General features: G+C 49.5%; 2 protein-coding genes across 4 annotated transcripts in view; both read right to left on the reverse strand.

The window, feature by feature from the left end:
* Window positions 1-22,527: 22,527 nt before the first annotated feature.
* Window positions 22,528-44,902, reverse strand: PDIA4 (protein disulfide isomerase family A member 4). Of its 2 annotated transcripts, XM_044919924.1 has the most exons (11): window positions 44,565-44,734; window positions 38,524-38,701; window positions 37,182-37,387; window positions 34,609-34,747; window positions 31,945-32,150; window positions 31,664-31,822; window positions 29,481-29,632; window positions 27,097-27,101; window positions 26,372-26,526; window positions 25,694-25,927; window positions 22,528-24,703 (listed from the first exon to the last, which is right to left on the reverse strand). In XM_044919924.1, exons 1-11 carry the CDS (start codon window positions 44,650-44,652, stop codon window positions 24,288-24,290), a joined length of 1,938 nt encoding a protein of 645 aa, XP_044775859.1. In that variant the 5' UTR covers window positions 44,653-44,734; the 3' UTR covers window positions 22,528-24,287. The 2 variants fall into 2 exon arrangements, with proteins under 2 accessions (XP_044775859.1, XP_021548451.1); XM_021692776.1 differs by lacking the exon at window positions 27,097-27,101 and having other exon boundaries at window positions 26,372-26,528; window positions 44,565-44,902.
* Window positions 44,903-70,374: 25,472 nt separating this feature from the next.
* ZNF786 (zinc finger protein 786) overlaps window positions 70,375-70,905 on the reverse strand; it is an 18,916-nt gene continuing 18,385 nt past the window's right edge. For both annotated transcript variants that reach the window (XM_044920103.1, XM_021692935.1), the window contains exon 4: window positions 70,375-70,905. This exon is cut by the window's right edge and continues 1,949 nt beyond it. In XM_044920103.1, coding sequence (XP_044776038.1) covers window positions 70,840-70,905 — 66 coding nt within the window. In that variant the 3' untranslated portion in view covers window positions 70,375-70,839.

The following is a 70,905-nucleotide window of genomic DNA, read 5'->3' on the forward strand; positions in this document are numbered from 1 at the left end:
GCAAATTACATTTCCCAATGCAAAGTGCAGTTTTGGTATATTCCTGAACTTCTATTACACTGACGGCAGTTGTTTACGCCCACCTCCCAGGGAGTTAGCATATTAAGTCGTTAGAATGCTCAAACCTGGCTGGGCAGCCTGGGTGGCTCAGGTGGTTAAGCATCCAACACTTGATCTTAGCTCACGTCTTGATCTCATAGTTGTGAGTTCAAGCCCCATGCTGGGTCCCCACACTGGACATGGAGCCAATCTTAAAAAAATAAAAAATACCTGGTCACCTGTCTCCCTTCTGATCTTCTCTCCAGTGATGAGCCCATCTCTCTGCTTAGAGATGAATGTAATACCTTCAGCTCATGCACTTAAAAAGAATAAACAATCAGATGGGCGCCTGGGTGGCTCAGATGGTTAAGCGTCTGCCTTCGGCTCAGGTCATGATCCCAGGGTCCTGGGATCGAGTCCCGCATCTGGCTCCCTGCTCCGCGGGGAGCCTGCTTCTCCCTCTGCCTCTCTCTCTCTCTCTCATGAATAAATGAATAAAATCTTAAAAAAAAAAAGAATAAACAATCAGAAACATAGAACTGTATTAATTAAACAATACAATGAACACTTTAAAGGATACTTTCATCCCACTTCTGGGCCAATAAGGACAGAATTACAGAGAAAGGAGAGATGGAAGAAAGAGAAACAAGGAGACAAGGAAGAACTCCAGAGATGAGGACAAAGACCAGGGTCTCCTCTGCTCTATATCAAGGAACAATAGCTCTGAATCCCCTACAGTGACCCCTGCATTCTCCCCACCACCCCTGGGAGGCCTGGCCTAAGACCACCTTGACCAAATGCCGCCCCCATTCTAGAGCCATTAACGTTGGAAATGGAGATTTATTGAGAGAATTCTCTTCCAGATGAAATGGCCCCTACTCTGTTAACCTTGGAGGCAACATTCCCTACGGCCTCCTGAGTTCTAAAATTCCCTTCATCCCAGGATCGTAAGAGTGGAAGGAAGGAGCAGACCAACACTTCCGGTAAGAACACTTGCTATGGGTCAGATAAAACTTGGAGGCTCCCTAAGGACCCTGGAGCGATGAGGGAAGACAGCAGCTGGGCGCAAGCCACAAGCACTGTCTCGTCAGAACCACTGTGGCCTTTAGCGTGGCTGGACTTTAATAAAGCTCCACTCTGCAGACCCTCCCGCGATCGCTTCACCCCGCCACCGGCAGCCCCTGTCCTGCTCTGCCATTTGACCGACCTGGTCCCACAGAGAACGGGCCCGACCATGAAACTCTACATTTAGGCTTGTGCTTGGGCAATGTTGACTGTGCTGCTTTATTAAACAAAGTTTTTCAGAGACCAAAACTTCATTTTTCTAAAGTAGAGATGTATCTATTGAAAACACATTGGGGCGCCTGGGTGGCTCAGTTGGTTAAGTGACTGCCTTCAGCTCAGGTCATGATCCTGGAGCCCCGGATCGAGTCCCGCATCGGGCTCCCTGCTCAGCGGGGAGCCTGCTTCTCCCTCTGACCCTCCCCCCTCTCATGCTCTCTCTCTCTATCTCATTCTCTCTCTCTCAAATAAATAAAATCTTAAAAAAAAAAAAAAAAAGAAAACACATCAACCACCAAACTGGGCAATTCTCCTAAATTTTATCCCCTCAAGGACATGAAACTTGAGTCAAATAAGCAAGGAGTCTACATTGGGCACCTGCTGTGGGTCAAGTATGAATTCCAATACTCACAAGGATTTCACATACATAATAAGCGGAAGGCTGGTGTAAGGGGAAAGGAACGGATGAGAGGGTGTTGCTGTTAGGATTGTGATGAGGTTATAGCAGACACCACTGGTTCTCACCCCCCACCCCTGACGTAACCCCTCACCCTTGCTGAGACCACTCCAATATGGTAATTCCAAGTCCCTCAGCAGGAATCGGTTCAGAATCTCAGCCCAGCAATGCATGGCCTTGACCTGGGTCTGGTATTGATCATGAGCTGGGCACATGGTCCCATCCTATTGACAGAAAAGACTTTGTTCCATGGCTGGGGGAGGTGCCTCTCTCCCGCTGGATGTGAACAAGTGAGCACGTTGTCCCAGCTGCTGAAGACGGAAGCCCCTGTGAGGACAAGGCAGACACATGAAACAGAACTAGGATCCAGAGAAACTGAGCCAGGGCCCTGCCCAGACCATACCTGGGTCTAGTGTACTCTAGACATCCTGTCGTTCTGCATCATACATTTCTTTACTTCTTTTGTTGTTTTTTTAAATCATGGTATAGTACACATAACTTAAAACTTACCATCTTAACCATTTTGAAGTGTACGGTTGAGTAGCCTTAAGTATAGATACGCTGAATACTACCCACCCCAGCCCTGCCCAACCACCGTTCTACTTTCTTTTTTTTTTTTTTGCTTAAGATTTTATTTATTTATTTGAGAGAGAGAGAGAGCACAAAGGGAGAGTGAGCAAAGAGCCTGATGTGGGACTCGATCCCAGGACCCTGAGATCATGACCCAAACCTAAGGCAGATGCTTAACCGACTGAGCCACCCAGGCGCCCATCTACTTTCCGTCTTTTTGACCAGTCTAGGTACCTCACCTAAGTGGGATCACATAGTGTTTGTCCTTTCATTACTGGCTTATTTTACTCTGCATAAAGTCCTCCAGGTTCATCCATGTTGTTGCATGTGTCAAATTTTCCTTCCTTTAAAAAAAAAATTTATTTATTTGAGACAGAGAGAGAGCGTGCACATGCACCAGGGGGGAGGGAGGACAAGCAGACCCTGCACTGAGTGTGGGGCTCAACATGGGGCTCGATCTCACAACCCTGGGATCATGACCTGAGCCCAAACCAAGAGTCAGTCGCCTAACCAACTGAGCCACCCAGGCACCACCCCAGACTTTCCTTCCCTTTTAAGGCTGAAGAAGATTCCATTGCGTAGATGTGCCACATTTGGTGGACCCAAGCATGCATCTGTTGATGGACATGGGGGTTTCCACCCTGGCTGTTGGGAATAATGTCACTCTGAACATGGTGTACAAATATCTGAATATTCCTTTTCTTTTAAGCATTGAAAGCTAGTTTGACTCATGGGCACAATTTGCTCCAGAGCTCAGTACTGGATTGCTGGTTGTTGGAGCTGTATCATAGTTCAACTTCTTCCTCTGCCCAATCCCGTTCTCCTGTTTTCCTTTCACAAGCATTGATCTCTAGTAAATACCTTGCATCCCTATTTCTTTGGAAATGCCCTGAATAAACATCTCTCTGCCTTTGTCCACCACCCTCCCCCTTACCCTGACCCTACTTCTCTGGGCATCAGGCACGTGGAACTCTCTTCAATCCTCCATCTGAAGCCTCCAGTCATCTAGACCCCCTCCAAGGACCTTCCCAAAGCCTCTGAGACAGGAACACATTGGCAAAACCAGCCCAGCCCAGAGGTTATGTAGGCTGAATTGGCTCCTGAGGCTTTTTATGTTGGAGCCAAGGCTTGTTACTCAGTCCACCTCCAACAGATGGCGTTGGAGGTCAAGCAGTCGTTCCATCTCATTCCAGGTGACCTCTGGTCACTGCCATTGTGCTTGTTTCGAAGTAAGGAAGACTGTCTATCCCGTCGTGTCTGGTTTATGCAAAAGCAATGCGAGTATTGAAAGGTAAGAAACGATCAGAAAGGGGATATGGCTAAGAGGAGAAAGGAAGAGTTGATTAAAAATAATCGATCAGCGTGGAGAAGTTGGAACCCGGGTGCACAGGGGGTGGGAATGCAAGATGGTGCGGCCCCTGAGGGAACAGCAGGGCAGTTCCTCAAAAAATTGCAGCTCAGTTTACCAGATAATCCAGCCAATTCCACTTTTGGGTATACACCCCAAGGAACTGAAAACAGGGACACCAACAGATATTTGAACATCTGTGCTCCAAGCGGCATCATTCACAGCAGCCAACCCCCGCCCACGCACACCCCGTCCCCCGCGCCCATCAACAGATGAATGGATAAACACCATGTGGTATATATGTACAATGGAGTAGTATTCAGCCCTTAGAAAGAAAGGAAGTCCCGACACAGGCAACAACATGGATGGACCTGGAGGATTTGCGGCTAAGCCAGTCACAAAAAGACAAATACCATGGGACTCCACTTATGTGAGATCCTTAGAATAGTCAGATTCAGGGAGACGGAGAGTAGTTGTTTCATGGAGATAGATTTCCAGTTCTACAAGATGCAGAAAGTTCTGGACATAAATGGTGGTGAGGGTCACACAACACTGTGAATGTATTTAATGCTACTGAGCTGCTTACTTAAAAATGGTGAAAGTGGTGAATGTCACGTTATGTGTATTTCCCTACAATACAAAACAACTGAAGGCCGTGAGCAAATGGTGGGGAGCCCGTGTGGGAACTGCTCTGGAGGACGAAGATCCAATCGTGCAACATGTTACAGTTGCTAGGCCTATGGGACCAGCAGCAATTAGAGGGACAAGGGACACGGATGGAATAGACATTCCTTACAAGTCGCACTATTGGTAGCATACCAGAGAAAAGTTCAGACACTCCTTTGAAACGATATATGCATTTCAGTGTTCAAAGAGAAGGTTAGCTGTTTTCTTTTTTCTTTTTTTTTAAGATTTTATTTATTTATTTGACAGAGAGAGAGAGGGAACACAAGCAGGGGGAACAGCAGAGGGAGAGGGAGAAGCAGGCTTCCCGTAGAGCAAGGAGCCCGATGCGGGGGTCGATCCCAGGACCCCGGGATCATGACCTGAGCCGAAGGCAGACGCTTAACCGACTGAGCCACCCAGGCGCCCCGAGAAGGTTAGCTGTTTTCTAAGGAGAATAAAATATCCCACATTAGAATACCAATATAAGGGCGCCTGGGTGGCTCAGTCGTTAAGCATCTGCCTTCGGCTCAGGTCATGATCCCAGGGTCCTGGGATCAAGTCCCGCATCGGGCTCCCGGCTCAGCGGGGAGCCTGCTTCTCCCTCTCCCACTCCCCCTGCTTGTGTTCCCTCTCTCCTCATCTCTCTCTCTGTCAAATAAATAAGATCTTTAAAAAAAAAAAAAAAAAGAATACCAATATAAGTCCTGCTGTGTAAGTGTCAGCTTAGCCCTGGGCTCCAGACACAGATAAGTTATTTATGTATGTTTCACTCACCTCACAGGAGGGGCAGATTTTGTTGGAATGTGTGTGTGCACCTACAAGGAGGGAGCCTGAGGGACTACCAGTGCTCCAAAACCTGGGCTCCACGTACAGGTGCTCAGGGTGTGCCCTGCACAAGGGCACCTCTTATACATGGATGCCATTCCCACTGCAGATATCGTCATTATTTTGCAAAATATTTAAATTTTTATTACAATTGTATTGACTCCAATGATGAGTGATACATGTATGTATTTTTTAACAATGTTCCAGCAATAATGATAAGGTGGGGTGTTCTTTTTACAAAATTAGTGTACACACTTATTAAAAGAGGAATGAAGTCTTATTCTAACAGGATTGATATCGATCATTCCACTTGGAATTTCAAAGAAGGAGAAAGCTTGACAAGAGAAAAATCTTGTTGGTCTATATCTGAAATAGCCTATGCTTCTAAACAAGGAGCTCTTTTTCTGCCCTGATTGGTGACTATTTTCAAATTAAGCAAATCTTCTCTGGGCACTAACTCACACATTGCCTAACTTGACACTTTGCATTGTGGTTTCTCTCCTGGGTCAGAACTGTATTGCTGAATTCCCAAATAACAACTGCAAGCACTTTGATTGTGTAATAACTTGCATTTCATCTCCGCTATCCAGAAAGTAAATATTACCTAGACAGAAATTAGAAACTACTTCGTACTGGTTTACTATTTTAGATTATAAAAATTGTTTATTTGTTGCTGAGGGAATTTTGTCAGTACAAAAATTCAGTGCCATAATGTAATGTGAGTAAACATCAAAACTGCCATTTCCGTTTTACAAAATCAAGACCTGTGTGCAAGATTGCTGTAGAGCAAATTATTGTATCACGGTGATTTTTAGTTTTTATTTATTGTGATTTAAAATTCATGTTTCTATTAGCTTGCGTTTCATAATTGGACATTTATACATGGTTTATACATTACATGGAATGATTTTATATTTTTGCTAGTGTTATTATTGACATAAAATGACATTAATTAAAATCCTTTTTTAACTTAAGAAAGGGGGACCTTTTACCACTTAGGCTAAGGCTATTGATAGCCCTGCTGATGGCAAATTCATCCTCACTCTTGGGTGGGGTGGGGAGGGGCACATGAAACATAGGTTATTGATGATGAATGTGGAAAGAAATGTCCAACATTCCCCCCCCAGAATTCTGGGCCAATTCAGGAGCAAACTCCATGTAGCCAGGCCAGAGGAAGGAAATAAGTCCCCCAGTGTAGTTCCCGGGAAAGGCTAGGGTGCAGGCTGAGGAATGAAGATGTATGCCTCTCTGGGGGATTTGGAGGAAAGTCAGCAGATTCGCAGCCTGGGAAGAGGTAGACAAGTGCAGAGCCTTGTGACTTTTAGGGAAATGCTGGGACTGGACAGTAGAAAGGGAACAAGATAAAGTACCCCCGTGAGCAGCCAGCCACCTACGGAAGGGAGTCAGCCTATCAGGGGCTTAGGTGCCTGTGAGCAGAACCATTCAGACCCAATGCCCCCAGATTGAAAAACAACAGAAGAAACAACTTGTCCCTGAGGCCTGCGGATCCAAGAAGAGCATGTACCGGAAGGGGATGTGCCAGGAAGGCAGGCACACGGGAGCCAGGACGCTGTCCAACAGGGACCAAGAAACAATCATAGAGCCGATTAGAAAATGGCCTGCTTTTTTATTATCACCATGCGCTGGTAATTTTAAACAATGTCAGAAACAAAATGCTCCTCTCCCCAAATCTATTGCTTGTCCAAGTTGTAAAATATTGCTGCTACTCTTGAATGTAATAAATATCTCTAAGATTGGAATTCACCCATTTTAAATGTTCCCTTTAATACACATCCTATTCTACATGGAAGTTAATTTGGAGAACTCTCGGGCATAGAGTCAATCAACACACATGGACTCAGCTCGAGTTACTGTGGTTCCCCAGGACTCACATTATTAAAAATAAGTCACCAGTTGACATCTATGGACCACCTCATTCAAAAGCGGAATTCAACATTCTTCTCAAGCTCACATGGGACATTCACCAAGATAGACCACATTCTGGGTCATAAAACACACCTTAACAAATTTAAAATGCTAGAAATCATAAATTGCTTCAGACCACAATAGAACTAAACTACACACCAATAATAGAAAGATAGCTGGAAAATCCCAAAATGCTTGGTGATTAAAGAGCACACTTGTAAATAACCTACGAGTCAAAGAAGAAACCTCAAGAAAAGTTTATTCTACTCAATTTTGTTGTGATCCTAAAACTGCCCTAAAAATAAAGCCTATTAACAACAACATCGAAAAATCGTAGGACAGTGATTGTTCAGACAAGAAACAGAACTCGAGTGACTTGATTTCTATCATTGTATGTCACCACTTGGAATTTTTATTTGTTAAAGATTAATTTAAAATTAATTTAGATGAATTTTGAAGTTTAAATTTAAAACAAATTGGTTTAAATTGGTTTTAAAATTAAAATTGAATTTTTTAAATTTAAAATTTAAAACACACACTATTTCCAACAGGGAAGCACAGCGGGAACTGCGAGGTGTGGTATTTTTATTTAGTAAGGGCAAATTTTAATTCATACGTGAAATAATTTACTGAATTTAAATAAAATCTTTTAAAATGTAAATTTCTTCCTTTTCAAATTGTCAGTCGCTTGTTTTGAAAGGAACGAAGGAAAGAGCGATCATTCCTGATGATTACGTGGGTATGACTGAAAATATCTGTCGTACAGAGGAATGCTCCAAATGACCCCCTCCCGGGTCAAGCCGTTGGTCGTGGCTGCTCAACCTGAAGATGAAATCTTCCGCCCAGCGCCGCCGCGCCCACCTCTGGCAGTGCGCCCGGGTCCGGCAGACGGTGCCCCGGCGGCCGCTGGGCTCCGGGACGCGGGCGCGCGTTCGGACAGGAGGGCGCAGTCCGGGCCGGCCCGGGAAGGGCCGGGGAGGGGCCGCGGGAGACGCACCGCCAGCTCCTGGGGGAAACCAGGGAAATTGCCCGCCCCACGACTCCTGTTTGCGGTTACCGTGCGCCTTGTTTCTGCACAGCAGCATTGCAAAACTGACTTCTACTGATACACTATCTCAGCCTCCTTGGGTTTGCACAGGGGGAACCCCGTCCCCCCGCCCCCAGGGGGCTGACAGCACCCAGTTCTCATAGGAACAAAATCGCTTGGTGAGAGCAGGAGAGCCTGGCCGGTAAAGCGCGAGCGAGCACTGCGGGCGGGTGGAGATCAGACCCGGGCGGTCGGGCTCCGGGCTGGGGGCGCACGGCCGCCGAGCATCTCTGCATCCCTGCACCTGCGTCCCGGGAGCGGCCGTTCGGAAAGGCGGAAGCGATCCGCCCCCACATGCCGTCCCCACATGCGTCCCGCCTAGGAAGACGCCCTGACAAGACAAATTCAGATTTAACACAAATCGTGTCACTTGGCGCACTTAACAGAACCGCCAGGACCCACCTTTTGGATTCTGGTGGATGTGGCTGCTGCTTGTTTGCATGCAAATCACCCACAATGCCCTGAGCAGCATGGCCCGGAGCTCTTTTAATTCCATTGAAGAGGGAAAGGCTTTTTTCTCGATAAAGTTGTTTCATGTTTTTGTCTTTGAAATACGTGGTTTATATATAAAGTTTATATTTATACGTTTAAAAGTAAGCCTTACTATAATCACCATAACTGTGGAGAAGATGGAACTTTGGAGACTTATATAAATGGCAGTGCGACGCTTACTACTGGCTGGTCCGAGTGCAGTGGTGTTTACAATTAATTGATCACAGCCAGTTACAGATTTCTTTGTTCCTTCTCCACTCCCACTGCTTCACTTGACCAGCCTTTTGCTGCGGGGGGCGGGGAGGAAAAAAATATATATATATTTTTCCCCCTAGAGGCCAGCCAAGTACTAGCTCCTGCCTGACAGTTTCTTAAACACACCGGTAAACGCATTGTGCACGACGACGATCTGCCAGCAGAGATGACTACTGGACAGCAGCATATTGAGCGTTTATGGGTCTGCATGGATCATGCTGAAAAGGAAGGTCCTCTTGTCTCCAGATTGTTTCTTGAGAACAGGGAGAGCCAGGGTTTAGGTGACCTAGGGAATGAACCATGCCTCATGAGCCTCCTTATCCCCAGTATCAGGTGTGCAGGAGAGAGGGCAGGAGAGTAAGGGGTAGCATAGTGCAGTGGAAAGAGCACAAGCAAGTTGCAAAGTAATTTGCATAGCATGCTTCTGTGTCACTCTATAAAGCAAAACATTGTACATACCTGTAAGTTTGTCTGTGTTCACAGAAAACACAGAGAAAGGTGACAAAGGAAATCCCAAGGCTGTTATGGCATGGCAGAAGGGATGCTTTACTGTTCTGAACCCTAGACAAATTGCCCATGCAGCTTTATGCATTCCGCGGTCTCTGTGGTTCATGGTATTAGCTCTAAGCCCTGGGTCCACCAAGCTTTGCTTTTCTAGTAAAACATCAAGATTTTTGTACTGAAAAAATCCCCTTTCTCTTTTCACATGCCAGGCTTTTGCAAATCAAGATCGTTTTGGCTTCAAACTATAGTGTATGCAATCATAGCAGAATATACCATGCAATATTTGGGATAAACTTATACTAAAAAATGATTGTTATCTTAGCATCTTGTATTTTGTTTGGCAACCCTATCTTAGTCACATGAGTCTTAAGAAAGAAGTAACCCTGAACTCTTCTCTTTCTGGAGTTGTTCTATTACTCTGGGCTGGCCATTCATTATTGCTTTGCAGGTATTATTATCTGGTTAGGAATCTTCAGGAGAGGAGATACATATCATCAAGACTGACAGGATTATGCAGTCCCCTAGCCTATGGGATGAGATTTTCCTAGGGTCAGAGAAATTGACTCTGCTCTCAAGTTTCTCTGTGTCCATGTTCACATTTATTCCACCACCAATTACTTATATCCCCTGAACCTTGTCTCATGTTATTACCTACCTATCTAGATTTGCATTTGAAGGCCATGTTTCCATTGATTGGGACACTACAGCACTTGGTTTATGGCTTTGTTGCCATTGTTTCTTTGTCAGTTTTTTTTTTTTTTTAAGATTTTATTTATTTATTTGACAGAGAGAGACACAGCGAGAGAGGGAACACAAGCAGGGGAAGCAGGAGAGGGAGAAGCAGGCTTCCCGCCGAGCAGGGAGCCCGATGCGGGGCTCGATCCCAGGACCCTGGGATCACGACCTGAGCCGAAGGCAGACGCTTAACGACTGAGCCACCCAGACGCCCCAGTTTTTTTTTTTTTTTTAAGATTTTATTTATTTATTTGAGAGAGAGAATGAGATAGACAGAGCATGAGAGGGGGGAGGGTCAGAGGGAGAAGCAGACTCCCTGCTGAGCAGGGAGCCCGATGCGGGACTCGATTCTGGGACTCCAGGATCATGACCTGAGCCTAAGGCAGTTGCTTAACCAACTGAGCCACCCAGGCGCCCAGTTTTTGTTTTTTTGTTTTTTTTCTTTTTTATGATTTATTCATTATTTGAGAGAGAGAGAGCAAGTTTGGGGGAGGGACAGAATCTCAGACAGACTCCCAGCTGAGCACAGAGCCCGACGCAGGGCTGGATCCCAGGACCCTGAGATCATGACCTGAGCCAAAATGAAGAGTTGGAGGCTTAACAGACTGAACTACCCAGGCACACCACTTTGTGGGTTTTTCATTGTAGGGTAGCAGAGAGATCTCTTGAAGAAGAAAGGTTATGCTGGTCCCACAAGTAACGAACTCTTCGGTGGGCCCTGAGCTACCCATGTGTTCTCAGAGCCTCACTTTCTTCATTTGTGAAATGGTAATGTCTGCCACACTAACCTAACTGGGTTGTAAAGCATACTGTGAAATAAATAATATGAAAATATTTTGCACCTTATAAAATACAATACAAACATAGGGTTTTCTTTGACAAATGTACAGCATTGGCCGTGGCCAACAGACTGTCGTTTTCTCAGAGTATCACTTATTATTCTTCAGATATGATAATCCTGTGTTAATTGCTGGTATATGATCATAGCATCATCAACTGGCTTGAACGATCCACTCTAAGTAAGGTGGTTCGCCTTCTATGTGTATACCCATTACTGGGGAAGCAGTGAGGTATACAGGAAAGGGCATGAGATTTAGATTGAGAACATCCACCGGGAGCCCTTGGTCTCTCTAAGTCCTAGGGTGTTGCTCTTAATGCTGCTGCCTTACCTCCCTGTGGAGTCACCTTGAGACTACCCAAGACGGTAATCACAGAAGCACTAGGGAAATCCAGTGTGTTCTCAAGGTACCTTGGATTGCCTACACCTACCTATGAGAATAAACCAAATAGCTTCCTTTATTAGATACACATTTGTGGCCAGCACATGGTACTACACCTTGCTTCTGATTCTGTTAGGAATTACACTTCCGGGGCGCCTGGGTGGCTCAGTCTGTTAAGCGTCTGCCTTCGGCTCAGGTCATGACCCCAGGGTCTTGGGATCGAGCCCCGCATCAGGCTGCTTGCTCAGTGGGAAGTCCGCTTCTGCTTCTCCCTCTCCCTCTCCCTCTGCCTGCCGCTCCACCTACTTGTGTTCTATCAAATAAATTAATAAAATCTTAAAAAAAAAAAAAAAGGAATTAGGAGAAAGGTGAATCAGTGTTATGGCCCCTACTTTCAGATGAGGAGGCAGCTGAATGGGTTTCCCACGGTTACAAAAGAACGTAAGGGCAGAACCAGGATGACAAAGTGGCTCTGAGGCCTCATCTGGGTGTCCCACAATATACTCTGCCCTTCTCTACCTTCTTCTCTGTTTTCAGACTCTTGGACTTGGTTTTTCTTCTTCCAAAATGTTTCCTTCTTGAGAATGTTCATATCTCTTCAAGATTTTACAGGATTGTCAACTTTGAAATGTCTCCTAATTTCACCTATTAAGTGTTGTATCATCAAATATTAGTCTCTCATTCTACTGATATTCAAAACATTTAAAAATCCTTACATATCTTCAAAGACTTTTCCTTTGGTTTTTGTTTTGTTTTGATTTGGTTTGCAAATGACATAAGGAATGTAGAAATCAAATAAAACCCCACTCTAAAATAGAACTACCTGATAATCCAGCAACTGCACAACTAGGTATTTACCCAAAGGACACAAAAATACAGATTCAATGGGGGACATGCACCCGGATGTTTATAGCAGCATTATCAACAACAGCCAAACTGTGGAAGCAGCCCAAGTGTCCATCCACTGATGAATGATGTGTGAGATACACACATGATAAAGATGTGTGAGATACACACACACACAATGGACTGTTAGTCAGCCATCAAAAAGAAGGAAATCATGTCATTTGCAACATAGATGGAGATAGGGTATTATACTAAGTGAAATAAGTCAGAGAAAGACAAATACCATATGATTTCATTCACATGTGGAATTTAAGAAACAAAACATGAACACAGGGGAAGGGGAAAAGAGAGAGACAGAGAAAGGGAAACAAACTATAAGAGACTCTTGACGATAGAGAACAAACTGAGGGTTGATGAGGGGAGGTGGGTGGCTGATGGGCATAAAGGAGGGCACTTGTCATGATGAGCACTAGGTGTTGTATGTAAGTGATGAATCACTGAATTCTACTCCTGAAACCAATATTGCACAGTATGTTAACTAACTAGAATTTAAATAAAATTTGGAAAAGGAAAAAAAAAAAAACAGTTAACTGGCATGTAGCAGGTATTCAATAAATATTTGTTGAATGAAAAAAAACACCTACTCTATTAAAAAGTGGGAAAAATAAAAGCCTTTTTATTTCCTTTCCTTGATCTCCTAGAATATATACTATCCCCACCCTATTTCCTTTCCTTGATCTTTTAGAATGTATACTATCTTCATCATCTCTATTTGATTTGGGGGGCAGGGAGGAGGGTCTGTGTTGGCTTCCCCAAATTCATCATAAGCTCCTCAAGGTAAAAGACTATATTTAAAAATACTTTTTTGTATCCCCAGCTCTTATTTCAATGATACAAACATAGCAGCACTACTTGGTAGTGTTGACTTAAAATTTTTAAATTAAAAAAAAGGGACAACGTATCTAATATGCAGAGGGGCGCAGCTCTGCAAAAGACCAGTCAAGTGCAGTAGTGAGAAGGGGGGAAAGAGTAGAACAAGGAGTTCGATCTGTAACTGACTGTGAACAATCAATTGAGATAACTCACTACCTTCGGACCAGCCAAAAGCTTTCCTTACTGCTTGAAGTATTTAAAGCTGAAAGATTTGTTCATTTTTACCTTACAGTGACATTTCAATTATTGTTTATAAATAATTATATTCACAGTATCAATTATATGCATCCTCTAAGAGTTCCTCAGTGCATCTAGTTATCAAAGATAGCATAAATGTATTTGACAACCAGAATCAGAAGCACTGCTGAGCATCCTGGGAAAGAGAATGCAAAATTAGCATCTCGGGGCGTCTCCTTTCAAGTCCTGTTTGTCTGGAGTAGCTCAGCCAGCCTAGGGTTCTGGGAGAGCTGCCCAATCAGCGCTGACCTCCTTTGGCTGTTTACCACATGTGACCCGAGGGACAGCTCCGTGAGGTATGGAGAAAGCTCCGAGGTGGAGCAGATTGTCTGTGCTTCCCTGCATCTGTAACCACCCCCGCCCTCCCCCCCCCAGCAGAGCTCCACGCCCTGGAAGAAGCCGCTCTTCCATCCTAGCAGAGTCTGCTCCCTTCAGAAGGGCAGAGATGCCTCTCCCACTGCCCAAGATCCCCATCCTCCTCCTTCAAAACCCCAACTGATAAAAAACAGAAACCACTACAGGAACAGGAGGAGAAGGCATCTTAAACACCCCAAAACCCTTGGATGCTGCTTAGAACTTCAAAAATTAAAGGGACAAAGGACAGAAGCCCAAGGTCAGAAGCAACGATGAAGGCAAGTGGAAAAGATTTCTGTAAAAGTGTCAGAAAGACACTCAGAAAGACCCAAAGTTCGACCTCAATGCAAAGACCAGCAAGAGGACAGCAGGGAGGAATCTGGAGCAACAAGGACAGGAATATTCTGGAACAGAAGGTAGCGGGCAGCAGAGTTCGGAGCTCCGTTTTGCTCCCTAGGAAGAGCAGACCCAACTGTAAAAGTGCAGTCCTGGGGGGCAGGAGGGCAGGCAGCTCCCCACCCAGACAAAAAACACCCCTGGGTGCTGACGTGAAAGCAGAGTCCCTGTCTGATTCCTTTTGGAGCCTAGTACAATGTCTGGCACGTAGCAGGTGCTCAATAAACATGTTGAGTGAATGAATAAATGAGATTAAGGAGAATGAACAATCCCAGGAAACCAGACATAGGGAACTGTCTTAATTTTCAAGAGGAGAAAAGAGAGTAAGAGTTTCATAAATTATAGACAACCTCTTAATCACTGTTGCTTTCTAGCAAGATTCTAGAATGGATTAGTAAGGAGGTAGATACATATTGGGAGCCAAGTTGAAATTAACAAGAAAAACTCACACACCAAAATAGTTAATTTCTGTTTTAGGATTGGTGTTTGACTCAACTGATTACATCTCTTACTGCGCCTTTGTGTGGGTTGGGTTCAGGCGGCTGGAAGTGATTCCATAATCAGGCTCAGAGGCTGCTGGTAGGGATTAATGCCACCCTAGGAGAGGGGCGCTGGTGCTGTTCCATGGGCTTGTTCCTTGGCCAGATCCTGTCTAACCTGTTTTCGTCAACCATGTGAATGAAGATGGCCCTAGATTGATGGCACCATGGGCAATATGCTGTGAGAATCAGGAAGGCACCAGAGATTTACAACGTGGGCTCTTATCACATCATCTGGGTCCTAGATTTGACCATCTACTAGCAATGTGTCTTTGGACGAGTTACCTACCTTGCTTGTGCCTCAGTTTCTGATACAAACTAACAATACAACGGACACAAATGAACAGAGCTGAAGTTCCCCTTTTCAGTTAAAAATTAAAAAAAAAAAATCTGAGCAGATATCAGGTAAGAGAATCTCACAAAGTAAAAATGCAAACACTAGCATAGTTACACAGAAGTTGGCTGTCACTGTTCCTCTGGGGTGTGCTCTGGTCAGGTGGTAGCCAAGGCCCAGGGGACAGTTTTTAAAAAGACAACATGGCAGACTAGAGTGTGCCCAGGGGAAGGTGACCGAGGAGGTGATATACACTTCCTCGCACATTCCTGACTTCACAAAAATGCTTTCAACTGAACAGTGTGATGGTTCCCAGAGAGTTAAACGTGAGTTACCACACACCCCGGAGCTCCACTCCTAGGCAGATACCCCACGGTGTTGCAAGCAGGCACTCAAATACACACACACACACACACACACACACACACACACACACACCCATTCCCAGCAGCACTTTTCACAGCCGCTGAAACACGGGAACACGCTGAGCGTCCAACAAAGCACGAGTGGATCACCAAAACACGCAATGTCCCTCCAGTGGAAAATCATTCAACCATAAGAAGGACACCTGCTACCACATGGATGAACCGTGAAAACATCACGCTAGGTGGAAGGAGCCGCACACAAAAGGTCACACCGTGGTTGAGTCCATCGTGGATGATTCCAGAATAAGTAAATCCATAGGGACGGAGCACAGACTGGTGGTTGGTAGGCGCTGCAGGAATGACCGCTTAAAGAACATGGAGCTGCCTTTCCAGGTGAATGACACGTGTCGGGACCAGATGGAGGTGGTGGTTGCAGAACAGTGCGAGTGTACAAAACACCACGGAATTGTACACTTACAATGGTTAATTTTATGTTCTGTGAATTCTACCTCAATGTTAAAAAATGCTTTCAAAGAACCACAGCCATTCGATTTGGTCCTCGTGACAAGCCTGTGAAGGTGTAGGATTGGCAGGGTTTTTTCTAGTCTTACAGTCGAAACAAACAAGGCTGGAAGTGGTTTGGGGGTTGTCCCCGTTAGTAACTAGCTGGGCAGTGTCAGGCTGGGTCTGGAGCAGCGAGTCGACCATTCCTGGCCCAGGACGGCCCATCCACTGACCTCCCTGCTTCCCTGTCACCTCCCACCCTGTCCTGAGGGCTCTGAATCCTCCCCTGGGGCCATCTGTAAGCTCTGTGCTTCCTTGACCCTTCAACTTGCAGTCTCATCAACCCCACAAAGTGGGGCGGGTCCGTCCTTCCTCCCTTCCTTCCTCCCCTCCCTCCTTCCCAGGTGGGCTGGACCAGGGAGGGAGGGCCCACCTGTCGGGGGCAGGTCCCTGGGGGTGATGCAGAGTCGCCTCTTAATGTTATCTTAAGTAAACGGTGGAGGTGCTAGGCTGCAAACCTTTTTGACACTCCTGTGTCTGAGCCACTTGTTGCCTCCCCACCTGTTACTGCCCTGGGTCACAGGGAAATGAGTGAACAACAACAAAACTGGGGTGATGCGGGGGGCGGGGGGGTGACACTTAAAATCGTATGAATATGAGAAACTGGTATACAGAGAAGTCTTCTTATGACCCACTGCCACCCACCAGGAGAGTTCGTTGGAAATCAAATGTCTCTCCTTAAGCCCTGGCTGCCTTGGAACTGGGAAAATAAAACTAAATTGTCAACAACAAAATGAAATAAAAAGACAGCCCAGCCAGGGCTTCTACAGTCCCAGGGGGGTCCGTGGCACCCAGCTGACGGACCCTTGCGGGCCTCAGTGGGCCCCGGCCTGGGGGTCATGCACAGACCAGCGATACCAGCTGTTTTAGCTGACGCGGGAGCTGTAACAAACCACCACGGGCTGGGGCTTAAACTATTCGCATGTGTTTCTCACGGTTCTGGAGGCTGGGAGTCCAAGATCAGGGCGCCAACCGATTCAGCTCTGGGTGAAGACTCTCTCCTGGCTTGTGGATGGCCGCCTTTTCCCTGGGTCCTCACACAAGGGAGAGAGAAAGCCCAGGTCTCTTCCTCTTCTCAGAAGGACATAATCCTATCATGGGGCCCCGCCCCCAAGACCTCATCCAAACCTAACTCCTCCCGGAAGCCCCACCGCCCAAAGGCCATCACCTTGGGGGTTAAGGCTTCAGCACGTGGGTTTTAGGGGGACACAAACACTCCATTCATAGCACTGGCTCTCACTTGGATTTGCTTTTTCTGAACGGATCCGCACCTGGGCTGGTGTGGACCCAGGAGTGAGGATGGGCCTCCTAGGAGCTCCCCGCTGAGGCCCCCAGATTGCCGTTCTCAGCCCCTCGGGTGCAGGTGACTGCTACTCCCAGGCACAAGCCAGGCCTGCAGCCCTGAGTCCTGGCTCTCGTGGCCTCGTGGACGCAAACCTGGGGGCCCCTCTTCCCTGAGAACCTTCGTCCGTGGCTTGGCAGGTTTCCTCTTAATCCTTCAAAACTCCAGGGCCTGCCTCCACCCCTCTCCCCACAGTCCCACACAAGGTGCTGCCACCCGCCAATCCGCTGATGTTGGTGCGCGTGGGGCTAGGACTCTGCCCTCACTCCAGCTGCTGGACTCAGGAACTTTCCTCGAAGAGCCAGGCCACCTTTCTCGGACCTCCTAGGTGACAACCGTGTATGGTAAGCAGACCCTTTCTGAAAAGAACATGGTTCCCTCTCCACCCGGAGGAAGGAGAGCCGGGAAGAAAGGACAGAGGGGAGGTGGAGACACTTCAGTCTGTGACCGGAGTGACAATCGCAGGGCCATGTGAGGAGGCTGGGAGCCTGGCAGCCACGAGGTCATGGCATCAGGAGCCTGGGCTGGTGGCAGCGAAGGGGACAGCAGAGTCGACACCCTGTGCTAAATCAGCAATGAGGGACAGCCTGGAGATCCCAGGGCCTTGAAATAGAACACACTGACAGTAGCTTCTAACCCTCTGTGGTTTGGGGTATTTGGAAGTGCCCCGGGCCACCTCTGTGACTTGCGCAAACCTATCTCTTCTCTAGCCTTAGGTTCCTAAAAAGGAGGGAGTGAGAAGGGTCAAGGCTTTGGCAGGAACAGCATATTCGGGTGGGCTTGGAGCCCCGCTAGTCCAGCCCCTCAGGGAACTAGTGTTGGGGTGAGCAAAGGTGGTGGTGAGGAATGGGGTAGAGCAGGTCTCCCTGTGGGGGTGCTCCCACGGGGGCAGAGGGGTACTAGGAAGACTGACCAGCACGACTCCGTCTGGGGGAGGGGACCCATGGAGCGCTCCAGCCTGGCCCAGCAGCTCTCCTGTGTTCAGATGTGAAGCATGGACCATACCCTGTCCCAGCAACCCACCGCCACAACCAAATTCAGCCCAGATTCCAACACCAGACTGCAATCTCCAGCTTTTTCGAACAAACTTGATTCTGAAGTCTCTGTTACATGCAGGGCATCCTCTGTGCTAGTTTGTTTCTTGTGATTATAAAACAGGAACAACAAAGTGGGGTTTTCCTGAGGTCTGCAGTTTCTAACTGAATCCGGCCCTCGGAAGCCTTTTCTTTGGCCCACATAGTATTGCTACCATAATCAGAAGTAGATCCAATATTGAAAAACTGGAAGATTGCACACTGAAATGCTGGCTTTTCTTTTAAAAACACATCAGAACAGCAACAGCAGGGCCAGACTCCCATGGGCAACAAGCACCCCCTTCAGGAAGGACAGAATCAAAAGTGTGCCCTGGTTGGTCATCACTGCTCCCTAGGCAGTTCACTTACCTGTCAGGTCCCTTGAACACTGGAGTTTGACCTCTGACCTTGAAGCTCCCTCAAGTCTCCAGCCATGCCCAGTTATCTGTGATTTCCAGGTAGGACACTCTTGTAGCGGGCGGGGAGAGGGAGGATCATGATTCCTATACACCTGTGATCGAGGGATCCGTTTTCAATCCAACCTGAGCTGAGCTCACCCTTCCTTTTTATGTATAAGAAAAGCTGGAAAGAATACAGAGGGCTCCCTTCCCACAGGATTCCTTCTGCAAGCAATAGCCGTCACTTTCTAAAAGGCCCCTTCTCCATTGTACAAACAAGTGGTCCTTTGTCCGCCCCGCTCTCTCTGCCACCGTATCTCCATAATCGAAGGTGGGAACACGGTGAATGGGGAACTGTGCTGGCTCTGGGGCCGCGCCAAGGGCAGGGTGAGCTGTGGGAGCTGGAGGGGAGGAGGGGACCACGGAGCCCTGGCCTGCCTGGTCGACCCAGGGATCTGGTCATTCATTCATTCAGTGTTTCACTACCGTGTGCTCAGACCTGGCCGCCCCCCACTGCCCTGCATCTCTTGCTAGCTTTCCCAAGCCCCATGCCAGGCAGAGCCAGCCAACTGCCACGTGGGAACTAGATGGGTTTAAAGGAGAGACGCCTTACCTTAGTCAAGGTGCCAGAGGATACACTGTCATAGTTATGTGCCCCCAGCAGAAAGGCTCTTCGGAAGACCTGTGGGTACACCTGTAACTGGCCGTGGAAGCTGTGTGCTGTGATGGGCTCAGGGTCAGGTGTGTCCAGTGCTCCCAGGGCACTTCCTGGCCCACATCCTTCACCCCAGGGCCCATCCACATTGACAGGGGACGGAGGGGGTTGGGGAGGTATTGATGCTTCCTCGGGGCCCAGGGGAACGGGCTGGGGGGGAGGTCACCGTGCAGCTCCTTGGGCCTGTGTGGTTTGTGCTGAAGAAGCCAGGTCAAGTCCGTTCCTCTCCCGCAGAGTCCCTGGAACACTCAGGGAGGCTCTGAGAGCTCCTTCAACAAGATCCCCATTTAACCTTTTATGTATGTATGCATGTATTTCTAGTATTTCCCAAGCCAATTATTAACAGAATTTGTCTTTAATGGAGCATTTATTAATCTCCTTCAGAAATGTTCTTCCCACACATCTTAGGAAATGTTGGGGCCTTGGAAAGAACACTGGTTCTGACTTCTAGTTCCGACTTGCCAATTTACTGGCCATATGGCTTTGGGCAAATGACTTCGTCTCTCTGACCTCCATCTCCTTCATTATGTGATGGAGCTCGTGATACCTGTCCTGCCTACATTTCAGCGGGAGATGTGATTGTATCTGGGAACTTCTGAAAACTGCTCGTAGGCTCCAAACCTGCTGGATCTGATTCCAGATAGGCCAGCACCGGGGTTCAAGAAGAATCTGCATTTTATATCCACCAACAGACCCAAACCCTCCATTTAGGGTCTACCTTGTCTGCACAATGCATGATCAATGGCCCCATCCTGGCCCATCAGAACAGGCCAGAGAGATAAAGAGATGAGTATTTCCCACATAAATGGCAAGTCCTGAAATTTAGCATTTCAGAGCTCCGCCAAGCTTCACGTTCGTGTCTGATGTTCTGTTCACCAACTGCCTCTTTGATGCACCGGGAATCCCATCATGAAGTTGGAGCACACGGGGTTAGACACAATCACTTGTAAGAGCGGTGTGCCTTTGTTAACGACAACTCCAAGCCTGGGACTCAGCAGCAACCCCCTACCTGCGATCACCGCGTGCCTGAGATGAGCTGAGCCCATGCACACAATATCACACCGGGCCCTTAACGCTCCCCTGCAAAGGCGGGGTCTTCATCCTCCAGATGGGAAAATCAGCCCCGAGAGGAGTTAGGTAACTTGCCCAGAGTCACACGGCTGAAGAGTAGGGTCAGCTTGGATTAGGGCTTTAGTAACAGCACCTGCCAGGTCCTGGATACCTAGCAAGCACCCAGTGCGTGGCGCCTCTGCTCATTCTTCAGGATTCGGTACGGTGATCCACGCTCAGATCTCTCCAGATCTCCACGTACCTCCCAGATACACCACCGAGACAGTGAACGTCGAACATTCCTCAAACTTTGTACACGCGACACGAACAACAGATTCCTTTATCTGATCCCTTGTCACTGTTTCTGCTGCGTGAAAGCCGCAGGGAAAAGCAAACAGGTGCTGTGCACACAAGACAGACCCGGAGCGCAGACCCTGCTCGCCGAGGAGCCTCACGGACCAACAGTGAAGGGCCGTTTTTGAGACAGTCGGGCACATCTGATCACAGACTGGGTACTATGTGAAATCCTTTATTTTGGCAGCTGTGCTAAGTAAGGCACTGTGTGGTTCTGTAGGAAAAGCACTCTCAAGTGGGCAGGGGTGAAAGGTCATTCGAGGAAAGAAGGGGGATCCATAGGTAAAGAAGATGCAGCAAACTTTTGGTACTTGTTCTAAGTGGGTGGGGTGCAAAGGGCGTTGAGGATACAATTCTCGTTTCTGTGCTTGAGACGTTTCCTAATTAAGTAATAAAACCTCAACTCAGAGACCTGCAGGACATACCAGCTTCTGGGGTCCCCTCACCTACCCTCAACTTCCCATCAGCCTGGAGCTCCCGCTCCTTAGCCTGCTGGAGCCGGTTCCCCTCATGCAGCCCATCTCCCTGCAGCCCCCCTAGCTCCCTTGCTACCAGACCGGGTTTTCTACTAGGGGGAGGCCACAGCCCCAGTACCTAGGGGGCCTGCCCCCAAGGCCCGCTCTGCACGCGCCCAGGGCTAGCCGACCCCTCCTGCCCTTTCTTCGGCTGAGAAATGAGCACAGCAGTACCCGCCTCACAGATCACTGCAGCACGCCACCGGGCCACACTTCTCTACACGGGGTCTGGCTTTTGCTGAGTGTCCGGTAAGGATCAATTGCCACTCTCATTACTAAAATTTCAGTCTGATCGTTGTACCTTATTCTTGCTTCAAGTCATCAGTGGTTCCCCACCAGAATGCTCAGGTAAGGTCAAACTCCTGACTTCCTGCGAGACGCCCCCAACCTCAGCCCCCCCCCCCACAGCGTCTGCCCTGCCGCTTGATGCCTGTCCCCTCACAAGCGCGATGGGAAGTTCACCTCCTCCTCCTCCTCTCAGCTCCCCGTCTGGGGCACTGTGGCCCTCCAGGCCCCCACATCCCCAAACCCACTCCTCACCACGGCCCCGGTCACACGGACGATAATCTGCTTCCTTACCTGGCTCCTTCACCCTCTACGAGCTCCCTAACCGACCTGGCGGTGGGGGGGGTGGTCAGTTCTCTCCTGGGGGAACTACTTTCTGCAGTCAAAGTGGGGCCAGATCCGTCAGTCAAGATATACCTTGGCAATTTGGTTTCCAGATTTCAGAACTGAACACATCTTGACTTCTGCCTCAGGGCCCCTACCTGGTGTTCCTCTAACTTTAACGTGCATGCAGATCTCCTGGGATTCTGAGGGACGCCTGGCTGGCTCGGTCAGTAGAGCATGCGACCTTCGATCTCAGGGCTATAAGTTCAAGCCCCACGCTGGGTGTAGAGATTACTTAAAAATAAAATCTAAAAATAAAAAAAAAATGTAGATTCCAGTTTATTAGGTCTGGGGGCCAACCTGAGATTCTGCATTTCTGACAAACATCCAGGGAGTGCCATGCTGCAGGGCCCAGGACCACACTGAGAAGCAACACTCACTCCTACCCTTCGCCAGGCTCAAGATCAAGGTCTCAGCTCAAACATCACTTGTGAGAAAGAAGGGCTTTTCTGGACACCTCAGTTCAAAGGACACCACGTGCTACTCCAAGAGCCCAGGTCTCTTCCTCGGGGCCTTTGTAGACCGTATGACATCTCCCTAACTCGACCGGAAGCCCCAGGAAAGGCACCACTTTGCTCTCCTGGCGGTGCCGGATGAAGGCCTTCACGCCCCAGACCCACCTTCACTCCCAAGTCTCCTGGCATCGGGTCCCTGAGGGAAGGCCCGCGTGTGCTCCCACCGGAGGACATAGTGGGGGGTGCAGGCCTCCTGTCACACTGGCCACTCTGAGAACTCACCAAACCACCGTCCTCCCACAACTCCCAGTCCACCTGGGCCTCACTCATCTGGAAAACAGATCCTCTGGAAAGGCTCGCCTAGCTGCTGCCCCCAAGACCTGCTTCCTGCCCCCAGCCAGCCCCTGCGATTATCACACGTTACTGCTGAAGGAACTGCCACCAGCTCCAGAATGTTCACCCTCCTCACTTGTGTTTCAGTCAAGCTGGGAGCAGGTGAGCGCCCGGAGAGGGGACGTGGAGACGACACGAGCTGGTGAACGGAACCACTGGAACGAAGCTCCCGTCACCCACGAGTCCCCGGGACCTCACTGTCGGGGCTGTGCCAGCTTCCCACCCGGCCCCACCCCCTCCTCTCAGGCCCCCGGAGTGCTCGGGGCAGTCTCCAGAGCCTCCAGCCCTGCCGCAGCCCGCCGGACTGTGCCACTGCTCACCTCCACACACCAGGAGCAGAGACCTCCGATGCCCTCCACCTTGGTCAGGAGGACAGCCCATCCCCTGGATGGTCAGGTGTCTGAGGCAACGTGCACCCACAGGACTGCCAGCCCTCCCTGCCAAGCCCAGGTCCTCAACTCAGCCAAGGCTCCAGGATGGAGATGTTCTCTAACAGTTATGGAGCTTAATTTTCAGTAATTGTTTTATTCCATCACAACAGCCTAACCTATCTCTTCCATCACCCTAAAGCATCCACCTGCGCCCTAGTTCACCTCTCCTCAGGCACTACTGATTCCGAAGAGGTGGGGCTGCCTATCCCAGGTGAGGGGCCTCTCTTGGCCCAAGGCTGAGCCTTAGAACCTGGCTCGGGGTTTGGGGGACCTGGGAGCCGCTCCTCGCCCCGCGGTCCTTGGCTTGAAAGGAGAAGGCACAGCGACGCCCAGTCCTGCGCAGAGACGCTGCCTCTCTCAGGACTGGGTGGCGGCCCAGAGTTCGGGCTGAAATGTCATCCTTGGCAGAGTGCTCGGTGACAGTTCCTTGTGCCGTACAGGAAAAAATGCAAACTAAAGCACATGGACAGTCAAATCTTCTCCAGCGAGTAAGTCCTCCGACAATGGTAAAATAAAAGGCCAAAAAAAAAAAATCAATGTGATTTGGCAAATGTTTTCTTAAATTTTAAATTAAAAGAAAAAAACATTCACACAGAAGAAATTCAACTTATCTGTTTTGAAGAAATACATTATTAAAGAAAATGAAAGGTTAAAAAAAAAAAATCACACCCCAAATAATGATAAAAATAAATGTATCCTCTGTAAAAATCTGGACTAATCTACGGAGTCATTCTTACCTATTCAGTATTCAGAACATGAGGTGAAACCCCAGAGTATAAAAAAAAAATTAAAAAACCAAAGAGATCCTGCCCTCGCGCTGACCCGCCAGGTGCACGGCTCACTGCGGGCTCTGGACACCGGCTGCTGGGGGCTCCAGCGTCTGGTCCCTCCCGCCCACCAGAGACCTCACGCGAGGCCTTCAAAGGTCTTCCCTGGTCCTGCTCAGTTTTGTGGCATGTTCTTCTACAAACTTGCTCAGATGTTCCAGATCTCTGTTTCCGTCCTCAAATTTAATTGGGTTCTTTTTGTCCCCACTGGGGGCGAAGTAGATGGTAGGGAACCCCTCAACTTTGTAGCGGTCGTTGGTGACGTCATTGGCAGTGGCGTCCATCTTGGCGATGACCAGGTTCTTGTGGTTCTTGTACTTCTTGCCGAGGGCGGTATACTCGGGCTCCAGCTGCTTGCAGTGCCCGCACCAGGGTGCATAGAATTCGATGAGGACGTCCTTCTTGGGGTCCATCACAATGGAGTCAAAAGTCTTCCCCACCACGACCTTGACAGGCCCCTTGTTGTTCTTGGGCACCGGCTGGGATTTGACAACCGGCTTCAGTTTTCCTGCCGAGGAAAGCAAGCAGGGGAGCGGTGTGAGTGCTGAGAAGGCCCTGGGCTCTGGGGGGCTCAGAGAGGACCAGGCAGCGAGGCCAGGCCTGACATGCAGGGGGACGGGCAAGTCACACGTGCCAGGACCAGGTGGGGCCTTGCTTCCCCACTGACCCCCTGATTTCTCTAGTCTCCTCACCCCTTCTACCTCCCTAGTCCCTGCAGAGGCCAGAGAGGATGCTGATGGTCCCACCCCAGGCCTGATGGGCCTCCGGGTCCCATCCAGTGAGGCTGTCCCAGGAGAGGTGCCACCCGGTGCAAAGAGGCTGCTGGGAGAGCTGGTGGCCAGGGCCGGGAAGCCTCGGTGGGCAGAAGCACCGAGAAGACAGCAGGTGGCGGGACAAGCTCTGCCCACGACTCGGCCTGTGCCACGAAACTGGGCCACTGTGCTCAACCACATCAATAAAGATACTCTAATGCCTCAAAACAAGTTTTCCATGTATACAAAACTTATTTCTAGGTCCAAAAGCCTGTTTTAAGTATTTTTAAAATAAGGCTTCTTGGAGCTCCTGGGTGGCTCACTCGATTAAGTGCCTGCCTTCAGCTCAGGTCAATGGTCTCAGGGTCCTGGGATCGAGCCCCACGTCGGGCTCCCCGCTCAACGGGGAGTCTGCTTCTCCCTCTCCCTCTGCCTCTCCCCCCAACCCCCAGCTCATCTGCTGGTTCTCTCTCAAATAAATAAGATATTTAAAAATAAATAAGGCTTCTTGAAATTTCCAAGATACCTGCCTTTTTTTTTTTTAAATTACAAAAAGAAAAGAAGGCAAGCAAAAGAACGGAGACCTTCCATGTCCGTTCCCCCATCCCTCAGCCATAGGAGAGGAAACGCAGGGCCAGGCTCAGCGGAATAAGCGAGTGGGGGAGACGGGGTTGGAGCACCGGGTGCCCCCCTGCCTGCCCAGGGGAAGAATGACCAGGCGCCGAGGGGGTGCGACCAAGCCTCACCTTTTTTGAAAGCTCTGACAAACTCCCGGAGGGTGTCAGAGTCAAAGTCGTCAGGCTCCATGGCGAACTTCCGCCCGCCCTCATCCAGGATGGCGGCATTGACGTCCTCGCCGCTCTCACTGAGCCCCAGGTCCTTCACCTCCATGGCGAAGTCGTCCTCGTCAGCCACGGCGAAGGTGTACTCGGGGAAGTCCTTGGCCACCTCCAGGACTTTGCTCCGCCAAAACTGGGTGGCTGAAATGGGAGCGAGCACTGTGAGCTGAGCCGCGGAGATCAGGAAGAGTCTGTGGCTCGGATTCTCTAACCAAGCTCGCGCCTAACTTGGGAGAGAAGCCGTTCTGAAAAGCCACCTTTGTGAGCAGGTGGGCCCGGCTCAAAAGCCCAGTGACAGAAGCCCCTGCCCGCCTGAGGGTCCGGGGCTGGCCTGGTCCCAGCTCTGCAGCCTCTGAAAGCCTCCAGGCTTTGGCGGCCCCCTCTCTGAGAGGGCTCTGGACTCTGCACCAAGCTCCCCTGGTGCTAGAAGAGGAAGGATGAAGGGTAGCGACGGAGCACCACGGAAGGCAAGCTACCTTGAAGCCATAAACACACAGCCCACCCTGGCCACCGGCCTGCAAGGGGCTGGGGCAGGACTCCTAAACGCCAGAGCCCCAGCCGCAGCCGAGCCCGGGGGGCTCTCACCAGCTCGGTAGTCGAAGCCGAAGTCCACGCTGTAGTAGACGACCACCAGAGGGCGCCGCGCGTACCGCCGGGCGTCGTTGGAGGTCTTGCGGTGACCCACCAGCGGCAGCGTGTGCTTCAGCACGTGGTCCTTGATGGCCGACCCCTCCGTGGAGCTCTGCAAAAAAGCGGGCACGGGTCAGGGGCAGTGGGACAGAAGCGGGGCTCACGTCACCCCCACCTTCTGCTGCCACTGTTGGGAGGAAGCCGGCTGCTCTGGAGGGCCGGGCGTGGGAGAGGCGGCGGCGGAAGGTGCGCCGCTCTGGGAGCGCACCCGGCGATTCCCTGCGGGCCTTTGGGGCTCCCTTCCTCCAGTGACCCCTAAGTGAGCTTCCCGGGCCACTGCGGACACCATGTGCCCTTTCCTCTGGGTCTGGGCTCGCTGTCGGCGTCGGGGAAAGGCAGGCTTCCTGAGGGCAGCCGTCCCCACGGCTGAACTGACCCCAGCAATCCCGCTCCCCCCTTCTGATCCTCACAATAGCCCCTGGGGGGCACTTTACCAATGACCACGACCACAACACAGCATGCGAGGTGAAGGGACGGAGGCCCAGGTGCGCACGCTGGCGAGCAGCCATGCTGGGCCCTGAGCTCTACCCCGCGTCACACCAAAGCCCGGCACGGTGTCAGGGGAGACCATGGAGCCAGACAGGGCTGCAGGGCCTGGAAGCTGCCCCACCGGAGGCCACCCCTGCTGAGACGAGGCCGGGAGGCCCGGCACGCGAGGGCTCAGCGGTCTAGCACCAGGCAGCTGTCCTTGGACACGCTCAACAACACTGGCTCTTAAGGCTGGTTCCAGATGAGATGACAGCATCCATGACCAGCTGGGTGCAGTGGCCTGGGGACACAGAGCTGGGGTGACTGCCACAAAGGCCGTGCAGGGCCCCCTGGCTCACGTTAAGACAGATGCTGAACCAGATCCTCCAGACACCAGCCTCACAAGCCCCCAAGGGTGGGCACTGCCATCTCACGTTACAGAGGAAGAAACTGAGGCACAGCCAGGCTGCGCTGCTCGCCCAGGCTGCAGAGCTGGAAGTGGTTGGTGAACACCGCACTCTTCACTCTGGGCCCGAGTCCCATCGGGATGGGACAGGATGGCAGGACTTGCTAGGTGGGAGGGGGAAGGTGCTCCAGGGGAGAAAACAGCAGGAACCACGCAGGGAACAAAGCCAGAGGATGTGGCCCGGAAGTACAGGGAGGGTGGGGGGAAAGTGCTGGAAAAGCGGGCGAAGGGGACGGCAGGGCCGTGGTTGTCTTTAGTCAGGACAGCCTCCGGACTGAACGTCACTCAGAAGGTGAAGTTGAGCCCAGGGCAAACCTGCTCTGCAGCCGAGCATTTACCAGGCCCGAGCCTGAACTCCAGGGCGGAGCTGGCTTCACATCCTGCTAAGAGCTGCCTCCTTCTCAAGCTGGCTTCCTCTTACCGGCCCTGCCTTTGTCTTCCCTCTGTTCTGAATTCCAAATCCACTGTTTATTTTTTTAATACTTTATTTTTCAGTAATCTCTACACCCAATGTGGGGCTCGAACTCAGGACCCCGAGATCAAGAGTCGTACGCACCTCCAACTGAGCCAGCCAGGCGCCCCTCCATATCCACTTTTTAAAAAACCGCATTTTACTGTGTTGTAGGAATGTTCACAAAGCAGTCTTACATAACTTTCACAAAAGGGTGGTACATAAGTAATACCAATCCATTTAAAATAAAGAGTAAAACGCAGTGATGTGTATAACAGACTAGACTGAGTAGCCCTTAACCTTTCTGGGGTCAAGGACCCCTTCAAGAATCTATTGAAAGCTAGAGACCCCTTTCCCGGGAACACGCACACCACCCAGAATGGTGCCTGACTCCTGGGGTCTGCAGCGCCCATCTCTGGACCCGGGGTCAGTACCTATGGATGAAAGAAGAGGAGCTGGATGGGACAGGAGATGGGGCGGCCACCATTCATCCAGGGTAGAGGGGCCCTGAGCCTGAGCGGGGGCAGAGGAACAGATGAACATGCATGTGAGACTCTGAGAAGGGGCAATGGGGCTCAGGACCCAGGGAGTCAGAAAGATTCCGCGCAGCCTCTCCAAGGCCCCTTGTGCTCCCAGTTCACAAAAATGGATCAGAAGGGGCATGGCTGCTCCCTGTGGTGGAGGCGGAGCTCACCCCACCTTGCCCATCACCTCCTCCAGGTCCCATGAGAGCCCTCTGCCCAAACAGCGCGGGTCATGGCCCAGCCCTTCCCTTCAGTCTGCTCCTAACTGGCCGTGAGAGCCGGGGAGCCGGCTCACTGCTCTGCATCCCGGTCTATCAAAGAAAAGGCCTGGCTGTGAGATCGAAGGTTTCTTCCAAATCTGAAGATCTGCTCACTGCAGCACTGGGTCCCCGTGAAGCACTCAGGGCGTGGGGCTGCATCCAGGCTTGGCCTGGGCCAGAGAGCTCCCCCCCAAGGTGAGTACGTCACACTCGGCAGACGCGGGCTGGGTAGGCCTGGGGGGGGGGGGGGCGTGGGAACGGAAGGCCAAACCCATGCGCCACTCTCCACAGCTCCACCAGGGAAGAGAGGCCTGTCCTCAGTCCGTAGCTCAGCACCTGAGCCGCCCGTCAACTAAGGAGGCCGAGCTCAGACCCAGGAGCACGTCCTGCCAGGGACAACGGCAGACACACAGGCTGGAGCCCCAGTGGCTGAGCGCCCCGGGGAGGCTGGCCGCTGGCCGCTGGCCCGCAGCGGGGGCGGAGAGTGGGGGCAACTGGCAGGTACGTGAGGCCCCCAGGCCTCCCAAAAAATCACTGCTCACCCTGCTGGCCGCACCTCCCGGGAAACCACCTTTACCTCGGGGGCCAGGGCGCCAGGGAAGGACAGGCCAGACCCTACCTGTCTGAAGCCCAGAGCAAAATCTCCGGGCTTCAGATCCCCAGCCAGGGCTCAACCTGCAGCCTCAGGCCCATCAGAAGCCTGGGTGCCTGACAGAGTGAACGCTCCCAGACACCTGAAACTAATACTACACTGTATGTTAACTAACTGCAACTTAAATACAAACAAACAAACAAAGCAGCCTGGGGCTGTCGTGGCCCGAGGGCCCTCACTCACCTGGATGTCCATCACGTGGCTCCGGGGCTCATACTTGGATTGGAACTTCTCAGGCTGCATTACGACCAACTTCCCCGAGGAGACTTTCAAGAACTTTGCTACTTCGGTGCTGAAAGTGTGGTGGAATTTATAATCTTCTCTCAGGTTGTTCGCTGAAAAATTAACAGAACGATAAACACCCAATTTATTAAACTGCGTCACTGACCTAGGCTGAACTCACGGCCCCAGCCGATGACCTGCAAAGACCAGAATGAGCACCGCGAATTCCGCGTGGACGACACCCGGAGCTGGTGTAGGTGTAGCACCTTACAGCCTCTTAGAAGTAGTTTTTTAAAAAAAAAAACCAAAATAAGAAGCAAACCGGGTGTTCACAAAACAACTCAGAGCTCATCTGTCAGGAGCTATGGTCTCCAGTGCTGAGAAGCACGTGAAAGCCACAGACGGTCCGTGAGAACAGGTGGGCACCACGCTCCCCCGTAGCCACATGGTGGGTTTTCACACCAGCCTGTCCTCCCTGGATTGGTGGCTGGCCTATTTGTGGGCCGCAGTTCTTTTGCTCTGTACGCTTTTATTTAAATCTTGTGAAACTGTCAAGATGAAACCCCACTGTCTGAGGACACCCGAGAACAGAGGTTGGCAAACTTTCTGGAAAGGGCCAGACAAGATCTCTGGCTTTGCAGGCCATGCTATCCCCACCACTCAACTTCGCACCGTGGGGTAAAAGCGGCAGGACAGCATGTAAACCAGGGAATGTGCTGCGCTCCTGCCAGACGAACAGAACCAGGCCAGTGGCGCCCCCTGCCCGACGCCCCCCGGGGCGAGCGCCCCGCAGTCTCTGCTCTGGTCTGAGCGGAGTCTGATGCAAACACCGGGGAAGATGTCAAAGGTGCTCCCCCACCCTGGAGGGCGGGCCTCCCGACTGGGTTATAGGAAACACCCCATGTCTTGGGGGAGGCGGGAGACAGGCTTTCAGAATCAGCCAGACGTAGATTCAGATCACAATTCTGACACCTGCTAATGGTGCGGCTTTAGGCATGTGAGTGATTCAGTCCCCGGGCCACAGTCCCTCCTCTGCACAAACACGGCAGTCTACCTCACGGCCCGGGGGGAGGCTGGGGTCTCCCTTGGCAAGATTCCTCCTGGCTCGTTCCAAGGGGACGACGAGGCTACCTAACCAATAAAGACTGACGAAGCGCCTCCGCTCCGGCACCGGACATGGAAACAGAATTCCCCTCTAGCCCAGTCTTACCACATGAACGCACACTCCACGTGGATACAGCTGTCACTGGGCGGCCCCGAAACCAGCACTGGGCGGCCGTCAGTGCAGTTACAAGACTGGAACTACTCGTCTAAAGCAGAAAACCGAGCCATCTGTGGTATGGCAGTGGGGGGGTGGGGGTTGAGGGCACTCAGAAGGAACCTGACAAGGATGGAGAGGATCCTCCGTGTTCCTGAAAGAAAACGTCTCTCTTTCCTAAGCTAGGGTCATCCGGGACAGCAAGTACAACTGCCACTAGGCAGGAGCCAGCGACGGGTTTCAGGATGGGGCGAGGGCCACCCGCCCCCACGGGACACGCCCTGTGACAGCCATTGACCATAACCCCCCCTCGCGGGACCAGGACGTCATGGATGCTAGCCTTACTGGGCGCTGCATCTCCATTATCCCAACGCAACAACCTCTTGAAGTAGAAAAGGTCTCCAAAGTGGATTATTTAATAAAATATATTTTCAAAAAGAAAGGAGCAAGTCACCACCTGTGCCCACACGCTAATAACTGGCAGAGGCAGGACTCGAACCTGAGTCTGATTCAGAAACCCTCCTTTTCTGGTCAAGACCCTGCCCCTTGCAGAGGGGCTGGGAAGGGGCTGCTGGAAGACAGGGAGGGAGACGATGAACTTGGATGACTCTGACGTGCCCCTGCCCTCCCCTCAGAGGCCAGGAGGCAGCCGGCGCACCAGTCTACTCAGGACGAGATCCTATCCCCCTCGCGTAATCAAGGCAATGGGGAACTAACCTCTACTCTAGCCCCAACCCCGGAAAGGACAGCCTGCTCCCACAGCTGCTTCACCAAGCTCTGCTCTAAGCCGACGCCCCAGGAGCGGTCCACAGAAGCAGCAGACTCCCCAGCAACCTCCCCCAGCCTGGGCAGGGACGTTTCGTCCAGCCCAGAGGCCACTGCTCACCAGCATCCTGGTACCGCTGGTAGGCCGGCTCACTCTCCGCTTTAAAGACCCCGATGATGATGACGTCATCCCCGTCCTTCAGGAACTCCTGGACCTGCTTCAGGGCCACGATCTCCTTGGAGGGTGGCCCGGACTGCTCGATCATGTAGTCGACGATACCTGGGAGCAAAGCACGTGCCTGAGGAGGGGCTCGGGGCTCCCGGGCACTCTGCTCTCCCTGCCCCCCACCCCCCTCGGGGGCCCCCCCCCCCCCACTGAGGTAGGACTAGGAGGCAGCCTACCGTATTTTTCCCGTGGGCCGTTGTAATCAAAAGGCTTTCCCTTGCGGAAGATTTTCAGGGTGGGATAGCCAGACACATCGAACCTCTTGGCCAGGTCTGTCTCAGCAGTGGCGTCGACCTTGGCCAGGGGGATTGGGGGGGAGCGCTTGCTCAGCTCCTTGGCGGCCTTCTCGTACTCGGGGGCCAGCTTCTTGCAGTGTCCACACCTACAGAAAGCAGTCAGTCCGTGAGGAGTCGGTCCCAGCACGGACACAGCCTCCCATCTGAGGGAGGCACCGAAACCCGACCTGTGTCCCCGAGAGCCTCGGTTCGATCCAGCAGACCTCCGAAGGCCTCCGTGGTGAGGGCGAGCAGCCGGTCCCTCCATCGCTGGCACCAGTGCTCACACAGCGAGAGCACGCGCATACACACGACACACGTGAGTGACAGGAGTGGGACTGGGACATGGGGCTGACGTGGGAAAGGCTACGAAAGACAACGTCCCAAGAAGGGAGAGTCGGGACAGGTGAGGACACCAAGTCAGGGTGGCTTCATACACGATGTGACAGTTGATCCGGGACAGGGAAGAGGACCCGAGCCCGTCAAGGGTGGGCGAGGGGAGAGACGACGTAACAAAAGCACAAGGCCAGAACAATGAGAACGCCGACCGACCAGGGCAGGAGAAGGTGGGCCTGAGCCAAGGGAACTGGGACGGGAGACAACTTAAAACAGCCTGCGCGTACGTCAAGAACCGACGGACCCCCCGGGGCAAGGGCCTCGGGAACCAGCGGCTCTGCAGACCGAACTGAACGCAGCACGGTCTCGTCACGGTCCTCAGGGCACCTCACGGCTGCGCCCCACAGAACGTAAACCATCCGCAGGGAGAGGGTAACCGTTCTCTGTAGCGCAGAAACAAGGCGCATTCGCTCTCTAAGCATTTCCTGAGCATGCGACGTGAACAAGTAGCTTGCTGAACTCAGCTCCGGGCAACTACAACGTAGGATCCATAACCTATCGTGAGACCTCCCGTGCAGCTGTCTGTCCCCCAACACCTTCGCCACCTCACGGGGCCCCCTGCGCTCCTCGTGTGCCAGGTGTTGCCCCCACCCCCGCCCCCTCTGTGCACACGCACCCTGCGATGACCGAGGACACTGCCTTGTGCTGCGGAGGCCCAGAGCCTTGGGTCACTGTCGTTCGCCCCATGGTCACATTCCTGACTCCGGTCTACGCCGCACACCCTGACAAACAGCAAGCCTGTTCAAAAATCAGAAGCGCCGGCTGACCCGGGATGAAGTCACCAAGGCAGACGGTACCTGGGCAGGCCGAAAGCCCTCCCAGAGCCCTGGCCGCTACACGCACACCTCGCTTGAAGACGGCCTGCTCTGCTGTCTCCTCCGGCTGCCCACGCCTCCCTCCTCTCCTCACGAAGCACGAGAACCGCAGTACGTCGGCCCCCCAGCCCGCACCTCGATCAGCCACTCTCCCCCGCTCCCCCCCGCCTTTCTTCCTGGCACCTTCTTTCCCACCTGCGGGCCCCCTGCCCCACCTGATTCCTGCCCCTGCATGTTTCCACCCCCACCATCTCTGTGCGCCTCTCCTCGATGAGCTGTCATGCCCTACTATCTGCAGCCAGAGCTGGCTGCTTCCTGCACGTGGTGGGGACACGTAGGCCACGTCCCTGCTAAGCTCTAAGGGACTGGCCCAATTCCTCCGCAGAGCTGGGGCTTCCTGTTTTCTGACAGGGAGCAGGCTTCAATCCCAACCACATCCTAGGGCTGCTGCCCCCAAACAAGAGCTCCTCAGCATCCCCCGGCTGGGCTCTGCTGTTTCTCTCCTATAAGAGCCGAAGCCCTGAGGTCAGGGGTTGGGGAGGGGGCCCGGGAGCATCGAGAGGCCCGGTTGTAATGGAGCATTTGGGGGTGAGAGAGGCAGAAGGCGATAGGGTGAGTGGAGGAGACAGAAGGCAGGACAGCTGTGGGAATCCGGAGGCCCCAACATGAGAAGGGTTCACGTCTGGAGCGTGAAGGGAGGCTGAGGGTCATCTTCCCAGATTCGCTCCAGCACATTTGTGCCGTGAGCAGAGATAAAGCCACTGTTCAGACACCTCAGGAGGCAGCAGGCTGCAGCAGGCCGCCCGCGGCCACCAGCTGCCACCGCCGCGGTCACCAGTTGCCACCGCTCTGCCCACTGTGGTGGCAGCTCTGCTCTCCCCCTCATCACAGCAGAGGAGCTCCCGAGAACCGCATTTCCATTCGTCCTACGCACGCGTCCCTCACGCTGCCCACCGGGCCACGGCTGTCCGAGGGTCTTCACGCGTGTTTTCTCAGGGCAGGGCAGGGGTGTGACGACAAACGTGGGACTCAGCAGGCACAGGCCCGGTGCACGGCCGTGTCCTCCAGCCACAGGAGAACCCAGATCACCTGGTGCCCCACACGCGGGCTTCGCTCTCCTCCGCACTACAGGCCTATGTCTACCTCGTCCCGCCCCTTGGGAAAATACCACCCCTCTCTGGAACACTCAGCAGCCACATCAGCCTTTGTGCATGGTGGGGACTGGGCACCCCCTGTTCTCGGCTCTGCCTCACGCGCAGGGGCCTCTGACACCCCCAACCCAGTGGCTAGCGTGCACCGAATGCAGGACGGGGCTCGTCGGTATCTGAGCAACACAGGACAGACACCACCTTACCATGGGGCATAGAACTCCACCAGAATGATGTCTGCATCATTCACCACTTCATCGAAGTTCTCTTTGGTCAGCACAAGTGTGACTTCGGGCGGAGGCGTCCAGTTGGGCTGGGAGATCTCTTTGACCTTGGCGACAATTTCTGAAAGAAACCAAACAAGCCTGAGCACGGGCAGACCCTCCCCGCAGAGGCAGGTGGGGAGGAGCGGCAGGGGTCAAGGAGAACAGGAAACGTTCAATTCCCTAAAATCCAGCTGCACCTCTAGCCAGTGCCACTCTGCAGTTTGAGGCCACGGCTCAGGGCCGAGGGGTCCACGCTTCCCTGTCCTCCTTCCACTGCCTGGCGACCTCTCTGACAGCCCAAGACCAAGCTGACGAGTGAGACCCTGCTCCTGCAGACTGTGGCTAACTGCGAGCTCATCTCCCCACGGCTGACCACGCGCGCCCATGAGCAGTCTCGAGGGCGTCCCCTCCTCAGGTCCAAAGACCTGTGCATTCAGTCATGCAATCTCGCACCAGCACGTCATGCGACATGACGTGTGCACAAAAATCAAGAAAAATGAAGAGGAGCAGCACCGGCCCCGCCACTCAGGCTGCATCAGCATCACGGGGAAGGTGGTGGCCTCGTTCCCCAGAGACGGACTCAATGACGGGAGTGGGACACAGAACATACTCTCACAAGGCACCTTCCAAGTGGCTCTTAGGAGCAGTGGTGGCAAACTTTACGTTCTTCTTTTTTCTTCATTTTTTGTTCTGCTGTGGAATCGCCAGGAAGCCAGAGCTGAGAAGCAGCCCTGCAAAGCAGGAGGCTTCAGACAGAAGTGTGCACGGCAGCCCCTCCCCAGCACCAACGGGGCTGACCGCCTGGCCCCCCGCCCACACCCAAAGCCCCGAGGCCATCAGCGACGTGGGCGCACTCGGGGCCACCGGCCAAGGAGCCCCCTGTGGCAAACACGGCTCTCGAGATTCCAAGCCGGCCCCGCCTCTGGCGGTCAAACACTGGGTGCGGACCTCTGAACACACAAGCCGGTTCACTTTCCAACAGTAAGGACACGGCTTTCAGCCTGCGCTTAGATTAAGTTCCTTTATGTGCTAATATGGTAAGGACATTATTCGTTAAGTAAAACAGGAAGGTGCAAATGGCGATTAAGAAATGCTAACAATCAGACACCTGGGTGGCTCAGTTGATTAAGCGTCTGCCTTGGGGTCAGGTCATGATCCCAGGGCCCTGGGGTCGAGTCCCCGCATTGAGTCCCGCATCGGGCTCCTTGCTCAGCAGGGAGCCTGCTTCTCTCTCTGCCTGCCACTCACTCTGCTTATGCTCTCTCTCTCTCTGACAAATAAATAAATAAAATCTTAAAAAAAAAAAGATATGCTGTCACGTGTCCACAGTATCTCTGAAGGGCACAGGAGAAACTTTTTACATGAACCGCCTTCCTGGAAGGGAGCTGGACAGCCAGGGTCAGGGTGGAAAGACTCTTCCTTATCTACCTCTTTGAATTCTGAACCCCGTAAACATATAATCTAGTCAGCAGACAGACAAACGACGTGAAAGCAAGTCTTAACAGCTGTGATGTTTCCTTGTGCACCTGCAGTGGGTAGGATCCTTAGGGGGTCACAGCAGAGGCCCTCAGCCAGCTCGAAGGGGACTCTGAGTTCAGATCCAAGTGACCCCCCATGAGGAACCCAAGGCCTGGCCAGGGGAAGACGTGTGTCCAGGACACAGGGGGACACAGACACTGCCATGTCCACTATGCCACACTAGGAATGGAAATTATAACATGTTGGTTTTTTTCTAGTGATTAAGAGATATGGCTCAGTCGTGAAGTGTCTGCCTTTGGCTCAGGTCATGATCCCAGGGTCCTGGGATCGAGCCCCGCATCAGGCTCCCTGCTTGGCGGGAAGCCTGCTTCTCCCTCTCCCACTCCCCCTGCTTGTGTTCCTGCTCTGGCTGTCTCTGTCAAATAAATAAAATCTTTAAAAAAAAAGAGAGAGACATGATGAAGATACCACAATTTTGTTTGTTCATTCATTTAAAAAAAAATTCACTTTGTGCCTAATATAAGCCAGGCAGGGATCCATCAGGCCTGGTTTAGGAGAACCACCTGGCTCCCCACATCGGTGGTTCTCAACACGGGGCTCTGGACCCACAGCTTCAGGTAAGCCCTGGGAGCCTGTACGAAATGCAAATCATCGAGGCTGACCTGAAACTTAGGGACTTGGGAGTCTGGGAATGGGTTTCAGGAGCCCACCAAGTGACTCTGACGAAAGCCAACACCGAGAAGCACTGCTCTAGGGCACCGCCAAGAACTGCGGCCTCGTGTATCATGTGACATATGGGCTCTAGATCTTGAGTCTCATGGTGTGAAATGAGAAGACACCCCTCCTACCCTAGGACAAGTTTACTTTGATCTCCGTTAACTGGAACATTCCAGCAGGGACCACTCCCAGAAGCTGGTGCTCCTGGGGTCCTAGCCCACTCAACTTGTCTTCCTCTCTATTACCCAAACTCTCCCCTCTCAGCTTTCCAGTGGAGTCCCAGGCCGGCCTCCTCCAGGAGCACAGGTTCCACTCACCTTCCTGAGTCCTGGAGCCCTCGTAGTCCACAGCCTGCCCCTTCTTAAGGATCTTGATGGTGGGGTAGCCGCTCACATCAAACCTGCCGGCCAGCGCCGACTCTGAGGTCGCATCGATCTTGGCCACAGGAATGGGAGGGTCGTTCTCCTTCAAGGCACTGGCGATTTTTTCATATTCTGGAGCAAACTGCTTGCAATGTCCACACCTGAGAAGGAGATTTGGGGAAGGAGAAGCAGGTTAATTGTACCCAGCAATGCAAACAGGAACGGGGGGCACCAGGACCAGGATAATTGCAGTTAAGAGGAGACACACAAGGTAACACCTTGAGGAAGCCAAGGCGGCTGGAGTCAGACAGATGGAGGCTGGAATTCCAGCTCTGGCCTGGGCTCACACTTCCAACACCTCCAAACCCCAGTGTTTTCGTCCATAAGCTTCTCAAAGTTCGTCCAGGGACTCCACGCATGGGGTCTGTGAGGTAAACGCTCTTTACAAAAGACCTTTCTCATCTTCTTCACTCATTCCCTCAGAGCGTACGGTGGAGCTTTCCAGAGACCACACGACTGACAAGGTCAGCATACTGATGTTAACATGGAAGGGTTATTGTTAAACATGGATTAATATGGAAATTTGTTTTGATGTCTAATGTGGTAACTACTGACAGCCATGACCCACATCAAAAACTATCTGGACTCACAAGACGAAAGAGTTTGAGATGTACTGACCTACAAAACACACTAACCTCACAGACCTGTTCAAAAGACTACTTAGGTATTTTATACAAAAGGCCTCACACCTGAACATTAGGCACTGGACCAAAAACTAAGTATATCTTAACTATTCTGTCTCAAAAGTGAACCAAGGAGGGCAGGGGAAAGAGGACGGACAAGGAGGGATTATGAGATAAAGACCAGCAGCAGAGGTGAGGAGGAAGGGCACACGAGGGTGAAGGACAGGACAAGTGGGGCGCCCCTCCACCCGGGGACAGTGTGCCTTCTCACACTGGAAACCGCCCGCAGGCCATGCCTGGCAGGAGCTGGGCGGCGGGGTGGCCTCGAGACGGGTCAGGGCAGAACCTGCAGCCAGGGACGGGTCTGTCACCAACACCGGTGACACCGGTCGTCGCACACCCACGCCCCAGCTGTAACCACCAGACAACACATTCCTATTTTAAACTGCTGGGGACCATGTTGTGTGAGGGCTTATCGGATGCTGAGTTCCTGGCGTTCCTGCACCCACACTGCCCCCCTCACCAGGTCTGGAGGACCGTGAGGTGTCAGGCATGTGAGCACAGAGGAACCCCCTCGTGCAGGCTGGTGGGATGAGGAGAACGAGGGTCCTTACCATGGAGCGTAGAACTCCAGCAGCACCGTGTCTTGGTCAGCCACAAAGTTATCAAAGTTCACGTCATTCAAGACCAGGACACCGTTTTCTTCCTTGACTTCCAAGTCGTCGTCGTCCTCCTCCTCTTCCTCCTCCTCCTCCTCTTCATCCTCAATGGCATCTTCTTTATTAGAAGAATCTGAGCGGAAAATAATCCAGACTGGTTAGGAGATTGGTGACTCTCCTCCTTAAAAACTTTCCTAGAACCCCAAACCCTCCAAATGTGTCATGAGTCCTGAGTGGCCCCTCAGGGCCACCAAGAGCCGGGGTGGGGACATCAGGTCTCCCCTACCCCAGAAATTCTGATCCAAGGTTTCCATACTGGGTAGCCACTTAGGAGTTCACCTAAAGGGAGGTCCCAGTTACAAAGATATTTGCAAACCACAGGTCTAGAAGTTAAAGTCTCGACGCCCCAGCGGGACTTGAGGGCAGGGCGAGGCGCCTCTGCGGACGCAGCCCCGCAGCCTGGCCCCGCGTGCCTCCCGCCCAGGCTGGCAGAACCCTAACCGTCAGCCCCTCCTCCCCGCACTGGGGTCTGATCCGTTCCCCTGCACCACCCCGCGCAGGCTTTCCAGGCCTCGCCTCTAGAGCAAGCCTCCTTCATCCACATCCTGTGCCTTGCGCTCTAGGGCACCTTGTTTTGCAGCTACCCCACATTTGTGCTCCAGGGCGAGGCTAACTTTCAGCGACACCTTCCTCTTCTTCACACACTATGCTTTCCACAGCTCGGGCGTCATTCAGCCTCCCGGGAACAAAGAGCTGCCCGGCCCCCAAAAGAGCACCAATGGGAAACAAGGACTCATGCTCGACTTTTCATTCTGGAGGATGGACTACGAATTGATCCCATTTCTTTTGTTTGTTTGTTTGTTTTATTTTATTTATTTATTCATGAGAGTGAGAGAGAGAGATAGAGAGAGGCAGCGGCAGAGGGAGAAGCAGGCTTCCCGCCTAGCAGGGAGCCCGATGCGGGACTCGATCCCAGGACCCTGGGATCGTGACCTGAGCCGAAGGCAGACGCTTAACCATCTGAGCCACCCAGGCGTCCCTAATCCCATTTCTGAAAGGGGGTGGCATTTTACCTTGTGCGCACAAAAAATAGCCCCACAGGTCTCACAGTCCTTCAGAGAGACTGGAGTGTGAAGGGAAGAGGCTGGGGGATTTAACTGACTTAGAGAGTCACCCCAGAGGTATCCCCAGGGTAAGAGTTAAGAATTTTAATGACTTACAGGGTCATCGTGCATCAAAAATACACAACAAATCGCACCTTTGTAGGATGCCTTGCCTGGAAGCAAAGCCCTCTTCCCAGAGCACCAGAATCTGAGCTCATCGTACTACCCAGGTTTCAGGGAATCTTTCGCCCAACTACAGATACGAGGAACCGTGGGATGGCGGTTCTTGCTACCCAGCTTCTCCCGCTGCTCTCTCTGCAGCCAAGTGCAGCAGGCCCCAGAACTGCATGAACTCTGCAGCCAGATCCTGTCAAGGGGCCAATTATTCTTTCCCGAGATGCTTCCCAGGAGATAAAGCAACTCTGCTGGTTCTGTGTTGGGGGCGGAGGATGAAGTCAGCCTCAGGATCCAGGAACCTCCGGGACTTGCCCCACCTTCGCCCTGCCCCTAATGAATCCAGGGCTCCACAGCTGCTGGGACAAGCCAGGGAACTGGTCTGGGTGGCATGGCAGCTTTGTCCCTTTTTGTGAAAACCTACCAAGCTGCAAACTAATTACAAAAAGCCAACCAAAAATCCACCAGGAGCCACATTTTGCTCAACCACGTTCTTTAACACATCCCGCTGCTTCTCCTTGACTTCCATGTTTCTCTCTCCAGCTTGAGGTCCAAGTTCTCCTCCTCTGTGGGAGGAGTAAGAAAGGCCTCTAAAATCCCAAAAGAAAAGCCACCAATTTGAGAAGTACAAACCAAGCGGACTCGGTTTCCTGGGGCCACGGCTCTCCAACACCTGCTCCTCCCCCGGGCTCCCTCCTCCCCAGCAGGAACTCTAGGGGACGACAGGCCTGCAGAGGCCAGGCCCCCAGCAGGGCCCCCAGCACTGTCATCAGGCCTCCTGGGTAAGGAGGTGGGCAGGACCTGGGGGAAGACAATGCGGGCTTAAGCCCCATCTCCACCTCTTAGGCTGGTGGCCTAAACCGAGTCCCCTTCCTCTGGTGACAGGCAGCCAACACTCCACACCCAGGTCTTTGTGAATCTGAGCACCTAGCGCTCTTGGGAACCTGAGTTTAACACTGGCTGGCTAGGGCTTCCAGGTGCTTCTGGAAATACTGCCTACAGCCACCCTGCAAGGCAAGAACCGAGTCCTGAGCTTTCCTGTTGGGGCCTCTGGTACCGCAGTCACACTGGCTTCCCAAAAGGCTATTCTGACCACCCATCACCTGAAAGTCCTACCCAGAATGACCTGTGTGATGGCTGCAAACCTGAGGACTTGATGTGGGGACGTTCTGCAGGTCAGAGGCCGAGGGGGACCGCTTCCCGCAGGCTGGACGGCCTGCTGAGGGCAGTTCGGCAGGGCTCGGGGGCCACGCAGATCCGCTCTCACTGCCAGACTGCTCTGGCCAATACGGGAACCAGATTAACTTGCAGGCGGATGGACAGACTGGAGCACGGATGGAAAGAACTACCTGGGGAACTTAATCCGCACTTTAAGCTACAAGACACAGCCGGGGGAGGCAGAGGGACTTGACAATCCGCTCAAACACAGGGATATGGTGAATTTTACGAAAAAGCAAAGATGCCTTCTTTCCTCTGCTCAGCCGGACGTGGTCTGTGAGCGCTAGTGACAGAGCTCTCATGATTCACTGGGTGTCCCTGAGCTACCACGGGACAGAGCTCCTAAGAGTGAACTCTTGATACTTGGGGAAAAACAGACACACACAGACACACACACACACGCTTTTTTTTTTTAAAAGGATACCAAACAAAATGACAGAACCTTCCCCACATCATTAAAGACTCTCGAATGCATTAAGGCACGCCCCTACCTTTCCAGTCCTTCTTAGCCTGCAGATAACCCCAGGACCGGACTCTCCGCGATCTGAGAGGGTGCTGGCTCTGTATTCCTACCTACCAGAAACCCACACACCCCTGCAAGGAAAACATCCCACATTCTAATAGGAAAACCATTTTTTCACTAGACTTCACTTTTAAGGCTGGACATTCTAGGATAGAAAATATATCCACAGTCTTCTAGTATCTTCTGGATGGGTGCCATTCTCCTCAGTATGAGGCCGATGAAGCCTCCCAATCACCTCCACATTGCTTAGCCCACCTGGTAAGGCCATTCCGGAAGTGGAGGCCGCAGGCCTCTGCAATCCCTGGCCACTCTTAGCAGTACCTCTGATGACAACACTGGAGCCCTGCCCAGCCTGGATGCAGGCAGCTCCTGTCAAGATGTCCTCGCTCTACTCCCTCAGCTGCTCACTCTTCAGTCCCCACCGGCTTAGTGCCTAGAACAGGTGGATAAACTCTACCATTAAGTCAATACTGAAGTTTATATTAAACATGGAGAAAGAGAAATTTGTTACCAGACAGATCATTATAGCTGGTATTTGTTAGGTGCCAGGCACTGTGCTGAGCTCTTAAATACATTCTCTCACCCCTTGAGGGAAACATTACATGCACTTTACAGATGAAGAAACTAAGGCACAGAGAGGGTGAGTCACGTGCCCAAGGATCACAAGCTACTTCGTGGAGGGTCCTGGCCACTCAGTTGCTCTATCTATCGTCACCTCAGATTGTTTCCCAATATGCCCAAAGCTTTAGGTGGAATTATTTGACAATTACTTCTCAGGAAATAAAAAGGGAGGGGCTGAACAGTTCTTTAGCACTACACACAAGTGAATTTCCACTTAACTTTTAAATCTAAACCAATCCCAGATAAAAACAGGCAACGACCAGCATCAAAGTATTTTCCTTCACTATTTCAGCTGGGAAGATGTGAAAAGTACAGGTAATGTCTCATCTGAGACACAGAAAGCCCCAGCACCTAAGGCTTGCACAACCAGAGCTTAAGCTCTATTTAGTGACCATATTCTTGAGGGGGGGGGGGCTGTTGTCTTTTGGGGCCCCGACACCGCTGTGCTGTTTGAATCTGAAACCTAAGAAACACAAAACAAAAACAAAACCTAAAGACTTAGAACATTTGTGGTGGGAGAGAAATGTGCCCCCAAAATAAATGTGCAGGACAAGTTACCTGTGAAAGTGAAGGACCAGGGATGCTTCAGGGATGGGAAAGGGTCAAGGTAGGGACTAGAACTCCCCCCCCTCCCCAACCCTGCCAGAGGACAGTGCCCTGGAAGACCTGCCATGACCATGACAACTCCAGAGACTCCTGAGCTCACCCCCGAGGCAACTGGTTCCCAGGGCCTTCACAGCATTAGCGACCTGTCACCCAAATGATAAACCTGCTGGTCCTGATAGCCCTTGGCATGCACCCAAGTTTGCCACTGTCTCAGGCCTCTTAAGAACCCCCTCAAAACAGAATCACTAGATCAAAATCAAGACAAAACTATTATGCTTCTTAGCTACGTTCCAAAAATAACCCTCCATCCCCACTGGGTCCTCAAACTTTAAGATGCCCCCCAAAGTTTAACTTGCATGTGAATCAATGAGGAACACATGTTTAAAATGCAGATTCCAGGGCCCACCCCTGCAATCTGCTTTGGTATATTTTAGGATTCTGTATTTATTTATTATTTTATTTTAAGATTTTATTTGACAGAGAGCACGCACAAGTAGGCAGAGCCGCAGGCAGAGGAAGAGGGAGAAGCAGGCTCCCTGCTGAGCAGAGAGGACCCTGGGGTCATGACCTGAACCCAAGGCCGACGGTTAGCTTAACCAACTGAGCCACCCGGGCACCCCTGGGACTCTGTATTTAAAGCATCAGATGATTTGGATAAAGGTTCCAAAACTCACTTGAAGGCCCCGCTGCTTTCTTACTTCCTCTCAGCAGGTGTCTTTATCACCAAGTGCTGATTCTTACTTCCCTATTTGGATTTAAACTTGAATAGGTGACCCACACAGAAGTTACTCAATCTGTTTGAAAGGGTATAAAGTTCACACTTCCCCTACACACTAATATTAGAAAAAAGAGTTTATTTACATTGGAACAAACTGGCTGGGAAGAATCCATCATCAGGAGAAAGGCCTGAGAGGAAGAAAGTTGATGCCTGTTCTCTAGGAACAGCATTCTTTTCTTGACTAGTGCATTCTATTTATCGAAGGTCTCTTACGCCATTTGTTTTCAGCTAGCTGGTTTCCAAGAAAAATGTGGCAGCGATGACTAGTAGCTGTCTAACGTTCCTGCTAGAACAGAAGCTTTATGGGCCATGGAGGCCACACTCATCCTATACTCCCAGAACCCTGCTCAGTAACTGGCACATAGTAGGTATTGAATAAATGATGGCAGAGGGAATGGAACCTTTGGTTTCTAACAAATGCAAACCAAGCCGTTGTCCCTTTCTCCCTCAAACCAACACCCATGAGTTATTTATTTCCAAATCTACAAACCACATTTTTTTAAAAAGATGCTTGCTGCCCGCGGCTGCCCTGGAGAGCTTCTACCGGGTCTTCTCTCCTCTAAGACCTGTTTTGAAAACAGTGCCCCCCTCCCTTCCTCACGCTCCCTGGGCGTGCTCGCCTGGCAATTTTAACCAGCTCCCAAGCTCCCCTTGCCAGAAGCGAGCAGTCAACCTGAACCCGAGTAAAATCTGAGCGTAATAAGAGCGAAGGAGCCAGTTGCAAAAAAGGCACTTGGCCCCCTCTCCGCGTCCTAAGCCTCAGTGGCAGGGGGCTTGCCTCCACCGCCCTCCTCTCCCGGGATCTCCTAAGCGATTCCGCTCACCGCTACTGCCCTTAAACTCCAGCAAGTTGGCGCCAGGCGCCACTTTTGGAGGGGCTCCGCATGAAACCCACCGGTCCCGGGTCGCAGCCACGGTCCCCACGCACGGGCCCCTGCGGCCCATCAGGCCCGGCCCGCCGCCGGCCGCTCACCTCCGTCCGGCCCCCCGGCGCTCGCGGCGGCCAGCAGCTGCGCCAGCGCCAGCAGCAGGACCAGTAGGCACGCTTTCCGGAGCCTCATCACGGCGGTGCGCAGCGCGGCCTCCCTGCGCGGACAACCCCTGGGCGCTCCGGGATCTCGAGCCCTGGCCTCTAGACCGAAACGGGAGGGAAGGCAAAAAACCCCCCAGGAAGTCCTCGCCAGCAACGGGCTGGGGGCGGGGAAGCCACCGGCGGGCCAATCCCAGCCGGACTGGGGGCGCGGGCCGCGTGCGCCTCGCTGCGTGTCGGAGCCTCACGGCACCGCCCTCCGAACCCGCGCTCCTCCCCGTCCTCCTCCGCGCGCCCCGCGGCTCGCGCGTTTAAAGCTCCGAGCCCTAACGTGAGGTGCCCCCTTCTGATTGGCTGCGCCGCAGCCACCAATCAGCAGCTGCCACTCGGTTTGCGGGGAGCGCACAGGCTGAGAGAGGGAGTGAGGGAGAACAAAGGCGGCGGGCACGGGCCGGAGGGGCGGGGCGGGGCGGCGCATTGGGGTGCGATTGGCCGGCGGCGCGGTGGGTGGGTGTCCTGGGAAGGCGGGGCGGGGCGGGGCTCCGGGTCCCGCCGCCGAGCTTGGCTGGAGGAACACGTGTCCTTACAGGAGCTGTAGGGAGAAAGGATGTTCGCGCTACTAACTCTGCTTGGGGAGGCTTGAGGTCGAGGCGACAGAGGGGCCTGAGCAAGTAATGTTCATGGGAAAAGAGAACGTGGCTCTTGAGTCTGCTTTATGTTCGTGGGCTTCTTGGTTTTTTTGTGTGCCTTTGAGCAAATAAAAGTTTGCATTTTTTTCCTGGGTTAAAACACGTATTGGGCTTGGGGGCGGGGATGAGTATGCAGCAAAATGAATCCAGACCTAAGAGTTCTGGAAGCTGCTCTCCACGGCTTCATCTATGTACAGAGCATCAGTTGCTTGTCTAAACTTTGTCTCGTGTTGTTTATTCCTCTAGTGATGTTCAGCAAAAGTGTAATACCAGATGGGCAATCCAGTGGCCTACATATATCTAAATACAGTCCAGGTTTTCCCTCTTGACAACGTAAAAGAAGAAAATTAGGCTAAAATAATTTTTGTATGTCAAACCTGTGGTGTGTATTAGGGTTTGAGACTTCTTCCACACAAGGGGATTAGTATGCCTGAAGAGTTAGAGAAGACAAATGGGGGGGGGGGGAAAACCCTAGGCCAGGAGTATTTTTCTGTGTATACAGATTGAGTCAGGAAGGAAGAAAGCTGGATACTCACAGGCTTTAGCAATTAGGAAATTTTAATTTAATAAATGTTTAATGAATCCCTATGAATCTGATGGTTCTCCCGTCAATTTTGTAGGGCAGAACGACATTCTGTAACAACACCAAAGTATACACTAAGTGACTTACTTGAGTGCTGGGAATGTAGAATATCGAATAGTTCAGTATCATTTTATATTTATCTGTTTTTAAATTCCAGTATAGTTAACATCTAGTGTTATTAGTTTTGGGCATACAGTATAGTGCATCAACAATTCTATACACTACATGGTGTTCATCAGCAATATCATTTTAGAGAACCCTTCAAAAAGATAGAGCCCAGCCAGAATTTTTGCCTTTCGTGGTAGTTTCCTATGGATCCTCATTAAACTGAGAGAAAAGGGAGCTCCATTTGCCTGGATGTGGGACAAATACAACCAATTTCACTAAGACCCTTTGTTAACACAAGGTCTGGAAGGAAACCTTTCAAAATGCAGTATAAATACATATGTATCTCTGTGTGTGTGATCAGTATCACATTACTTGCAAAATTAAAAATGTTCTTTTTAAAAGCACTTATAGGGGAGCCTGGGTGGCTCAGTCAGTTAAGCATCTGCCTTTGGTTCAGGTCATGATCTCAGGGTCCTGGGGTCCAGTCCCACATCAAGCCCCACATTGGGGCTCCCAGCTCAGCAGGGAGCTTGCTTCTCCCTCTCCTCACTGCTCCTGCACTCTTGCTATCTATCTCTCAAATAAATGAAATATATAAAAAAATAAAAGCATTTATAGTATAGCAATAGAAGTTCATTCAACAGCAAAACATTATCAAGTTGGAAAGATCCTTCTTCCTTCTTTATTCCTAAATCTCATTGATTTAGTTATGGGTACCGGCAGGCTGGGAGACCACTGTGTCAAAGGTCAGAATAGAGATGATATTTTCATAACTATCTCCAAGATCCCTATAATTGACTGTGAGTATAGAGAGGCTGACTGTTAAGTCATGGAACTCGCCCCTAGCTTGTCTCTTCGGCTGCCATTTAACTATTGGGCTATGTTTACAGGTCAGTTTGAACATGTGCTTTCCTCTTCGAAGCATCCCTAGAGAAATGACCCATGGGGAAGTAATCCTCCCCATGTAGATATTATCCAGGCAATCTGTGACGTCATTACAGATCCTGACACTTAAGTTAGTTATCACATGCCAAGTATATATGGTCAGAAAACAGTACACTGGGGGCACCTGGGTGGCTCAGGTCACGATCCCGGGGTCCTGAGATCAAGCCCCGCATCGGGCTCCCTGCTCTACAGGAAGCCTGCTTCTCCCTCTCCCACTCCCCCTGCTTGTGTTCCCTCTCTCGCTCTCTCTCTCTGTCAAATAAATAAATAAGATCTTCAAAAAAAAAAGAAAACGGTACACTGGGACCAGGCAGCTGCCCATCTGCATGCCCTGCACGATGAGGCTAACGATCAATCTGATCAGGGAATTAGACCATGTGGGATGAAACAATTTCTTATATGTGCTTGGAGAACTCACGAATGGTCCTGACTACCTCCCATGGTTACGACAGAAGGTGAGAAAGCTGGAGGCACCTGGGTGACTCAGTCAGTTGGGAGTCCGACTCTTGGTTTCAGCTCAGGTCATGATCTCAGGGTCAGGATGATGGAGCCCCAAGTCGGCCCCATGCTCAGTGCAGAGTCTGCTTGGGATTTTTCTCCCTCTCTCCCTCTCCCTCTGCTCCTCCCCCTGTTCTCGCTCTCTTTCTCTAAAATAAATAAATGAATAAACACATAAATAAATAAATAAATAAAATCTTTTAGAGGGCGCCTGGGTGGCTCAGTTGGTTGAGCGACTGCCTTTGGCTCAGGTCATGATCCTGGAGTCCCGGGATCGAGTCCCGCGTCGGGCTCCCTGCTCAGCAGGGAGTCTGCTTCTCCCTCTCCCGCTCCCCCCTCTCATGTGCTCTCTCTCTCTCTCTCATTCTCTCTCCCAAATAAATAAATAAAATCTTTTCAAAAAAATCTTTTAGAAAAAAAGGGGGGAGCTGAAGCTGTCAGAAATAAAAGAATTCGGGCACCTGGGTGGCTCAGTCGTTAAGCGTCTGCCTTCGGCTCAGGTCATGGTCCAGGGTCCTGGGATTGAGCCCCACATCGGGCTCCCTGCTCGGCAAGAAGCCTGCTTCTCCCTCTCCCATTCCCCCGCTTGTGTTCCTGCTCTCGCTATCTCTCTCTCTGTCAAATAAAAAAAAAAAAGAAAGAAATAAAAGAATTCATTTTCAGAAATATCTGCTTCTTTAGCCAAACACTATTGTAGCCAGAGATACACACTCCTGCGTGTAGCTTTCTTACATTTTAAACTCAATATAGCATTATGATCATTTTTCCCACCCTGTTACCTTGCCTTCCGAGGGAACTTCGCTTTTGCTTGAAGGTTCTGCCTTAACTAAGAAAATTAGAGATGGAAATGAGGACCCAGGCACACACTCAAATCCTTTCGCTGTTCGGGGGCTGCCTGAGAATACCTGCCATACTGCCTAAATTCATTCTGTGCACAGGCGTCTGGGTGGCTCAGTCAGTTAAGCGACTGCCTTTGGCTCAGGTCATGATCCTGGAGTCTTGGGATTGAGTCCCACGGTAGGCTCCTTGCTTGATGCGGAGCCTGCTTCTCCCTCTGCCCTTCACCCTGCTGTTGCTCACTCTCTCTCAAATAAGTAAAATTTTAAAAAAATGAATTATGAAAAAAAAGATTCATTGTGCGCACGGCTAAAACACTGAGCTCGGATTTGAGCACTACGTTTAAGAGGATATCACCATGTCCGCAGCTGCAACTTTTATTGTATCTTCCAATAACCTTGAGTACTGACTGTTTTTGCTGTGATTCAAAAGAGGGAAATGTTCACACATCTAGGGGTGGCCGACCATTGAAAATAAGGCCACGCTAACATTTTTACAGGAGGTTGTCTGTGACAAGACATTCTTTTCAAGTTTGCAGAAATAGGTAACTGGCACAGTAATTTCATTGTTAAGCCAATGGTCTTGGCCACCACTTCTCATTGTTCCAAGTTGAAGAAATTTTTTTTTTTTTTAGATTTTATTTATTTATTCTGGGGGGGGGGGGGGGGGAGCAGAGGGAGAGGGACAAGGAGGGTCAGGACCCTGAGATCATGATCTGAGCTGAAACAAAGAGCCAGACACTCAGCTACTCAACCGACTGAGCCACCCGGGGGACCCTAAGGTAAAGGAATTTTTTTTTTTAAGATTTTATTTTATTTTATTTTATTTTTGAGAGAGAGAGAGAGAGAGAGCATGAGCCAGGGGGAGGGGCAGAGGGAGAAGCAGACTCCCTGCTGAGCAGGAAGCCTGATGTGGGACTTGATCCCAGGACCCTGGGATCATGACCTGAGCCGAAGGCAGACACTTAACCAACTGAGCCACCCAGGCACCCAAAGTAAAGGAATTCTTAAGATGTTTTTAGATTCAAACTAAGATTTTTCCCTTAGTATTCAAATTTCATTGTCACCAAATGCTAGAAGGTTCTAGGCATTATTGGTATTTGTGGAAATTAAACAGTAAAACTTAAACAAAGACATAATAAGCTTATATTAGAAATAACAAATATTTACTGTATTTGTTGTGAAAGGGTAGAAGTAGAGGCTCTGGAGTCAGACTGCATGATCTTGAGGTTAGACCCTACTCCGTTTTTTACGCATTCAATATTTATTAAGTACCTACTATGTGCCAAGTAGTTATCAGTGTGCAATCTTCCATATGTTTTGTGATATTTTGCTATCTTAAAGTGCATTTTTAAAATTTCAAATTCCTATTGTTCCTTGCAAATATGTGGGAGTACAATCAATTTTTGTGTGTTGACCTTGAATACTGCGACCTTCCTAAACTCACAATAGTTTTGGTAGCTTTGTTGTAGATTCCGTAGGATTTTCTACATAAATCATATCCTCTGCAAATAAAGACACTTTATTTCTTTTTCATTATGGATGCCTTTCATTTATTTGGCTTTCCTTATTCACTGGCCAGAACCTCCAGTACAATGTTGAAAATAAGTAGTAGGAGTGGATATTCTTGCCTTGTTCCTGATCTTAGGAAAATAATTCAGTCTTTCCCATTACATAAGATGTTAGCTATAGATTTTGATCTAGATCCCTTCTGATTCTAGTTTTCTGAAAGGTTTTTATTTTTTAAGTTTTATTATTTTTTTAAGATTTTATTTATTTTCCGACAGAAAGACAGCAAGAAGGGAACACAAGCAGGGGGAGGGGGAGGGGGAGAGGGAGAAGCAGGTTTCCTGCTGTGCAGGGAGCCTGATGCGGGGCTCCATCCCAGGGATCATGATCTGAGCTGAAGGCAGATGCTTAATGACTGAGCCACCCAGGCGCCCCTTCTGAAAGGTTTTTAAATTAGGAATGGATCACATAGTTTTTCTTCTTTAGTCTGTTCATATAGATTATTATATTGATTGATTATCAACAGTTAAACCAACCTTGATTTCCTGAGACAAACTGCACTTGGTCATGATGTATTATCATTTTTATATTGTTGGGTTTGATTTACTAAAATTCTATTGAATTTATACATCTATGTATGTATGTTTTTATTGTTCTTCTCTTGTTAGATTTTTGTCTGGCTTTGATATCACATAATGTTGGCCTCATAGAATGAATTGGAAAGTACTCTCTCTCAGTTTTCTGGAAGAGTTTGTGTAGAATTGATATATTTTTCTTTCTTAAATGTTTGGTAGAATTCTCTAGAGTAATTTTCTTTGTGGGAAAGATTATAACCATAAATTCAATTTCTTTAATAGATATATAGGGCTATTCAGGCTATCTATTTCTTCTTGGGTGAGCTTTGGTAGTTAGTGGAATTTCCCCATTTCACATAAATTGTCAAATTTATTGGCATAAAGTTCATAATATTCTTTTCTTATATGTTAGTAACTATAGAATCTGTAGCGAGGTCACCTCTCATTGCTGATGTTGATAATTTTTGTCTTCTCTCTTTTTTTTTAAAGATTTTATTTATTTATTTGAAAGAGAGAGAAACCACATGAGAGGGGGGAGGGTCAGAGGGCAAAGCAGACTCCTTGCCAAGCAGGGAGCCCGATGCGGGACTCGATTCAGGGACTCCAGGATCATGACCTGAGCCGAAGGCAGTCGCTTAACCAACTGAGCCACCCAGGCGCCCTCTCTTTTTTTATTAGTCTGGTTAGAGACTTGTAAATTTTATTGGCCTCCTCAAAGAACCCCTTTTTTGGTTGCATTGATTTTTCTTTATTCTTTTCCTATTTTCTGCTCCACTGATTTCAGCTCTGATCTTTATTTCCTTTCTTCAGCTTACTTTAGGTTTTATTTACCTTTTTTTCCCTCCAGTATCTTAAAATGAAAGCCAAAGTCATGGCTTTGTGGCCTCTCTTCTCTTCTAATATAGGCATTTTGTGCTACAAACTTCCCTCTAATTATGGCTTGAGACCATGAATTAGGCAGGTGGAGACGGTCGATATAGGAGAGTCTACACAAGAATTAGAACACACAGGATGGGAAACATAATACGGCTCAGATACACAGTGAGAGGTATTCCATGTAAGGGAGGACCATGCAAAGAACTGGAACGTGGAGAATTTGGGGAAAGGCAGGTTATTTAGTATAGCTGAGATATAGTGACAAGAGGTGCAGCAAGGCGATGAAGTTGGAGAAGAGGGGGCCAGATAATAAAAGGCTTTGGCCTGAGGGCAATAGAGAGTGAGTGAAGAATTTTAAGCAGGGGAGTAGCATGATAATATTTGCATTCTATAAAGATACTCTGGTGGTCATGTGGAGCTAGAAGCACCTGTAGTCAGATACACCAGGTTGAAGGTGGTCTTGTGCTAATCCAGGTGAGAGATGGTGGTGGGGATGAAGCAGAGAGACGAAAGTGTAAGTAGAGGGCTAAAATCAGTGTGAAAATGATGACCGACAGAGATGCGTTGGGCAGGGGAACTGAGTCAGTAGCTAGTGGTGCCACTCAGCGAGATAGGGAAAGACAAGGAGGAACTTGGATATTGGCAGGCAGGGACTAGGGTGGGAGTGATGCTGGGAACAATTTCAATTGGGGGCATATTAAGCATAAGATGCCTGTTAGGCATCTGAGCAGAGATATATAGAAGCCAGGTGTATACATGGGTTTGGAGCTTAGGACAAACGCCTGGCCCACAGATGAGCTGGCTACCACCAGTATATGAAGGCTAAGTGAAGCACTGTGAGTGCATGGAATCACCCATGGAGAATGTGTTGAGTGAGAAGAAAGTGGAGGATGACACTTTGGAGAACAACAACATCTCAGGGATTGTCATAAGATATAAGAGAGGTAAGAGTGACATTTCACTATGAAAGAGAGAGCAATAAGACAAGGAACAACAACAATGTCTATGAGATTTATCAACAGAGAAGTAGTATGGACTCTTCATGATGTATTTAAAAATAGTAATATGTATTATTTATAGAATACTTGAAAAGTACAAAAAGATATAAAGAAATACAAGAAGGAAAAAAAAAAAATCCGTAGGCCACCTACCCAAAGACTACTACTGTGAGGGCGCCTGGGTGGCTCAGTTGGTTAAGCGACTGCCTTCGGCTCGGGTCATGATCCTGGAGTCCCTGGATCGAGTCCCGTGTCAGGCTCCCTGCTCGGCAGGGAGTCTGCTTCTCCCTCTGACCCTCCCCCTCTCATGTGCTCTCTCTCTCTCATTCTCTCTGTCTCAAATAAATAAATAAAATCTTTAAAAAAAAATGAGACACTATCTGTATTGTCGTGGGGATGTATTGGTTTTCTTTTTCCATTAACATTATATTTGACGTATTTCCCCCCACTTATGTGGGTACTTTAAAATAGTTGGATATAATAAAGAAATAGAGGCAAGACAGGATTTTCTTTTTTTGGAAAGAAAAACCATTTGTTTATTTTTAATGTCTATTTAATTTCATTAATTAATTTTTAAAAGATATTTACAGGGTGATGTTTTATTTAAAACCAGAGTCTTTTATGAATTAAAAAAAAAATCTAATTTGAAGTCCAAAGAAAACATAATAATCCCTCTAAGCTCATCTTTGGGTGGTTTACTCAAAGAAGAGACCCAAAGTGATGTTATCCTGATGGGTATAATACAAACACTATCTTGAATGAGTATTATAAGGCTGAACTTTCAAACTGTCAGTAGGCAAAGCTGTATTTTTCAAAATGTAGTAGATCCATAAGAAAAACCATTTTACAGAAAAGTTTTTTGAAACTTTTCCTTTTAGGGGTGCCTAGGTGGCTCAGTCGTTAAGCATCTGCCTTTGGCTCAGGTCATGATCCCAGGGTCCTGGGATCAAGCCCCGCATGGGGCTCCCTGCTCCGCGGGAAGCCTGCTTCTCCCTCTCCCACTCCCCCTGCTTGTGTTCCCTCTCTTGCTGTGTCTCTCTCTGTCAAATAAATAAAATCTTTAAAAAAAACAAAACAGAAAACCAACCTCTTCCTTTTAAAGGTAAAGCTTACTCAGAGATGAGATGCATTACCTTATCCCTATTACTGTGGTTAATATCTAGCTGAGCTAACTAGTTACTGAGAGGAAAAAACACCTGTATGAGGATATGATAATTTTCAATGAGGGGAAGACTTTGGGCATTGGCAAAGCTAGAGTCAAACTGTTTGAACCTCTTACCTGGATGGGTGCAGTAAAGTAGGTGACTATTTATTATAGTATCAGGGCCACATAATTTCCTGATTTAGAGTATGGGGAGAAGCACACTAAGACAAGTGTTCATGGAATGCTAACTGTGGGGCAGGCATCCAGTGAGGCCCAGGGATAGAGTGGTGACCATAATTACTGTCACTTCCTTATGAAATTTATAAACTTAGGAGACTAGTGATCTTTGAGTACTACATGACAAGCACTCTGCTGAGCATTTCTGCATGCATTTTTTCCCCCCACTTAAATCCCACAATAATCCTATGGCCTGAGCATTGTCCTTATCCTCATCTTAGAGATCAAACTGAGACTTGAGGAGCCTGCTTATCTTGTCCCAGGTCACACCGCTATTAACTGTCAGAACATATGACAAGTAATACAGGGTATCAACCTTGTGACTCCAGCATTCCTGGTTTTAACTGCCTCTCTGGGATCTCTGACATTTTATTTTTTATTTTATTTGTTGATTTATTTATTAAAGATTTTATTTGTTGGTGTGCCTGGGGTGCCTGGGTGGCTCAGTCGTTAAGTGTCTGCCTTCGGCTCAGGTCATGGTGCCAGGGTCCTGGGATCGAGCCCCGCATCGGGCTCCCTGTTCGGTGGGAAGCCTGCTTCTCCCTCTCCCACTCCCCCTGCTTGTGTTCCCTCTCTCACTGTGTCTCTCTTTGTCAAACAAATAAAATCTTTAAAAAAAAAATAAAATAAATAAAGATTTTATTTGTTTATGAGAGAGAGAGAGCATGGGGGGGGCAGGGGGGGGAGGGAGAGGGACAAGCAGACTCGATGCTGAGCTCGAACCCGACATGGGGCTTGATCTCAAGACCCCGAGATCACAACCCCAGCTGAAACCAAGAGTCAGCCGCTTAACCAGCTGCGCCACCCATATTTCATAAATGAGTAGGTCTTATCATCTATTCTTCTCGAACAGCAAAGACGTCCTGGAGAAACCTCAGGGCAGCTGCTGCACCAGCTGAGGAAGCACTGTTCATATTGGGTCTGCGGGAATGCAAATGCTGGATCACACCACAGAGACAATGTGAATGGCGCCCTGTCGTGGTCCATCTGGGCTGCTATCACAGGAGTCCACAGACTGGGTGGCTTATGAACAACAGAAGCTTATTCCTCACAGCGCAGAGGCTGCAAGTCTGAGACCAAGGCTCTGGCAGATTCCATGCCTCGTGAGGACTGCTTCCGGGTTCGTAGACATCATCCTCCCTGTGTCTTTGAGAGCTGTGTTGGAAGGGGCCCGGGCACTCTCCGGGGTCCCTTTTATAAGGACACTAATCTCGTTACTGAGGGCTCCCCCCTCATGACCTAATCTCCCAAAGACCGGCAAGACCAGCTTCCTAAAACCATCACAGTGGGCAGTAGGATTTCACGTATGAGATGGGGGGGGGGAGGTGTGCACACAGACTTTCAGTCAATAACATACTCCTTTGAGTTGGGCAATCGCTGGCCCTGTGTCTCCTGTAGCAAAGTAGAAAAGTAAGGTTCCCTGTGAAAGGAACGGATTTTGCAGTGTTGCCACCTAGTGCTCAAATCTGATACCCACTCTGTAGATGGTATTTTTACATAATCTCTAAAGTATTCTGTTGAAAAAATAAACCTATAGCCATGGGCTTGATGCACCAAATCAGCCCACTCAGGGATTTGGTCCATCACTTTATTCTTACTACTCTGGTGAGAGGTCCACTAGAGCTAATTAGCTACTGATAGCCAATAAAGAAAACCCATCTGAGTTTACGGTCATTTCCAATGAGGGGAGTCTTTGACCACTGGTAAATGAGAAAGTTACTTTCACAAGCTTGATGCTCCTTGGTATTTTAATATGGAATGATTTATTGTGGCTTTTTTTTTTTAAGATTTTATTTATTTTTTTGACAGAGAGAGAGACAGCGAGAGAGGGAACACAAGCAGGGGGAGTGGGAGAGGGAGAAGCAGCCTTCCTGCGGAGCAGGGAGCCCAATGCGGGGCTCGATCCCAGGACCCTGGGATCATGACCTGGGCTGAAGGCAGACGCTTAATGACTGAGCCACCCAGGTGCCCCTATTGTGGCTTATTTTTAAGCCACAAAAGTAGGGGCACCTGGGTGGCTCAGTCAGTTAAGCATCTGACTCTTGATTTCAGCTCAGGTCGTGATCTCTGGGTCGTGGGACTGAACACTGAGTCGGGCTCTGTGCCCAGCACGGAGTCTGCTTGAGATTCTGTCTCTCCCTCTGCCCCTCCCCCTGCTCTCTCTCTCTCTCAAATAATAAAATAAAAATAAAATAAATCTTTTAAAAAATAAAACTGCAGGGGCTCCTGGGTGGCTCAGTTGTTGAGCATCTGCCTTCGGCTCAGGTCATGGTCCCAGGGTCCTGGGATCGAGCCCCTCATCAGGCTCCCTGCTCAGTGGGAAGCCTGCTTCTCCCTCTCCCACTCCCCCTGCTTGTGTTCCTGCTCTCACTATCTCTCTCTGTGAAATAAATAAATAAAATCTTTAAAAGAATAAAAAAATAAAAATAAAAATAAAACTGCAGAAGCTTGTACACCTGAAACAAATGTAACACAGTGTGTCAACTGTACTTTAATATAAAAAAAAACCTTCTCACACACACAAAAATATTATGGTGATTTAGGGCAACCCTCTCAGGTCCTCTCCCTCTTCAGGAGCTTTGTACTATCACTTTACTATAGCTCAATAAACCTTGTTTTGCTGCCCATCAAAATAATAATAAAATAATAATAATGATAATAATGGTGAGGGCGCCTGGGTGGCTCAGATGGTTAAGCGTCTGCCTTCAGCTCAGGTCATGATCCCAGGGTCCTGGGATCGAGTCCCACATCGGGCTCCCTGCTCCTTGGAAGCCTGCTTCTCCCTCTGCCTCTCTCTCTGTCTCTCATGAATAAATAAATAAAATCTTTTAAAAAATAATAATAATGGTGATTTAAGTCCTATAGATATTTCACTTCTGTGGTTTTAAGCAACATGAAATAGTTGGTAATTTTTAAAAATCAGCATGTCTTGATCTAAAAAAACTGCATTTAGGTGAATTACATTAAATTGTTATAGAAACTGATCTCATTGTCATTGTATGAAAAGCTCTAAAGAGAAACATATTCAGTAGGTGTTCAGTTTTCAAATGAGCTATGGTTTCTCCAGTTGGTCAATCAAAATATTCTGAAATTCCTTGGAGACTTTTGGATAAGCCCTATTATTTCTGCTGTATAACTATGCAGGGATCATAAAACAATAAGCTCTCTTCCATTTTCACAGTACTTGGATATATCCATGAAAGTAACCTTGTAAACAAAATGATATTTAAATTTTAAGCTTGACACTTGTACCTTGTACATAAGGAAACTATTATCAACCATGTTAAAGCTGAAGCATGGACAGGTTAAGGTTATCAAACTTTTGTTATTAAATTAGTAATGTTTTACAAAGCATAGCACAATTGGACAACGTATGTGCTCCAGAAAGCTTTGTCTAACTTGAAAGAAAGAAAAGGCTTTTTTGTTTTGTACAGTGTTGTATTTTTTAATGATTTTTTGCCAACTGTACTGAAATGCCAGCAAGACAAAGGGAGTATTTTAGGCTGGTATCTTTTGATCTGGGGAGCTATAGGTTTTAAAGATTTTTATTTTATTTATTTGTCAGAGAGAAGAGCAAGCACAAGCAGGGGAAGCAGCAGGCTTCCTGCTGAGCCCGATGCGGGGCTCGATCCCAGGACCCTGGATCATGATCTGAGCCAAAGGCAGATGCTTAACTGAGCCACCCAGGTGTCCCTGGGGAGCTGTGGGTTTTGTGTGCCAGGTCTCTGGGTAGAATCCTTGCATGCGTAATTCTGGAGATGGATCTGTGCATATCCTCATATACTTAAGTAACCTGAGTGGTTGTTCAGTCGGCGTTTGTATAGAATTCTTCCCTTGCCTTTGAATTCTGACTTGGAAAATCTGTGTATTCTGAACTATGGCTACCTGATCTTCTCCAAAGCACATTGTGCAGGAGAAGGTGACTGACTTCTCCATTCTAGGACCTACGTAAGTTGCAGCCACAAGGATTCAGCTCCCTGAACCTCAGGGAGGTTGTTAACTTCGTCCCCAGATTATTATTGTCATTGATCCTGAAGACATACTTGATGTACCGAGGTATAGGGCGGTCAGAATAAGGACACCAGGAAGTCCAGGATCAGTAAAGCAGCCTGTGATGTGGCAGATACCCTATAAAGACAGAGAGAAAATGGAACCAGACATGTCAGGTCCTCTCAACTATGTTACTGTCACATCTTCAGCTTGTTTACTGGTGCCAGAGGGAGACTTTGGGATAAGGCTTATTCTACTTTCATAACTAAAGGCAAGAAAATTTTTTAAAAAGAGGACAGAATTGGGGTGCCTGGGTGGCTCAGTCATTAAGTGTCTGCCTTCGGCTCAAGTCATGATCTCAGGATCCTGGGATCGAGTCCCGCATCAGGCTCCCTGCTAGGCCAGGAGCCTGCTTCTCCCTCTCCCACTCCCCCTGCTTGTGTTCCCTCTCTCGCTGTCTCTCTCTCTGTCAAATAAATAAATTAAAAATCTTTAAAAAAATAAATAAATAAAAAGAGGACAGAAATGAGAGAGGAGTCTAGGAAAAGGATAAAAGAGCTTCTTGAATGAAGAGAGTTCACTGAGAAACAGCTCCGTTTTCCAAGGAACCCTGTATTGGCTGAGGCACATGATACCTGGATATGGCCAGTGGTGTTCTCAAAGGAACAGATGTCAAGGGATCAAACTGAGTTAGGTGTTAAGGCAAGAAGTAGTCTGCGCTATTATCATGGCTTTCCTGGAGCTGATTTAATTTTTATCACAGAAAGGTCTTGAAGGCTGAAATCAGAGAAGTCTACATACTGCTAAGTTCAGGAGAGAACAGCACTGGACAGTGAGAAAGGGATCACATCAGGATCCACACTTGTCCAGTATCTGATTAGATAATCTAATAGGACACAATAAGTCCCACCTCTGGGCTTCATTGCTTTATTTAGGTACCTCTAGAACCATCTCCATGACTCAGACCAATATCAACTAAGATATAATATCCAAAATTCCCGTCTTGGGATGCCTGGGTGGCTCAGTCAGTTAAGCATCTGACTTCGGCTCAGGTCATGATCCCAGAGTCCTGGGATTGAGTCCCGCATCGGGCTTCCTGCTCCTCGGGGAGCCTGCTTCTCCCTCTCCTCTGCCTGCTGCCCCCCCCACTTGTGCTCTGACAAATCAATAAATAAAATCTAAAACAAAAACAAACAAAATTCCCATCTTATGTATTATTTAAAAAAATCTATTTGACAGGGACACCTGGGTGGCTCAGTCAGTTGAGCATCCAGCTCTTGGTTTCAGCTCAGGGTAGTGATATCAGGGTTGTGAAATCGAGTCCCACATCGGGCTCCACACTCAGCTCAGAGTCTGCTCGTCCCTCTCCCTCTGCTCCTCTCCCCTGCTCTAAAACAAACAAATGAACAAACAAATAAATAAGTAAAATCTTTAAAAAAAATCTGTTTGACAGTTTAGAACTCTCATTAAATTGGTGAATAACCTGATGTCTTTCACTCTTAGACTAGGGGAGTTAACTGTGTGTGCTTACAGGTAGTTCTTCCTCAACGTATAGTTAGAAGCCTAGTGATCTTTTTGAAAGTCTTGGTTTGTTTGCTCCTGAGAAATAAAGCCATAAGTGAAACCAATATAATGTTTTGCAGAATCTTCTTTTATGATGTGACATATTTAACTTCAACACTTTACTGAACGTTTTAACTTCTCAGAAATCAGTGGCAGAAACCCCAAACATTAAAAAACAAAAACGAAAGTACAGTCTATGTCCACGTTTCTAAATGTAAATTACAATTTGACCATGGCACTGATATGATATGATATATGATATGATATATCGTATATACGAGAAAGCATCAGTTGCCTTTGAAGGGGAACTCTACCTTCAGCTTATCTCTAGAGATGAAGTCTTGGTCACATTTTAGGGTTTTTTTTGTTTTTGTTTTAAAGATTTTATTTATTTATTTAAGAGAGAGAGAATGAGAGACAGAGAGCATGAGAGGGAGGAGGGTCAGAGGGAGAAGCAGACTCCCCGCTGAGCAGGGAGCCCGATGCAGGACTCGATCCCGGGACTCCAGGATCATGACCTGAGCCAAAGGCAGTCGCTTAACCAACTGAGCCACCCAGGCGCCCACGTTTTAGGGTTTTTGTCCTTTTTTGATATCAGCTTTACAAATCAGTCAGTGAACAAACCAGCATCTTTTATTCCTATCTAGAAGAGCAATGTGCTCTCTCCTCTAGTTCAGTCACTTTCATTTCCCAAACCCCAAGGCCACCACCACGCCAAGGAGACTAAGAAAAGGGACTTGTATGATCTCTATGCGGAGTCTCAGATGTAGGTGCTCTTACACCCAAACCAGCCACGCTCTGATGCTCTTCAAACCCACACGCTCACCGGCATCGGAGTTAACTGCCTTTTCTATCTCCATACTCCTCCATCCCCAAAGAAGAAGTGGCTCTCGCCCCATTTCAGTCTGGGATATCAAGTCTGGTTTGGGACTATCAGAGTCTACACAGAAAGGCCACCATGAGGTGGATTCGTTTCCTCCAACTTTATGTCCAAAAGCACCTTCGGGGTGCTGGAATTCCCATATTTTATCAACCGCACAAGACACTGGGAGAGAGAAAATCAAAACGAAAACCTAACAACCTGAGGACCCAGGGGTGCCAGGGAGGGAGAGTAAAACCATCGGCACACTTCCCACGTGACTAAGAAGCTGGGTGTGGTGGATACGTTATGGTGTTTAGGGTCGCAGCAGAAACACCGCCCCGGGAGAGCTGCTCTCAGGCACACTGCAGCTAACAGTTCTCAGCAGCATCTAACCCAAGTAACCGAATAGTCATTCTGCTCCGAACCAAAGGGCAGTTCCCGCTGTTCTCTCTCTAAGAGGCTGGACAGCACAGTCCCAGAGAGGAGTGGAGGAAATGGCCGGGTGTAGTTTAGGAAGCAGATGCATCCTAAAGCAGGCGCATCATCAGTAAGGACAGTGAGGAACCTGGCGTATGGTCTGGGAGGCGCCGACGGAGGGGCGCAGCTGTCTCGTGTGTGAATCTTTTTTTTTTTAAGTTTTCATTTATTTATTTATTTAGAGCTTTCTTTTCGTTCTTTTTTATTTATTTGACAGAGAGAAACACAGGGAGAGGCTTCCCACCGAGCAGGGAGCCCGATGCGGGCCTCGATCCCAGGACCCTGGGATCATGACATGAGCCGAAGGCAGACGCTTGATGACTGAGCCACCCAGGCGCCCTAAGTTTTTATTTATTTAAGTAATCTCTAGACCCAATGTGGGGCTCGAACTCATGACCCCAGATCAAGAGTTGCAGGCTCTACCGACCGAGCCCAGCCAGGCGCCCCTGATTGAGAGTCTTATCTGCTTCCTTCCCAAACTGCCTTCTTTCATGGAACACACACGGACCCCTTTGTGGAAAAGGAACATTCCTTTCCTCCCTGGCTCTGTTAGCCTATCCAGCCTGCACTTTTATCAACTTCTAGTCTACTTGGGCAGCAGCCCTCCCCTTGTCATGGGGTCAAGGCTCAGCTGAGAAGTCGGTTTCTCTGGGATAGCTTCCCTGGCCCCTCCAGTTCCAGTCAAGTGCCCTCCCTGTGTGCTGCCCTCCTCTGGTGCTTTCCCTCTGGCCTGGCACTCATTCCACTGTCCGTATCTGCCTGGGCATTCCTCTCTCTGCCCACGAGACTGTGCGTTCTCGAGGGCAGGGGCGGTACCTGGCTGTATCAGCGCCTGTCCAACGCATGGGACTGCTTTCCTTCCTGCTGCTGTCCTTTGACCTGGTGCTTTCCAAACGTCCGCTCGTGGCTGTCACGCTTTGCTGTTGATGTTTACGATCCCAGTGAACTACTCCGAATTTTTTTTAAAGATCTATTTATTTATTTGAGACAGAGAGAGAGCGTGCGAGCAGGTGGAGGGGCAGAGGGAGAGAGAGAGAATCTCAAGCAGACTCTCTGCTGAGCTCAGAGCCCAACGACGCGGGGCTCGATCTCACGACCCTGAGATCATGACCTGAGCTGAGATCAAGAGTCGGACGCTCAACCGAGCCACCCAGGCGCCCCTAACTACTCCTTTTATAGCATTAGAATCACCCTTATTGAAATGATTCCCAAATCTATAACTCTAGATTCACTTTTGGGATTAATTTCAGTCATATAGCCACTTGCATATTACATTATCTCCAGTGTATCTTTTCTACTTCCACATTGATTCCTTTTGTCACTAACCCATTTCCATGAACTGTCACTGCCTTCTCCTTGCCTTCCTCTTTCTCTTCCCTTCCTTTCCTGAACCACCCCATTCCAAAATCATTAACTGGAGCCCAGTAAGGAAAACATCCACACCAGCGGGGGATGGGAGGGGAGTGGGGCGGCCGGAGCAGAGCCTCAAAGCTGCAGGGGGAGGCCAGGAGGGCATTCGCTCAGGGCAGGGAGTGGAAGTGGCCACGTGAGATGGGTTACATACAGGGGGACCGGTCAGATAAATAAATATATTAAGGATAATGAGTGCAAAGCTTCTTACTGTCTGAGACAGAGTTACAAATATGAGAAGGGACAAAACTGGAAAGGACACTGTGGTGTCACATCGGAATTGGCAGTGCTGCTGGGCAGGCATTTTTAAAAAGAGAAAGGGAAATGAGTGCACATGTGAACATGTGTGTGTTATACGTATGCATGTCCTCGCACAAGCCACTGAGAGGCCTGGGAGTAGCAATACTCGGGTAGCAATGAGCACACCTAACACCAGATCTTGGCTTCTAATCCACTGCCCACTATAAGGAACCAGGGCTCCTCGTGGAAATGTCCAGCTCCAGCGCTCAGACAGGGAAAACAGAAGATGCGCCTGGAACAACATGTGCCAGAGAACAAAGGAGGGTGCTCGAGAATGACGGGAACGGGTCAAAAGGACACAGACGCCTGTGTAAGGGGGGGGGCCCCTTCAGGCCAAACTTGGAATAATTTGAGTATCGCAATAAATACTGACAGGAAAGGCTTATAAACCATTGGATAAAACGAGAATAGGAAACTATGAGTCCATATAAATATAAAATATATAGTTAAATTGGGGCACCTGGGTGGCTCAGTCGGTTAAGCGTCTACCTTAGGCTTGGGTCATGATCCCAGGGTCCTGGGATCGAGCCCCACATCAAACCCCCTGCTCAGCGGGAAGCCTGCTTCTCCCTCTCCTACTCCCTCTGCTTGTGTTCCCTCTCTCGCTCTGTCTCTCGCTGTCAAATAAATGAAGTCTTTAAAAATATATATATAGCTAAATAAATGAAAAATTTGATGAGGAGTGGGATATTTACATGGTTTCCAAGTACGTCCCCACAAAATCACCACATATTTAATAATTACAAAGAAGAAAAAAGCAACTTCACGTGGAGAAGTCTGGCAGATATTACCGTAATTAAGTGATCCAGGTGAACATCATCAGTAATGGAACGAACTGAAATCATGTGCTACCCAGTAAGATGCAGGGAGAACACAGCACCGCTCCCTGGCTATCCCTCCAAAGACAAACAATCCGAACCTAATCCTGAAGATACATCAGGCACACCCACATTCTACAAAACATTCTACAAAACAACTGTCCTGTATTCTTGAAAAGTATAAAGGTCCTGACAGCCTAAAGCTGTCTCTTTTTTTTCTAGAAACTTACTGAGGGCCGAAACAAGCAAGCTGCAACACCTGAACATTCTTTCTACCCCCCCAAGCCCCAGTGCTACATACTAGTAGGTACATGGTCTGAGCCCCAGGATTCAACAGGTGACGGTTACTACCTAGTGAAGACGGTCAACTTCTCAGACCAGGACACTCATTACTTCCCTCCACTCCACTTTCTCTCTGCAGCCAATTCCACACTTTAGTCTCTGCAAACCCCCTTCTGTCAACAATTTCCATGTCTCTTGGGACTCTTTATTTGGTAAGCGAAAACTCAACTCCCAGACATTTTAAACAAGAGGGAGATGTCTCTGGTTCACATAACTGGAGAGCCAGGGGTGGTGTAAGTTCAGGCATAGTTTAACCCAGGGCTCAAATAAGGTGAAGGAAGAGGTTTCCCGGTCTCTCAGTTCTGCTTCCATATGTTGGTTGAGCAGTTCTTAGGGCCACATCCTTCCTCATCCTACCCAGCAGGAAAGAGAGTGTTTTCCCCATATAAGTCGTTCTCACTGAATAAAAAAGTTATGACATGATTTTCAAACGGGACTTATTTCCTTTTCTCAGCCATAATCTCCTCTGTTCCTCTTTCTCCCACTCTGCACCTCACCAACATGCAAGCTGAGCTTCAGGGAAACTGCGACACTCAGAGCGCCTGGGGCTGACGACAGAATCAGTGGCTATGAGAAGGACTCTTTCATTAATTCATTGATTCACCAAGCGTTCGGAGAGCGCCCACTGAGGCCATACACTCGATGGGTAACGAGAAAAAATCAGTCTCTGCTTCATGGAACTTAGTCCTGGGCTGAGCGCACGGATGTGCCTGCACCGCCCTCTCCGGACCCCAGAGCGCGAGCTCAGGCTGATGTCATCGTCCGACCGGCCCGGCCGGCGCCCCCTACCGGCCCGGCCCGGCCCGGCCGGCGCCCCCTACCGGCCCGGCCCGGCCCGGCCGGCTGCCCTCCTGCGACCGCGGGCAACCGCCTCTGCCCGACCGAGACGTCACCGCTCACACCCGATGGCTCCTGCAGCGTCTGCGTGGTCCGAGACCCCGGGCCAAGCCGCCGGTCCCGCCCCCGGGATGGTCTCCGGCCGGAGACCAGGCTTCCGCCGGGCGCACGTTGCCCCGCCCCCGGGCCCAGCCGCCGCCGCCGCCGCCGCCGCCCCCGCCTGGCGTAGTGCGGCCGCGTAGCGCGACTGGGGAGGTCTGGTCGGTCCCGCAGCCGCTCCCGCAGCCGCCCCGGGGGTGGGGCCTGCGCCTGCGCCCGTCAGCTCCGTCCCGCGGCGGCCGTCGCCCTGGAGATACGCAGGGCATCCTGGGAACGTTGCCTTTCCTGCGCGTGAACTGGGCTCCCACAGCGCCGCCTGCGGGTGGGAGGAGCAGATTGCTCCGGAGGCCTCGGGCAGCTCTGTGCTTGTTTTAACAGCATCCGGATCTCCCCTGCTCCCTGGACTGGGAGAACTGGAATTGCACCAGATTCTCCACATCTATGACCTTTCCTCCTTTGAGGGCTACACAGGGTTAGATCTGAAATTGATCACATAGAAGTCAGGGAATTGGAGCCTGTATAACGTTCCTTTTTCTGCTTCAATTGTTCTTGCCCCAGATTGCCGCTTTTCAAAATGAAATTGTGCGTCACTGCGTAGCCATTCACTACTCTATCCACCTCTCTGCCACTCACCTGTCCACCGTGGTGGTTTTCACGTTTGGTCGTTTCGGGAAAGGTTTGGGCTGCCTTGGGCTCAGAGCAACTCCTCCAGCTTCTATGAGGAGCCAGGAGGTGTGGGAGGGGCCTGATAAGGGAGGCGAACTGGGGAAGGTGCACTATGGCCAAAGGTGTGGGGCTCGATCCCAGCACCCTGGGATCATCACCTGAGAGGAAGGCAGATGCTTATCGGACTGAGCCACCCAGGTGCCCCTGGGAACTATTACTTTGGTTTAAAAAAAAAATTTTTTTTTTTAAAGATTTTATTTATTTATTTGAGAGAGAGTGAGAGAGAGCGAGTGCACACGCAGGGGGAGAGGCAGAGTGAGAGAAAAAGGGAGAAGCCGACTCTCCGCTGAGCAAGGAGCTCCATGCGGGACTCAGCCCAGGACCCCGGGATCATGACCCAAGCCGAAGGCAGCCAATTAACCGCCTGGGTCACCCAGGCGCCCCAGGAAACTATTACTTTAAAAGAAAACTGAAATGTCCTAGATCTCTGTGCTCTTAAAAGGCCTCCTCAGAGCCTATATTGGTTACAGCAAAGGAAACTTATGACCAAGGTGGTAAGTGGGGCGAGAGGACAGACTTAAACCATATACTATCTAGCTTATAGAAAATAGGCCCAAAAGAGTTTTCTGAGAAATGCTAAGGCAACAGGAAGCAATAGAAAGGGCTCATTCAAGGAATACCTTACATAACTTGTCACCAACTTTGGAAGTTAGGCATATTTTAGTTTCGCTTAGGAGCCTTCTACTTCTAGGGGAGGAGGTGGTTAGCCCAGTGATGGGTATTAAGGAGGGCACATATTGCAAGGAGCACTGGGTGTTATTCGCAAACAATGAATCATGGAACACTGTGTCAAAAACTAATGAAGTACTGAATGGTGACTAACATAACATAATAATAAAAAAAAAAGAAAAGAAAAGAAGCCTTCTACTGGGGACGCCTGGATGGCTCAGTTGGTTAAGCATCTGCCTTCAGCTCAGGTCATGATCCCAGGGTCCTGGGATCGAGTGTGCCATTGGGCTCCTTGCTCAGTGGGGAACCTGCTGCTCCCCCTGCTTGTGCTCTCTCTCTCTCTCCCTGACAAATAAATAAAATCTTAAAAAAAAAAAAAAAAAAAAAAAAGCCTTCTACTGTGACATTCACCAATTCAGCCAAATAAATTTCCATCTCTATTTTTTGCTTATGCCTCTAAGATAAAAACTTCTGGAAAAAGTACTTCCTCTTGTCCCTAAAATTCTCACTAATGTTTCAAACTCTCCCCCTCTCTCATAAATTTTGGGGATCTGCTGTGCAAATTTCTGTTCAAATTTCTACACCAGTCAGAAATTTCCAGATTCCCTTGAGATACTCAGCTTGGCTTACTGAGTTTGCTCTATGTAAGACATCCTACCAGATGCTACTGGAGATAATTTACTCCCAACGGATCAATTTTTCAAGGATTCAGGTGACTCATATTTTCATGTTTCTCCTCTAATTTCCCCTATTCTCTCTTAACTAAAGAAAAAGTCATCAGATGTGAACCCCCAATTCTACAACCAAATTGTATTTGTGGTAGCAACCTCTCCTGTCCTCCAGTTACTTGGGAAAAGTGTCTCTCCCCCACTGAAGGCCAATTCCTCTACCTGCACAGCTGTCTTTCCTCTGCTACATCTTCACTCTCCTTTTTCAGAATCCTTCCCCATTAGCAGGCAGATTTGCTCTAGTATCAATAACAGTAACTTTTTCAGCTACTGTCAATTTCTCTGCTCCATTTTAAACTTCTGGAAAGAGTTCTCTATACAGCCTGTCTCCAATTCCTTATTCACACCGTGTACCAGTCAGCCAAGGTCTGCCTTTCTGCTCCAACACAAAGGAAAGTGTTCTTGTCTAGGTCAATATCTACCTCGATGTTGCCAAATCTTCTGGCCACTTCTTTGCTCTTATTGCACCAAACTTCTCAGCAGCACTCATCTCTGTTGTCCTGCTTCTTGGAATATTCTCCTTGTTTGGCTGCCCAGGCACCACTCCTTCCTCGGATCCCTCCCACCTCACAGTTCTCTCCTTTTTGTTCTCTTTCCCTACTTCTCCAAATCTGTTGACCCTCAAATTATTAGGGTTACTGAGGACTTGGTCCTCCGTTCTCCTTTGTCTACTCTCGAGCTCTAGGTGATTTCAGTGCCAGGGAGTTTAAATATTTAATGCTGATGACCATGTTTCTTTCTTTAGTCCAGACATCTGCTCTGAGCTCCAAACTCACAAATCTGTTAAACAACACCCCTTGCATCTTTCCCTTTGCCTTTCTGGTGCTGCTGCTGGTGGTAGTGGAAGGAGGGCCTGACTAGTCACTGACAGACTTTTAGTTAATTGCCCTGGTCTTGGGCTTCCATCCTGCCTGGCTCCCGGGCTGAGCATCTGCTCAACCAGTCACACTCCTCCAAGCCTCAGTCCCCTTTCTGCCTCTTCCTGCTTGTGGTGACTCCGCTTCCCTTCATTAGATGTCATTCTGCCAATAACTTTCTGGAATCTGTTGAACTTTCTCATCCGCTGATGGTTTCCTCTGAGTTCTCTTCATGGTTGTGGATTTATATAAAAAAATTCCTTTACTGTAATATTACTGGGATATCCAGAGGCAGAAAACAAATATGAGTGTACTTGGTTCTCATCTTGAGTCAAGACAGTGACTGGGCTTTTGTGAATAGGATGTTTTTCTTACTTGTGATGGTTATTTAGGTGATTCTCTTGGATGATCCAGGTATACAATAATAGAACGCATTCCGTAATGTTAAGTAATGGCTCAGCAGAGACCATTGCCTTCTTGACCTTAATGGAAAATTTTTTTTTAAAGATTTTATTTATTTATTTATTCATGAGAGACAGAGAGAGAGAGAGAAGCAGGCTCCCAAGGAGCAGGGAGCCCAATGTGGGACTCGATCCCAGGACCCTGGGATCATGACCTGAGCCGAAGGCAGACGCTTAACCATCTGAGCCACCCAGGCGCCCCTTAATGGAAATTTTTTTAAAAACCATTCTGTCCCTTTTAGTATGATCTTCATTGTTGGGCCAGTCAGATTTATTATTCTTTTGGAGGTGATGGGATTATTTTTTGGATACTTGTAGGCATCTTTCCTTATTCTTGAAATTCAGGGATTTCTGCAGGATATCTCAGCATGGATTTTTCTTTTTGGGTATTTTGGGCAGGATAAAAAAGGAAGTTTATGAACCTGTGCTTATGATACCTTCTTTTCCAGAATCTCTCTCTTCTTTAAGTACCACTCTGGGACCTGTTTTTCATGTTGAGTGTGAGCAGCCTAGGGTACTTGGGTTTAGTTGGATCTTACCCTTTTTCTTGACATCTTCCAAAACGCCTTCAGTTTTTAACAACACTTTAAACACTCTGAGTCTTTTACCATCTCTGAGATCCTGCAATTGTACCAGGCAATAGGTAAGAACAGCAGCCTAGAGTCTCTGGCCTTCAGTCTCCCTTGAAACCCCTGCTGGGTTCATGATCACTTCCTACTCTCTGGGTCCCCAGTATGGGCATTCACCTGCAGCACGGCCTCTATCCCTTCTTTGCTTATGTTGAGTCTGACTCCACGCTTTTTGAGACTGGCTGTCCCGTGAACACAACAGACATTTTAATGTCTTAATGGAGCCGAGCGTGCTTGCTCTTCAGTAATGTTTTACAAAATGAATCCTGCAGAACTCTACGTCCACAAGATCATAGTAAATGTTTTTGAAAAAGAATCCCAAGGTCAAATATATTCATAATATAAGAAAATACTGGGGCGCCTGGGTGGCTCAGTTGGTTAAGCGACTGCCTTCGGCTCAGGTCATGATCCTGGAGTCCCGGGGTCCCGGGATCGAGTCCCGCATCGGGCTACCTGCTCAGCAGGGAGTCTGCTTCTCCCTCTCCCGCTCCCCCCTCTTGTGCTCTTTGTCTCTCTCACTCTCGCTCTCAAATAAATAAATAAATCTTAAAAAAAAAAAAAAAAGAAAATACTACACATCAGGTCTTCCTCTGGGAGAGCCATAGACTGTGTGTGGGGGTGTGTGTGGGTGAGAACTGTTTTACTTTAATTGGCCATGTAGTTCTTCCCTTTTCTCAATTTTTTTTTAAAGATTTTATTTATTGACACAGCGAGAGCTAGCGAGAGAGGGAACACAAGCAGGGGGAGTCGGAGAAGGAGAAGCAGGCTTCCCGCAGAGCAGGGAGCCCAATGTGGGGCTTGATTCCAGGACCCTGGGATCATGAACTGAGCCAAAGGCAGACGCTTAACGACTGAGCCACCCAGGCACCCTTAAATTTTTAATTTTTTTTAGAGAGGGAGAGTGCAAGGTGGGGAGGGGCAGAGGGAGAAGAAGAATCTTAATCAGATTCCATACCCAACCTGGAGCCCAACGTGGGGCTTGATCTCACAACCTGAGCCAAAAAATCAAGTCAGAGGCTTAACTGACTGAGCCACCCAGGCTCCCCTCTTTCCCTGTTTAAAAAAAGAATCTCTGGAGCCAGTGTTCCAGAGAAATCATGTGTGACACGTTGTAGTCTAGTGACAATCTCATTTTCTGTCATCCCTCAGAATTTCAGGTCTTTTTTTTTAAGATTTATTTATTTGAGAAAGACAGAGTGAAGAAGCAGACTGAGCAGAGAGACTCACGCAGGGCTCAATCCCAGAACCCCAAGATCATGATCTGAGTGAAAGGCAGACGCCTAACCGACTGAGCCACCCAGGTGCCCCAGAATTTCAGGTCTTTTCACGAAATATGAACCCTCTGGAAGTCAGGATTTCTTTGAACGGAATGTAGTTCTGTCCCTGAAGTACAGATATTCTGTGCTCACGCAGCCTTCACCTCATGTAACAAATGGGGTAGGTTCCTGGACTTCTACTTGTACTACTGGTATTATGTTTACTTTTTTTAACATTTGCTTGAAAATTCTCCGCGCTACACTGTTGTTGCCTGTAGTGCTGCATGACAAAGCTGTTTGGTTTTGTTACTTTTTTCCAGAAGATTTTATGTTTAAGTAATCTCTATACCCAACACGGGGCCCGAACTCACAACCCCGAGATCAGGAGTCGCACGCTCTACCAACTGAGCCAGCCAGGCGTCCCTTGGCTTTGTAATTTTGTCTCTACTCAGATTTGGTCACTGCTTGGTCACTCAGAATCCCGTTCACTGTCGTGGCTTCCAAAAGCGTCTGTTCTGCAGCTCCCAAACCCATCTCGTATCTATATTCTAGCCCCATAGATCTTAGCACCCCTGCTTTTTATGTTTCTTCAACTCAGATGAGCCAAACTTTGCTGAAATTATCCGCTTTTCCTTAGGGGGAACTATGCACAACCACTGTGGAAGCTGCCGTGAGACCTCAGCATTCACATAGACAGACAGACTGGGATTCAGAGAGCTCGTTTTATTGCTATCAGTTTCAAAATAAATTAATCAAAACCAAATCCAACATCATATCAGGCCTGCAACAAAATCCACTGGATTTAAACCCCCCAGTTTAGGGTCACACTGTGAAAAAGAGTCAAGTGGATGTTTAAGAGCCACCCCATCTCCTCAGCTTTGAGAACAGTACTGGAGGGACTGACTGTCTTAGTTCAAGCTGGGATTTCAGAGCTAGCTTAGCATTTGCAGGGAAATTACCACTTAAGACGGCAGAAGAACAGGTATCTCTTTTATCAGTAGATAGGAAATACAACAGGTGATGAGCTAACTGAGAAAATCCTGTGTGGTTTCTCATATTCCTAACTCGCGTTACATTCTTGCTCAAAAGGGGGCCCCCCGTTCCTAAAATCTGTCTCCCGGTGGGTTTGGCTGTGGCCGCTGTGGATTCCCAGGCCACATGGACTCCGCTGAAGGCTCCGGATGCCCTCCACGGCCTCAACTCCAGTCAGCCTCGATCATTGCAAACAGCTGGCTGAGCCTCTTCTTAATGTCAGGCTCACT

This window comes from Neomonachus schauinslandi, chromosome 12 (assembly GCF_002201575.2).
Source record: "Neomonachus schauinslandi chromosome 12, ASM220157v2, whole genome shotgun sequence".
Lineage (NCBI taxonomy): Eukaryota > Metazoa > Chordata > Mammalia > Carnivora > Phocidae > Neomonachus > Neomonachus schauinslandi.

Coding starts and splice junctions, on each gene's coding strand:
- PDIA4 (XM_044919924.1), bottom strand. CDS start 44,652: ATGAGGCTCCGGAAAGCGTGCCTACTGGTCCTGCTGCTGGCGCTGGCG. Junction 34,748..37,181: donor GGGCTCCAGGACTCAGGAAG/GTGAGTGGAACC, acceptor GGTTTCTTTCAG/AAATTGTCGCCAAGGTCAAA. Junction 29,633..31,663: donor CCAGCGGTACCAGGATGCTG/GTGAGCAGTGGC, acceptor TTAATTTTTCAG/CGAACAACCTGAGAGAAGAT.